This window comes from Primulina huaijiensis, chromosome 6 (genome assembly GCF_012295235.1).
Source record: "Primulina huaijiensis isolate GDHJ02 chromosome 6, ASM1229523v2, whole genome shotgun sequence".
Classification (NCBI taxonomy): domain Eukaryota; kingdom Viridiplantae; phylum Streptophyta; class Magnoliopsida; order Lamiales; family Gesneriaceae; genus Primulina; species Primulina huaijiensis.
Window position 1 is genome coordinate 18,983,662 of NC_133311.1, and position 72,089 is coordinate 19,055,750.

Sequence of the window (72,089 nt, forward strand, 5' to 3'; positions counted from 1 at the left end):
TTGAGTATGCTCTGTGGTTGCAGCCTAGACTGATCTTCCACATCAGAAAAGATTTCTTGAGATTTTTTATTTAAGGCGGGATTATTTTTGTCCAGTCTACTAAAATTGTTGTAGACATAATGGCGGGTAGGTACTAGATAGCAAAGTTCAACGGAAGCAATTTTATGCTGTGGAAAATAAAGATACAAGCAGTTTTAAGAAAGGAGAATTGCTTGGCGGCTATTGGAGATAGACCGGTGGAGATTACGGATGATGGAAAGTGGAATGAGATGAACGACAACGCTGTTGCCAATTTACAATTGACTATAGCAGACGAAGTATTGTCAAGTATCTCTAAGATAAAAACAGCAAAAGTTATCTGTGATACTCTGACAAAGATGTACGAGGTCAAGTCGCTACACAACATGATTTTCCTAAAGAAAATGCTTTATACTATTCGGATGGCGGAATCCTCATCAATGACCGACCATATCAACACACTGAATACTCTATTTGCCCAACTCACTTCCATGGGGCATCAAATAGGAGAAAATGAACGTGCGGAGCTTCTACTTCAAAGTCTACCAGATTCATATGATCAACTTATCATCAACATAACCAACAATATTCTTATGGGCTTTCTAAGATTCGACGATGTCTTAACTGCGGTTCTCGGTGAAGAAAGCCGGCGCAATAATAAGGAAGATAGGTTGGTAACATCAAAGCAGGCGGAGGCTTTACCGATGATAAGAGGAAGATTTATGGACCGTGACTCCAGTGGGAGCCAAAGACGAGGTAGATCAAAGTCGAGAAGTAAGAAAAAAAATATTTACTGCTTTAAATGTGGCGGTAAAATACACTTCAAAAAAGAGTGTACGAGTATCGAGAAGAGTTCTCAAGGAAATGTGGCCAGTACTTCAGGCAGTGGTGAAATTTTATTCAGCGAAGCAGCAACTGTTGCAGAAGGCAGACACAAATTTCGTGACACATGGATTATGGATTCAGGAGCGACGTGGCACATGACGTCTCGGTGAGAATGGTTTGACCATTATGAACCAATCTCAGGGGGATCTGTATTCATGGGAAATGATCATGCCTTGGAAATCGCTGGCGTCGGTACTATCAAAATTAAAATGTTTGATGGCACCATTCGCACCATACAGGAGGTACGACATGTGAAAGGCCTGACGAAAAATCTTTTGTCCTTGGGGCAATTGGATGACATCGAGTGCAAAACTCGTATCGAGAATGGGATCATGAAAATTGTGAAAGGCGCGCTTGTGGTTATGAAGGCGGAAAAGGTTGCAGCAAATCTTTATGTACTTTTGGGAGAAACACACAAAGATGCAGAACTAGCTGTTGCATCAAATGGTTCAGGAGAAGAATTAACAGTGTTATGGCATAGAAAGCTCGGGCATATGTCAGAACGGGGGTTGAAAATTCTCTCAGAACGGAAGCTGCTGCCGGGACTTACAAAAGTGTCACTACCCTTTGTGAGCATTGTGTTACAAGTAAACAACACAGATTAAAGTTTGGCACTTCTACTGCCAGGAGCAAAAGCATATTGGAACTGATTCATTCGGATGTTTGGCAAGCACCGGTTGTATCCCTAGGAGGAGCGAGATACTTTGTCTCGTTCATTGATGATTTCTCTAGGAGATGTTGGGTGTATCCAATCAAGAAGAAATCAGATGCTTTCCAGATCTTCAAAGATTTCAAAGCGCGGGTTGAACTTGATTCAGAAAAGAAAATCAAGTGTTTGAGGACTGACAATGGAAGAGAATATACCAGTGATGAATTTGATGCATATTGTCAACATGAGGGCATCAAAAAACAGTTCACAACGGCTTACACATCTCAACAGAATGGAGTGGCGGAGCGGATGAACTGGACCTTGTTGGACAGAATAAGAGCTATGTTGAGGACTGCGGGTCTAGACAAGTCATTTTGGGCAGAAGCAGTCAAAACCGCTTGCTATATTATCAATCGTTCTCCTTCAGTGGCGATTGATCTGAAGACTCCTATGGAGATGTGGACTGGGAAGCCGACAGATTATTCTCATTTGCATACATTTGGAAGTCCTGTGTACGTTCTGTACAATGAGCAAGAAAGATCGAAGTTGGATTCGAAATCCAGAAAATGTATTTTATTGGGTTATGCTGATGGAGTAAAGGTAAGAATGTAAATGAGCCGAGCCGAACAGTATCAGGCTCGGGCTCGGCTCGTTAAACTATTTTCTCGGCTCGGGCTCGTTACGAGCCTTTGGTTTGAAGCTCGGGCTCGGCTCGTTCGAAAGTTATGAAGCTCGGGCTCGGCTCGTTAATGGCTCGTTTATCTTGTTTAATGAGCCTGGCTCGGGTTCGGCTCGTTAAACAAGCTCGTTAAGCGAGCTCGTTTCTGCTCCGAATCCAACTCCAAACCACAAAGTTATGCAGAAACGGCATTCAATGAAAGAATCTTCAAATCTACGTTCATCTCCGATTCAATACTACCCTTATTGCAATAAAGCAGAAAGGCCTTATTTTAATATTATAACTCATTAATTATCTCAAATTCGAGCTCACGATCTACCTAAACGAGCCGAGCTCGTGAACCACTTAAACGAGCCGAGCTCGAGCTCGAGCTCACGAGCCAGCTAAACGAGCCGAGCTCAATTTTGAGCTCACGAACCTATTATCGAACATGTTCACGAGCTAACGAGCCGAACATCATTAATCTCAAGCTCGGCTCAACAAAATTGTCGAGCCCAAAATAAGGCTCGGGCTCGGCTCGATAAGCTTAACGAACGAGCCCGAACGAGCTTTTTAACGAGCCGAGATCCGAAAAGCTCGCGAACAGTTCGGTTCATTTACATCCCTAAGTAAAGGGGTTTCGCTTGTGGGATCCTACTGTTCACAAGCTTGTCATCAGCCGGGATGTTATCTTCGAAGAAGATAAAGTAAAGGGAGACAAAGGCACACCGAATTCAGAAACTACTATATTTCAGGTGGAAAATAAGACGGATGAAAGTCAAAATTCTTGTGAAGCAGTACAAGAGCACGAAGAACAAGAACATGTTGAGTCTGAAGTTTCCAATGTGAGGCAGTCAACTCGAGACAGAAGACCACCAGGTTGGCTTTCAGATTATGTCACTGAAAGCAATATTGCATATTGTCTATTATCAGATGGTGAGCCATCGAGTTTCCACGAGGCTACTCAAAGCTCGGATGTATCCTTGTGGATGATAGCAATGCAAGAAGAGTTGGAGGCATTAGACAAGAATAAAACTTGGGATCTTGTTACACTACCACGAGGAAGGAAAGCCATTGGAAATAGATGGGTCTATAAGATCAAGCGTGATGGCAATAACCAAGTGGAGCGATATCGTGCTAGATTGGTGATAAAAGGGTATGCTCAGAAAGAAGGCATTGACTTCAATGAGATATTTTCTCCTGTGGTTCGGCTTACAACAGTCAGAGTAGTGTTGGCATTGTGTGCGGTGTTTGACCTACATCTAGAACAGCTAGATGTAAAAACAGCGTTTCTTCATGGAGATCTAGAAGAAGAAATTTATATGCTCCAGTCAGAAGGTTTTACGGAAAAAGGCAAAGAGAACTTGGTTTGCAGGTTGAACAAATCTCTGTACGGTCTCAAACAGGCGTCAAAGTGTTGGTACAAGAGATTTGATTCCTATATCATGAGCCTTGGATACAACAGACTGAGTGCAGACCCTTGTACATATTTCAAGAGGTCTGGTGATGATTATATCATTTTGCTGTTGTATGTGGACGATATGTTGGTAGCAAGTCTCAACAAAGATCAGGTCCAAAGATTGAAAGCATAGTTGGCTAGGGAATTTGATATGAAGGACTTGGGACCAGCAAACAAGATTATAGGGATGCAAGTTCACCGAGATAGAAGTAACAGAAAGATTTGGTTTTTCCAGAAAAATTATTTGAAGAAAGTCTTGCAACGCTTGAACATACAAAATAGTAAGCCAATATCAACCCTTCTTCCTGTTAACTTCAAGTTATCCTCCGCGATGTGTCCTAGCAGTGAAGCAGAGAGGATTGAGATGTCTCGAGTACCATGTGCATCAGCAGTGTGAAGTTTGATGTTCGCCATGATCTGTAAAAGACAGGACATTGCTCAAGCAGTGGGAGCAGTTAGTCGGTATATGGCGAATCTTGGAAGAGAGCAGTGGAGCACTGTTAAGAGGATCCTTAGATACATTAAGGGTACCCCGAATGCTGCATTGTGTTATGGAGGATCGGATTTTACACTCAGAGGCTATGTTGATTCAGATTATGCAGGTGATCCTGATAAGAGAAAATCTACTACTGGTTATGTGTTTACACTTGCGAGGGGAGCAGTAAGCTGGGTTTCAAAACTGCAGACAGTTGTGGCGTTATCTACAACAGAGGCAGAATACACGGCAGCTACTCAAGCTTGCAAGGAGGCAATATGGATTAAAAAGTTATTGAATGAGATCGGGCACAAACAAGAGAACGTTCCTTTGTTTTGTGACAGTCAGAGTGCCTTGCACATCGCAAGGAATCCAGCCTTTCATTCCAGGACGAAACATATTGGAATTCAATTTCACTTTGTGCGGGAAGTAGTTGAAGAAGGAAGCGTGGATATGCAGAAAATCCATACAAAGGATAACATAGCTGACGTTCTGACCAAGCCAGTGAACATTGAAAGTTTGAGTGGTGTAGATCTTCAAGTGGCCTAGCAGAAACGTAAACAGCAGGTAATGGCAAGATTGAAAGGATGTGTGGAGATGTGTTTGATTCTCAATCAAATCTCCAAGTGGAAGAAATGTTGGCAATTGTGAGTGCATTAAATGCATGTCGGGAGTCAAAGAAATTGGGCAGAAGAAAGTGGGCAGACAAATCAAATGCGGTTGGGGCAGCCTTCTTTGAAAAAAATTAGAAAACGGCAGCTGATTTTCTGAAATGGCGAACGAAGGTTCACACTGAATGATGCATCTATAAATAGATGCTTCATTCGGCATTTCGATGCATCCCATTCTCAATCCATTCTTCGAGTTTTTTCTCATCTTATAGCATTCTATAATATTTGTGAGGTGTTTGTTATCCTGTATTAAGAGAGTGTGTGATCTCTTTGGAAATACAGTGAGTGAGTTGTACACCGCAAAATATTATAGTGGAAATTATTTTCATCTTGCCCGTGGTTTTTACCCTAATAATTTTTAGGGGTTTTCCACGTAAATCTTGGTGTCCAGTTTATTTTTTATTTTCGGATGTTATTATCTCGAATTACCGCAAGTGGGACCAACATATATTAATATTGTCAGTTTTCTCACTCTCTTTCTTTCTAGGATGAGGCTAATTATAAAGTTGATGATAAAATCTATGGGGCTCACAAGGATGCCTTGGTCCTGACTAAGGAATGAGATGCACATACTTTTTGTATTTTGTTTTTGTAGTAAAGCATTTATGGGGTGTTCTGCGTATTGGTCACTCATCTCATAATTAATTCTAGTCAAGTACGTTTAACTTCAGATTTCTTATGTGATGAGCTCACGAAAAGAAGATACATATTATTGAAATGAATAATACCTATCAAATCTTTTAAATCCCCATCAACTGTATAGTCCTACACCTATACAGTCTTGAGTCCTTCTCATTTTGGTGTGGGATTAATTCATTCATGTTTTTTTAGCTAGAAACCTGTTAGTAGTCTCTCATTGTTTGTGCAATATCTTGACACTAATGATCACTCACCGTCCTCTTTCCAGCCTCGAGCGTCACGAAGGATATCCATTTCAATAACTTAATGCTCATCTGACACCAACATCTCAAATTTGGACGATATCTCACGTTCGAAACCCAACTATAGCAAACCCCCTCCCCAATCCCTACCCAATAAAAATAAAACAAGAAAGATATCCAGAAGTTAAATTCTTTGAAAATACGATCAATGTGTATTGTGTGAGTTCAAAATTTTGGTAATCCTCAACATACTTTGATGTATATTCCGGCTAGTTTATGTTTCAATCGATAAAATTCTCCTCTACAATCTTGAACGATGTACACTATCATTGAAGAATCCCCATGATTCTCTACGCAGCTATACAATCCACATGAAGGAAGCATAAAATGCTCAAATGAGTACTTACTTTGAAATGAGAGGAGATATTTATTGACTTCTTGATGGACTTGCAGTAAATGAGTCCTTTTCTCTGGGGTTCGGTCCTATATGGGCTTAACTTTTAATTTTTATGGGCTTTAGCAACAAGAAAATTTATTAAGATTAGTTTATTACTCATCAATATATATATATTAAAATTAAAAAAAATATTTTTCACTCAATTCAATATTTATTATTATATCATTATTTTCATAACATAACTAAGAAAAAAATTATATATTTACAATGAAAAAAATAATTTTGATATAAAAATAATATTTTTCATTGATCGAGTCTGATTGAAGATGGTGAGATGCATTCACAAGAGTGTTTGCAATCCAAAGTGTTAGTAAGACACAAATTTCCCTATTTTAAGAGGAATGGTAATTGTTTAATGCACTTAAATATTTTGAAAACATGTTTTCGCGATATTATCGTTGTAATTTTACCATGTAATTTATCAGGAGAGAAAAAAGATTTGAAAACTTCAAAAATACGTCAATTTTTAAAAGATAATAATAATAATAAAAATAACTTATACAATTTCACGAGCATTTTTCTTCATTTGATTCTTGTTCTTCATCAGATTCTTCATCACTCAAAGAGACATTCAGTTCTTTATTTTACAAAGTTTATATGCGCATTCATTTGCATAGTGTCCAAAACCATTGCATTCTCTACGTTGCACGGAATCAAACCTTTTGAAATTAAATTGATTCGTACCTTCATTCCTTTGCCAAATTTGTCCTTGGTCGGGAGACTTCTGAATTTTTCAGAAAACAGTCAGAATATAAAACTTAGATTGTTATCCTATCTTCTTTTTGTCTCTTATTTTTTTCAAATAATATCCAAACTTCTTTGTGATATAGAAGATATAGTATTCACATAGATTCGACTCATTGACTTCTTGTGATAGTTGAAGAAGATCGTTGTGTGAATAATTAGATACTTGGAAAGCAATTGTTTTATATTTGTTCTTTTTCTACAAATCCATATTCATCTCAAAATTATGAAGTGAACTTTTCAAATCTTCCAGTGCAATTTGAGCTGTATCTTTTGCTTAATTAATTGCACAAATCTTGATATTGAATCGTTCTGGCATATATCGAAGTACTTTGTTTTGAGATTGGATCTCCAAGGCTAAATACTTAGTTGGCAATATCTTTGAAGCATCAATTATAGTCAATGATTGTTTCAGTTTCTTCCATCATCATATTTTCAAATTTCATCTCACCGAATCCCACCTGAACTTCTCTGAACGAGCCGCTTTCATTTTAACTCACACAAAAGTAAAGAGATCATAATGAACAATGACAAAACAAAACCCAACGTAAAAAAGAATGTTCAGAACTCCCGCGAAAGTTTTAATCTTTTTATCTTTTGAATTTTAATTCATTGGGTATGGGTTTTGTAGGCAATGAGAGAGGCAGGTGGGTGCGACTGCCCCTCAAATTTTTTTATTTCTCGCTAAAAACTTAAAAATAATTATATATATTTTTCATTTTTTTTTTAAAAAATGCCCTTGACTTCTATTTTTTGGCTTTGGTCAGACGACGATGTTTAGCAAAACAGAAATCTTTTTGGTCAAAGAATGTAAATTGCCATAAATTGAAAATAACACGCATTTAATTTCTTTCTTTTTTAAAAAAAAAAACATCTGCAAGAAAGAAAGTCTTTATACTAAAAACGACAAGGATGAAGAATTCAACATTCTAAATATTATTTTTAGAATGGGAAGAAAGAAGTTAACATACTTCTAAAACAATAGAATCAGAACCCAAATTGGGGAAAGCCAATCGAATGATCAATTTCCATATATTCTTTTAAATGAAAATCGTGAAACGCAAGGAGGGAACACAACTGGCGCAATGGTGGGCACTGGGCAACAGTCCACTTAGCTTGAAAAAAAATATTGGAATGTTCGATATCTTACATCGAATTTGTTGAAATTTATGGTATATCGAACATTTCAGTATTGTACGATGATAATATCGAAATTTTTGATATGATAACAATATGAAATTTGAACATTTCAATATATAACGAAACGATATATAAATTTTAAAATATATAATATTTTTAAATAATAAAATTATAAATTTAAAATATATATGGTTTTTTAGTATAAAAAGATATATATTGATACCGTACCGATATATCAGTATATCACAAAATTTCGGTATAATCGGTATGCTAGTTATATTTATCGAAAATGAGTGGGTCTCATGTGAGACCGTCTCACGGATCATAATTTGTGAGACGGGTCAACCCTACCCATATTCACAACAAAAAGTAATACTCTTAGCATAAAAAGTAATACTTTTTCATGGATGACCCAAATAAGAGATCCGTCTCACAAATATGACCCGTGAGACCGTCTCACACAAGTTTTTGTCATCGAAAATTTGGGTATATTGAATATCGGTATACCGAAATATTCGATAAGATATTGATATATATTTTCTTATACCATAATTTTCGATATGATATACAATTTTCGGTACAATATGATATACCACCTTTAAACTCACTTGAAATTTGCCAACATAGCTTAAGTAGAGTTGTTAATTTAAATAATTTTTTTGAAACTTTATATTAATTTAAATATTTTAAAAAAAACTCTATATTAATTTAATTTCATATTGGGGAGTGTTATTCACACTCTAAAAAGTGTTAATAACACTTTACTTTATTTAATTAATTTATTTTTAGACATGATTGTCCTCATAGTATGTTGCCTAATATAATAAAATCTTAATTTACCTTAAATAACTCAAATATAATATTTTTGTTTTTCAACAAATAAAATTTAAATATTTTAAAATTTGTCACAATATTTTATCATATATAAATAAAATATAAAATTAAAAAATTATCTCGATATTAAAATATTTACATTTCGTCCCAAGTTTTAGTATGGACATACAAAATCTTGCACGATTTTTTCATGAAAATAAATAAAATAACTGAGATGTAAATTTGATTTACGAAAATTTTATTTATGTTTGATATAAACACTAAGACTAAAATTAAAATTTTTATATTATTTTATTTTGTAATATGTCATCTAGTGATTAACAACAAAAATTTTATAAGATAAAACTTGGGCCGTCTCTAAACCCAAGGGTAACGTCGAACCATCCAATTGGGCCGATTTCACAAAATACACCGCTGTCCCAAAATAACGGGCATTATAAGTATTTAGGCTCATATGTATACATATTAATTAATATTTAATGTTGTTTAAAATATATCAGTTAATCAATTTTTAGAAATTCGCGAAAAGCCAATTGATTTAACTTATATTTTAAAATGAATTACAACTTACTTGCTGAACTAGCGGCCCGGACCGATTTTTCGAATCAATGTACATCCCTACAAACAAGGTCACCTAAAAATTTAGGTAAGAGGGTAGCTTCCACTGATTAAAATAAAATATAAATTAACGCAATAATGTTCTAATTGATTTAGTAAGTAAACATTAGACCAACTAATAGTAATTCCATTATTCTTATCAACACTTTCTCGGACGATATTATCACACATAGTTTGCCAAATTTGATTTATACGACTAATGTTATCTGCAATCTAACACTTAAGTCAGAAATCTACCGCATCGAACATAACGAAGACTATAGTCATAAAAAGTCTAATTAGGTCAAATCCAACTCGTAATTAATGGAGTATTATTATGTTTACCACATGATTACAAATCTAACCCAATATCAGTTAACCTCGTTTTACATTCAAAGAACGTGCACAATTTTCCACGATCTCGTATCAAAAGGCTTCGTTATCAATAGACTTTCAATCAATAGTCACTGATTATTGATTAATTAAATTTTCACTAACCCCCAAGAAGCAACATTAACTACACAAACTTCCTTAAACGTTTCGCATTCCCCTTTGGTTGTTAATAACGTATAGTTTTTGCTTTATCTAGGTTTTCGATATCTTCCGGGTAATATCTTTTCAGTTTAAATATGAAACTTGGCTGAGATTAAGAAAAGTCCCACGTTGTATTAATATTTTATATGGAAGGACACATAAAAATAATAGTACTTTCATATCGGTCTTACCTCAGTTGGAAATGTTTCATAATATTCTACATTTGGTATACTAAAATAAAGATCACTGGAATAAATACTATAAATGGGATTTTTAAAACAAGATTATATTAAATCCCATTCACCACATATATATATATATATATATATATTAATTAATAGTAGTAGTAATTGTTGTTATTATATTTACTTTGTCATCATCATATTATACATTGTTACATAAATTTGCAATGTTGTTATGTTCAGTCAGATTCACGCGCAAACATAAAATATCGAGCCGAAACATAGAGGAAGACATTTATTATTATTTGAAGGGATGATATTATACATTTTTATATACTTGTAAAGTATGGCCTTTTAGGGTAGCTCTGTATTAAGGACTCGGCAACCTCTGGCACCTCTGCATGTTAATCTCTGCCATTTTCCTCTTATATCTGTTTTTCTTCTGCTTTTTATCTTTCGTTTTCATTAATTAATCTCGAACCCTTTTCTCCAGATCTGTGCTTTTGTCGATCAAGAAATTATCGCCTACCGAGAAGAAAGTTGAGGAAAAACCCATACCCATTAAATTCAAAAGATAAAGACTTGATCTTTTATCGGGATTTTTCTTTGTTTTTATATTGGATTTTTTTTTTTGTTTGTTTTCTGGGCTTTTCTTTGTTTTTCGGTGAATATAAATGAAGGCAGCTCATAATAATTCAGAGAAGTTTACGTGGGATTCGGTGAGAAGCCCAGCGGCGGCAGCGATTGTGGTGGCTCCGGCGCAAAATAAGGGCTTGCCCAGGTTAATGGTATGGCTTCTTTTATTCGTTTCAATTACCTACTTGGTGTACACACTGAAGCTACTTTCCTCTTCCCATAATTCTTGCGGCGAGGACATTTTCGTCAACCGGCACAATACTATTCCTATTCTCGAGCCAGTGAGCGAATTCGTTTCATCATCAGACAATGTCTCTACGCCGTCGCAATTGGGCGGCGGAATCGGAAAAGTGAAAACTCAAGAAGATTTTACCGAACAAAACACAACCGGGTTAGAACATATTGTATTCGGCATTGCAGCTTCGGCCAAGCTTTGGAATAAGCGAAAAGAGTACATTAAACTATGGTGGAAGCCTGAAAAACAAATGCGAGGGATTGTTTGGCTTGACAGTCGCGTGAAAACTTACAAAAACGAAAGCGGAAGCCTCCCAGATTTGAGAATCTCCGGTGACACTTCCCGTTTCGCATATAAGAACAAACAGGGCCACCGTTCTGCAATCCGGATTTCGAGGATAGTTTCAGAGACTTTAAGGTTAGGAATGGATAATGTGCGTTGGTTTGTAATGGGAGATGATGATACTGTGTTCGTTACTGATAATTTGGTTCGGATTTTGAATAAATATGATCACAATCAGTATTATTATATTGGGAGTTTGAGCGAGAGCCATTTGCAGAACATATATTTTTCTTATGGGATGGCGTATGGAGGTGGAGGTTTCGCTATAAGTTATCCTTTGGCTAAGGCTCTGGAGAAGATGCAGGATAAGTGTATTCAGAGATATCCTGGATTGTATGGTTCTGATGATAGAATGCAGGCTTGCATGGCTGAACTTGGGGTTCCACTCACTAAAGAACTTGGTTTTCACCAGGTGAATTTATCATCTTTTATTTAGTTATTTTCTATTCATCTCCTTCATTTTATTGTTGGTTTCCTCTGTTTCTGGGTAGCTTTTATTCTTTTAAATTTTATGGATATGGATTCTGTTGTTTTTTACAGCATGTTTTAGTTGGCTTTTGCCGTAGATGGTACTGGAAATCTGTAAACTTTTGTTGCGGGATGCTTATTTAATAACCCTGGTTTTTGTTGTTTTTCCGAAAACTGTTCAATCTGAGACTGATAGTTTTATCCTTTAGCTAAAAGATTATGAAATTGTAGATTTATGTCTTGTGAATGTTTAAAAAATGCACGGTGGATTGTGGGGAAATGTGTATGTTGAAGTCTCTGGACCCATAGCAATGGTTATCATGTGTTGAGGTTCCAAATTCTCAAGTCTTGTAACTTAGGGTCATGTTATTAAAAAAAAAACAAGAATCCAATGAAGTGCATATGGACTACAATGAGGCGGGTCCGACCAGGAGTCGACTGAGTATGTTGGTTTTAGTCAGTTCGAGTCCATTCAAGTGTGTACTGTTAATATCATAATTCTGGGTTCCACTTAATCTTTCATTGTTCTTGATTTGTATGGCCAAGTGTCAGCGATTTGGACATGACTATCAGACTATGCAACACCTTTGTTTCCTCATACCACCGAACTTCAACAAATATCGTTTTATTTTATTGTTGTTTTACAGAAATGTGGTTGTTGAATATAATTGGAATTATTGTTGCTTTTGTGCAACACCACTGTTTCCTCAACCCACTGAACTTAGTCAGCAAATTTTGCTTTTTGTGATTGTTTTGTAGAAACGTGGTTGTTGAATGTAATTGGAATTATTGTTGCTTTTTTTACATATCTTTCAAAAGTTTCGAAAGGTTTTTAATTAATTCTAACAGTGTTCTATTCTTGGTGGATGACAATGTAGTATGATGTTTATGGGAACTTATTTGGTCTTCTGGCTGCACACCCTGTCACGCCATTGGTTTCTTTGCACCACCTAGACGTGGTCGAGCCAATATTCCCGAATGTCACTCAAGTGCAAGCCTTAAAACGGCTCAAACATCCAATGAACCTCGACTCTGCTGGCCTGATGCAACAATCAATTTGCTACCACAAAGCAAATGGTTGGACATTATCGGTTTCTTGGGGGTTTGCTGTTCAAATATTTCGTGGGGTTTTGTCAGCTCGGGAGATAGAGATGCCATCGAGGACGTTCTTGAATTGGTACAGAAGAGCGGATTACACGGCTTACGCATTCAACACTAGGCCGGTTATGAGGAACCCATGTCAAAAACCATTTGTTTTCTACATGTCGAGGGCTGGGATGGAATCACGTACAAATCAAACAGTGAGCGAGTACACCAGACATCACGTTCCTCATCCTGTGTGCACATGGAAAATTGCTAATCCCAGTGATATTGAGAGAGTGGTGGTTTACAAGAAACACGATCCGCATCTATGGGATAGGGTAAGCTACATTCTCCCATCTTAAATAGCCTAGTCGTAAGCCAGCTCTCTCTGCAAACATTTTAGAGCACACATGCTTATTGATGCATTCGTTTCAAAATTTTACATAAATGATCTTCAGGGACAGAAATGAAACTTTTGTTTTGTTTCAGGGAGCTTGAAAAACGTTGTTATTTTCAGTGGAAAGGCACTGTTTTTTTTAATCGTTGGGCGTATCTGGGGAGAGGGGCTGACAATTTCAATTTTATATATTATTTTAAAAAAAAATTATATTTCGCCACAGATCCGTTTATCACTTATTAAATTATGGATCCATCCACCATGCTTGTGTCTGCACAAGACTATTTTATCACCTAATACAAAGAAAACAACACCGCAAGAGTCAATTTTATGATAGATTTCATTGTTGAGAACCATCTGTACCGACAACACCATAAACCAACACTGTAGTCTGACAGCTCAGTGGTTACATGATACTAACATGTAATTTATTTAATCTGCAAATACTTTTTCATGATTTAATACTCCATCCGGTTAAATCTATACCAAATGCCAATTTTGATTTGTTTTTTTTTCTTTTGGGCAGTCTCCGAGGAGGAACTGTTGCCGCGTCTTGAGCTCGAAGACGAAAAGCTTGATTTTGGAGGTTGGTGTGTGCAAGGAAGGTGAGATTAGTGAAGTATGATATCGGGAATTGCTGACTATGTTAACTCGAACCTCTTGAGACCTGGCTCTATTTCTTGATTCATCATATTCGCCTGTTGAAAAATTGTCAGCACATTTGCTGAGGGAAGAAGGTTGAGGAGAAATCAATGTGAAGTGGTGCTATAAATGTTTTCAATTTGATTCTTGAAAATCTATGTGATATGAAGCTCAAGATTTTTGGATATTTCTCGACTACACTACCATTTCTTTCATTAATGTACCTCGTAGGTTCGAGTTAACCGGGGAAGATAGGACAATCTGATCCACTGAATGAAAATATTCAAATTTAATCGTTTGCAATTAGAGAACACACTTGATTTCAATTAAATTATGCAGCCTCTCTTTGTGTGATTGTATCTATATTTACATGTATTTTAATCAATAAATATAGTTGTGTTGGAACTACAGAATAGTTATTGTTTAGGCTTTGCAATGGAGATTTATACTTTGTTGATTTGTTTTCACGTACTTTTAAAACTGTTTATTCTTCTGCTAAAGTTAAAATTGTCGACAATGCACAAATTTCGAAAACATGTTTTTGGTAGAAAGCACTAGAAACTTTGACAAAATTACGCCTAAAATCATGGCATGTGAATATGTACTTTCTAAGAAGCAAGAGTCAATCCAATTTTATCGTACGCATTAAAACACGCCTTTGACGAGTCAATCAAGCTTTATCGTACGCATTAAAACACACATTTGAACTCCAACTAAGCTGGGAACCCTTGCCTGACTTTTTCTTACAAAATATTACGATTGGACTCGAAGATAACATACCAAGAAGAATTTTGTGTTATTTTTGCGTAGTAAATAGAGATGAACCCATTCCTATTGCGTGACAATTCCAGCCCCTCCACTCCATGCCGTATAATAAATTATTTGAAATGAAACTTTCAATTCTTTTTATTGAGACATAAATACAGTTGAGCTCGAGCTACTCTTATGATATAACCATAATAGCTGATCTAATGATATATTTTTTGTCGCATTATCACTATCAACATTAATATTACATATATGAACCCTTAAATATATAATCGGAGAACTACCCTAACCCTAATGAAACAATTTTCTGCTTTAGAAAATGAGACGTTATCAGAGAACATGGGACTAGTTTGAAGCCGTTAAAGGCTAAAAAGTAGAAATAAATTTTGAAGTGTTTAAAATGTAATTAATGGAAGCGGCACCAGTCGGATGATCAATTGATACAACAGCTTTGATTGTTGGTCGTGTCCCGTTACCTAATTTACATTGGAAAAAGGCTCGATTTAAATGCACGTAACACATATGTTGTTTATGTATTAAAAAAATACATAATTTCCTTTTCATAATGACATCATTCCTTGCAACAAAACATGACATTGCAAAAATTTAAATTTATGTGATTTTATTTACTATTATATTTTTGGGCCAAGTTTAGACAATACTGATCCTCAGATATCAATTAGATCATCTGGGCCGAGTGCTTTTCTTTTAGGTTGACTCGGGCGACAGTCCATATAGGCTTACTAGATAGGGTGGGTCCCAAGAAACTATATATTTGAGAGAAATTGCTCGGTTAATTAACTTTTGACTTGAAATTTATTCACGTTCCAATTTTTGGAATATTTTAAAACTTGCTACTTGATAAATCTATTTACATGATTTCAAGTAAAATATTATGTTTTTAGATACATTATTAAATTTATAGGTTGTCGAGAAGTGAATAATGTTTGAAAATATAAGTAAAAAAACCGAAAATTTTTAAGGTATATTGTTTTGAAAATAATTGATCCTAATAATAGTTTTTATTAAAATACAAAAAATACTCTTATTGGATATAATGTTTGATTATGTGTTGTGAACCTTAAATGAATATAAATAGTAATATTGGATTATATATATAAAAAAAAAAGTAGATGTAAGAAATGTCCAGAAAAAATTTCATTTAATTACCAAAATCACTTTTCAGGATTCAGCATGAGCCAGCATCTGAATTTGGATTAAATTTAAGCAAAACCATAAACAAATTTAGGGTTAAGAAAAAAGAAGTACTGATTTTTTAAAATGAATTTTTAGAGGTTGCAAACAATATTCCAACATATAAAAAGTGAAACATTTATTAAAATGCCACTGAGCTCGCCTCCGCCTAGTCTAATTTCTAATTATAATGGAAGAGTTATTATGCTTTATGAATTATGATTACGATTTATAACACACAAAGATAGGCTGTAGGAGGGAAAAGCAGAAGCAGAAGCAGAAGCAGAAGCAGAAGCCTATAATTCTGATTGGTCTTCCGAAGGAATAAATATGACCTATGTGCCCACCACCCCCTTTGTATCTTTTCACCATCACTTTCTATAATCGCCCCAAATTTTCTGCTTGCAATAGCGACCAATTGTTGTTTTATATCTACTTTTTCTATGAATTATGATTAATGTTTGACAACAACTTCTTTCATCAAGTTTTGTATCTATATTTCTAATCAATAAGTACAACTCTAAATAGCTAGAGTAGATTAGGGGACTAACTGCATATTAAAGCTAACTAACTGAATCAAACAAACTCCTAGAAGTAGATCAAATGTCTAAATCAAAAATTAAAAAAAAGATGAACTTAACTAAATTTTGTAATAGAGGGAGCATATATCGATTAATATTTCACCGATAAGCATGAGTAGAAAAGGAATCTATAAGAGCAAATAAATATACTGTTGGAGTGTAATAATTATAGATAGATCAATCGAAACATCGTGATTGAGCTGTTGTACTGTTTAAAAAACATAGTGCGAGATATTTTTAAAAGTCAAGTGTTAATATTTCTCATTTAATAATATCCTTATAATCAGTACTTGACGTCACAACATAGTAACAAAAAAAACCTTTTAAAAAAACATCAGTTTTAAATGTTTAATCATTTCTATTTAATTAGTCTATTAAAAACGTAACCGGGAAAAAAAAAAAGGATTTCTACCAGTTAATTATTTTTATTTGATAATCAATAAATCACGGATCCGGAGTTCATTAAAAGAAAATGCAAACCTTTGAAGAAAACTCATTAACATTCTTCTAATTGCCACATAATTAGCAATTACTTTCAACAAATTACATATATATAAATGTAATTTACCTTTCCCTATATAGTATACCACATGCATGCATGAAGTATACATAAATTTACTACTTATCAAACACACCGACAAAACATAGATGTTTTTCGATTTGTTTTACCCCATAAAAAAGACAGCTATCCAACCAAATCATGAAGCAACAGCGTTCCCATCACATTCCTGTAGGGTAAATTCTGTTTTCACTGTCCAAGATTGAATACTGTACTGTTTGACAATCTTCCATATCATATCTTGGGTAAAAAAGTGAGCTTTGTAAGCCATGCTGGTATAAGCCCAATGTCAAAGACACCCCACCTCCTCCTGCATACGATACGGTTGGGGTTCCACCTCCCGCGGCTGCTGAGTGATAAGGGTATGATGAGAAGTCCAATTCTATGGCACCAAAAGAGTCCCCAACTCCACCAAAACAATTATTCTTTACTTCATTGTCAAGGGTTTTGTTACTTTTTCCGCCATTTTTCTCAGGATTGTTGAGAATGGAAGATAGAGATTCGGAATGAATTCTAACCAACTGATCATTTGTTGGCTTCTGATCTTCATTCCATGAAAGATTTTGATTCAGAAACTCATGATCATTCTGATCAACGCCCTGTACCCCATCCTGATTATCTTTAAATTCTTCCAAGTACATTTCCTCCACCATGGGTTTCCATAGCCTTACTCTAGCATTAATGAACCAATTGGAGACCTGAAAAAGAGAGAGAAAGTTTATCGTACATGACAAGAAAATAATAACATAGAGTAACATCTGATGAAATAATTTATTATAGAAGATTTGTTGAAGAAGGGATACAGATGCATATGTTTCCTCGATTACATAAATAAATTCTTGATCTTGAATATAATAATATAGGCTGAAAGGACTCGCCTGGCTTCTTGAGAGACCTGTTTGGCGTGCTAAAGTGTGTTTATCTATATCATTTGGATACCTGTACGAATCAAGAAAACTTGTCTGTACTCAAAAAATGGAAGTTAACTAATTAATTAATTAATATCCTAAAGTTTTATATATATATATATAAAACTTTAGAAGATTAATTATATATATATATATATATATTTAATTTTTTGTGGAGGATAGTGGGAAAGAGATGGGTTCCTATGAAGGTTGTAACGAGTACTGAAGTCCACACAAAAATAACACAGGAAACCAAGAAAATTCCACAAAGAGACAAATAAAAATAAATAAATAAAACTTAAGACCTATCTATGTACACGAACACAAGAAACAACGGAATCTTAAAGGATTTCAACAGAAACTAACAAAAAAAACCGGCTAGAGTCTGCAAAAATAATGATTGAAAACAAGCAAGAATCTTAGAGTTCTTTAGAATAGCAAGCAGGATGCATGTTTCATTTTTTATTCCTTCGCTGGATCAAGATTGTACCCAACTAATTATATGTATAATAGGAACAAGTATACTTGAAAATTATCAATTCATCACGGGTATATCAATTATGAACAAGAGATCAGAGCAAATTACGGGTGGAGAAAATGCTCGAAAAGCCAAGCACGAAGAACAGAAACCGATCTCTCTGGCAGGCCTCGTTGGGGCCTCCATGGATGATTTTCCGTAATGCTCGTTTGCTGGAATGCTCTCTGTTGCCTCAAAGCTTGATCAAGAAGTCTTAATCTTGGTGTTTCCCCTTTACTTGTGCCTAGTACTGCAGAAGCTTTGTCTCCCATTGCCTTCTCTGTGGCCTTCATCTGACTCAAAATTCCATCTTTAAGGCATCTAAAGTGTTTTGACACGGCTCTTGACGCTAAGGCTGAATAAACAGTCGCAGCTCCATTCCCAGCCACCGCTTCAAATGATGATGTCACCGCCTTCATCTGATAGCAGTAGTGCTTGTACCTTCTATCCACCTTCACCCCCACCACCCAAAAAAATTTGCTTACATGAATAAAACAGTAGCCAAAAAAAGTTGCTTTTTTTGTCAAATGCCAAAAAATTGTAACTTTTCATGATGTTTGTAATTAATTTCCGGCGGATGGTACATAACACAGACTGATGTGAAACAGAAGGTTCTGAAATTTAATGGAACTCCATATTTTCACCATCTGGGCATGCATTAATGGAAAAGAGTCCCGATCCACAAGGTTGGTTCAGATTTTAAAGCCTTCCATATATATTAATTTAAATCAGTTGAAAAAAGTTCATTCATCCCAAGAACTAAATATGTGAAAAAAGTACTCAAAATGAAGATCTGCAAAGGAAGAAATTAAAATATATGTACCTCTTCAAGCATTTGAAGCAACTTGGTCGTTCGGTTCTGCAATTCCAAGTGGTCAAGAGCATAAAGTGATTCCTTTGACATGGCTTTTTCATCCTGCCGTTCACTGGTTTTCTGAATCTTTTGCTTTGAGCTATCAGTTTTATCTGTTCCGAGATTACAGAACTCGTTCAAAAGCTCTTGTATAGGCCCCAAGAACTTTGAGTTTCCAAACTGAAAGTTTTCTTGCATCATATAGCACTGTTGTTGTCGATTCATATTAAGTGACCTAGAACTTGATGGATCAAACCTTAAATCAGTTTCTTGTATGAGTTCTAAAGATTGCAGACCAATACTCGAAGGATTTGATGAACTGAGAGAGAGTGAAAGACCTTTGCTTGGCGTTTCATTACCTTCACATGGCAAAACACATCTCGAAGATGAAAATTCCACAATATAACTCACTGGTGAAACCATTGAAGAATCATTAATCCCAGGTAAAACATATTTATAGTATTCACTAGAACTACCGGGCCCGTTGATTCCTTTCAAAGAAGAAGGTGAACTGACATGGTTTCCAGGCTTGTTCGAGAACCCTTTCCAGAAAACTGAGCTATTTTCGTGGTTCAGATTCTTTGAAGGAAACCCTATTAACTCCATGCCTGAAGTACTCAAATTGTATATCTCTGGATTGAGCTCAAAACTTTGCAACTGATTCACTAAATGAGCCTGCAGATTTTGATTCCCAATTGAATCAGCCATACAAAACTTTTATGTACTGCTTTATATATACACAGATCTTCTTGTACAAAAATCAAACCCTGAAAGTACTACAAAATCCTCATTCTCCAGCTGAAAAACCGATCATGATCCGAACCCATCAATCAAAGAACAACCATTATCTGAACTGATATCAACCTATATATTTATTAACAAGAAACCAAAAACGCTTATTTTTGTGTAACTTTTTGATTGAATCTTTTTCTTTCCCTACTGTGACATACACGTACCTTTGTGTGTGCACTATGTTGGGATGCTTAGGGTAAGTACCATTTATGAGTTGAGTGTTACGTACACTTTAATATATAGTTAATGGTGGTTGCAATGCAAATATGACCTTACTTTTGTTACTTACTCTGATTTACCCAAAAAGAAAAGTCATGCCATGGAAGCAAACAGAGGAAAAGGAGATACACAAATCTTTGATCCCAAATACAAATGGAATAAATATGGCCTGTCCATTGATGTGACCTCAACACTTATATTAATATATCCCTTTTTTTTTTACAAGCAGTATATTAATATATACATCCACACACACATTCACATTTGTATGTCTATACGACGTGTACAGACAGACAAAAGCTTTAAACTTTCATTGTTCGTACATAAGGTTTTCCTGGTACAAGAAGTTCATAAAAAAGAGTACTAATGGCCGGTGCATATGTAGGCGATGATTGCATTGATACAAGGTTGTTTCGATCAAACCTACGAATCCCAAGAACTCGAGCTAATCAGTAGATGTATATACTATGTCGCAGGCTTTTTCAGACATGGGTTGTTGCTTTGACCCGTGTTGTGTGGCTGTGTTCTGATCAAATTTCAATGCAACAGTAAAATTCGGTGTGTATATATATTATGATTCCTATTTTTGTTATATTTCACAAATAATTGTGGCATATATGTTAGATAAATAATCTCTGCAGGGCTTGGAATGGTGTGGCTTTTTTCTTATATTTTTTTATCTATTAAACCACCAGTTTAATTAATCTTGTAATTTTCTATCTTGGTTTATATGCATTTATTTTCTAAAATAAAATATTTAATATTTTAGAAATAAAATAATCTATTAAATTCTGATATTAAAAGTGTTTTTTATATTTCATATATTGTTTTAATTATTTTATATATCAATATTGCGTTGTGGAATATTAGTCCGATCCCTATGAGGCCATGAGATGAAGTTGTCCATGTGTTCCAACTAATTCTAATTAAAGCATCCATTAATCAAGGCCTCTCACCAGTCTTCTGTTTTTATTCTTTTCCTCCATCCTTCCTAATTGGGACCATGTGCATTTTTTTTCTTCATTTTTCTAGAATTATATTTTGTCATTATCATAATCAAACAAAATAAAGTGACGATAATTATCCAATAATTGAATCTCAAAATTTCAATGTAAAAGCTATACCGGGTTCGGTTCATAATTAGATATTGCTTCCTCTAATTGAACAAATTCATTTGTTACTACTAAGAAATCGGTCATATAAAATAGCGTTTCAAGCTGTAACGAATGTATAACTAATTTGCATAGCTCTTTAGAGTTGTCCAAGTTGAACGATCATGTGACCGTTTAACCAAAGTTAATGAGTTTGATCCCTTACCAACATTTTCTTGGGTTATCATGTCGTCCAAAGTTTGACAAGTGCAGTTTATCTAACTAGAGTGATTTGCATATTAATGCATTAACCCAATAATTTACGTGCATCGAATGTAACGACTGCGAGATCCATCATCATGAAAAATAATAATAAAAATTTGTGTACACGAAATAGATAGTTGAGTTTAAGACCCAAATTCAAATTAGATTTCTTGGCCTCAAAAGTTAATTTTATAGTTCAAAATGCAAAGTGAATATATATCTTTCATAATTATCCACTCCAAAAAACATATAGAAAAAACTTACCTATATTTCTCCTTTGAAAAGTACTTATTTACATCTTTACTTAATTTGGTTGATTAAATGTCATTGTTGTCATTAATATCATTGTCTTTAATCATATGACTAATCAATTTGGAAAATGAAACAAGACAAAGTGTGCGACAATGGCATGAATCGGTATTATCTATATTTGTATATTTATTATTGTTATAATTATATTATAATGAAATAGTCATGGATAAAAATCACATTTGGTCTCTTCATCAAAATTTCCCTTAAAAAATTTATATACCACCTTATAATCCAAAAAAAACCTTATCGCTCGTCAAAGACAACAAAATAAAAATAAAACTTAATTAGAAACAAATTTATAATTCAAACAAAAAACATAAAAAAAATATATAAATGTTTTACACAGAAAATGATGTGTGTACGTAGTTTCTTATGTACTTGAAAAACATAGTGGTAATTTATTTTTGTAAATTTGGTAGTTATCTATTTACATGAAAGTGATATCTCATGATATTTGTGTCATGCTGTCATAAAAGAATCATTTTAGAAATTACTAACTTATTTTAAAGCAACTTTAAATCGAAAATAATTATTATAAAGTATGTGTGATTTTATTATCAGGTTAAAGAATAGAGTGGAATACTGATATCCCATTTTTCCTTCCTAACACCCCCTTTTTTTCCTACAACTAAAATAAATAATTATATTAATGTTTTTAGCAGTCGTAGACGGCATTAATTGTCAAATAACAAAAAATTATATATAGAGTGGTCCTTGAATAATTTATTATTCATATGTATTTGAGAAAATGGACCCCTACTCTGTATGCCAGTTGACAAAGGCTAAAAATTAATAAATGAAAGCCCAGAATTAATTTCGAACCAAATTAGGGACCGTAAAATAAAGGTGACATTGGTAAGTCAGCTTTTTTATTTTAAAATAAAATATGTCAATTGGACCAATCGAATGATATTATGAATTTTTTCCAATGCTTTCTGATAATGAATATTAAAAGTGTTCAGTTTCAGTTTGCATGTAGGCTGTGAATGTAACATGGTCCTCAATTCAAATATGCATTCAAAAATTTAGTTGAATGGATATGAATAGAAATATTACATATTAAAATGTTGTAATATAAATATTTTTATTCATGGGAAATTAAAACTTTGGTGGTTTTCTTTGTGATTTTGATTATTAATTATATTGTCAAATTTCGCTCTAACTCCGTCACATTTGTTTTTTTTTTTTGGGACTTAACTCTATAGTAAAAAAAAAATATGGGAAACTCATTCGTACTTCAATGAATACATCGTTTACATTCCATGACGTGTTGGGAAGGCTTCGGGACCGAATCAATACTTTTAACTTTGCAAAAATAAAAAAGAATAATAATTAAAAGAATATTGGCGGATCCAAGTGAAAGTTAGCTTGAAATTTTTGGTTTCGAGACATATTATATAATGGGAAAATTTAAGTATTACTTGTATTTCCAATGGCTTAAATTTCCGCGTGGGAGTCTATCATTGGTTCTCATTCGTCAATTATGTAGAATCTTTTGCAACTCTTTTACTTATCCCTAATTGAATGGAGTTTGAGAATGACAATTGCATGCTATTTGTCCGAGATTACAATGTGAATAGAAAGTTGTCATTATCTTGATTCCCACCTCTCTTTCTTGTCTGAAATTGCAAGTTATATATGGACCAAGACCAAATTGAAGAATTGTATGATAATAATTTTAAGATACGACGATCGTCTTCCAATAATATAACAAATTTCACGTTTTTCTTTTATAAAAATATTTCTAATATTCCGTGTTCTTAAATTTAATAAACCAAAACCAAATTATAATATCTCAATTCGAAACTAATTTGTTTATGGTTCTAGCTTCTCTCTCTGAATTTCAAAGATGGCCTCGACGTTATAAGTTCTCAAATATCCAAAGTCAAATTTCGAAAATATCAAGTCTAAAAAATACAGAATACACTAAAGCATTGCTATTGATTGGGCCTTAGTTAGTGGTCATTGGGCTTCACAATTCTAAATTTCCACTGATATCAAATTGACTCTCCAATTCTGTCACGGTTAGAAGATGATGGGTTCTTAATTGGGCCTTAGTTAGTCAAACTGGGCTTCATTCAGATTCATGGTTAGAGTAAAACAGCAGTCTAACGAGATTCCGCCAGATTCATGATTGTTGTAATGGAATGTAAAATGGACCGGTTGGTGGACCAGGGACACCCGAGTGTATTTTTGTCTCTGTTTATTATTAATTTAATTTAAATCCATATGCTGATCTCATGTTATTTTGATTCTTGAAAAGTGATTATGTCGTTTTCAAGAAGACGGAATGGTCCTTGCAAGTTTTGCACGGCTTGTATAAAATTTCCTGCGTGAAGCTAGCAAACCATGCGTTCTCGGCTGCATCTGCGGCTGCTCATATCGTAATGGCCTGCGTATTCTCCACAATACTCCCTCCAACTCCACCCCCTAATTCTTGCTACCGTTCTTGTCTATCCATCAAATCTTGCCGACAAACTTCATCACATGCAATCGCGACCATGACTTCCACACGTTCCCAGAAAAAAATAGCAACAAAAGGTAAGCCCCCAAGGCCACGAAGAATAATCCTCGTTCGCCACGGGCAGAGCCAGGGGAATGTGGACGAGCACATTTACGAGCATGCGACGGATCCGAAGGTGACTAGGTGAGTTTGACTGAACAGGGGATTATCGAATTTGCGCGAGCTGGTGTGAATGTTCGTAGGATGATTGAAGAAGATGGGACTGATGACTGGAAAGTATATTTTCATGTGTCACCTTATCAAAGGTTGATTGAGATTGCGTAATTTGGCCAACGCATTTGATAAATCAAGAATTACTGGTGTAAGGGAAGAACCTTGGCTGAGAGAACAAGATTTTGGTATCGTATATGCAGCAGCACACTACTTTGTCAAATAAACTATATGATAGTTTTACTGGATGTGAGGTATAATTCTTGCTCTTAATTCTTGGATTACGTTCTGGTTTTGAAGGAAATTTCCAGGACCAAGAAAAGATGAAGCTGGAAAAGGCTGCTAGAAATCTTTGCGGGAGGTTCTTTTACAGGTTTCCAGATGGGGAATCAGCTGCAGATGTTTATGATAGAATAACAGGTTTTTTGGGGGAATGTAATTTCATGACTAAAAACAAGTGGTTCTTCAATTTTATTTTAAAAAAAAAATCAGTTGTGGTGTTTCTTAATTTCAGATTTTGTTTCTAAACTGAAAGTGTTTTTTTTTTTTAAAAAAAAAAGTTTGTTGTCAAACCCTGTATTTTTAAGAAAAGAGTTTTCTCAGTTCATTGGCTTCTTCATCCAAAGATATACCTTAAATTTTCAATTTTTCAACTTTATTTTCAAATACTAGTCATATTTTTTATTTTTTCCCACTTTCTCATTGTTTATAAATGTAATCATTTCTACAAAAGTATAATATCTTGCAAACACTCCCTAAAACCATGAATTTGTATTGATCGAATCAAACTTTGCTGCTTGAAAATGGTTAAAATAGTTTAATTTTTTGCAGGGTTCAGAGAAACTCTGCGACATGATATTGATATTGGAAGATTTCAGCCACGGAGTGAGCAGAGTCCCAACATGAATTTGTTGATAATTTGTCATGGGCTAAAATTGAGGGCGTTCTTGGTGAGGTGGTATAAATGGACTGCGGAACAATTTGAAGGGCATTACAATTTCGGCAATTACAAAATGATTGTAATGGAAAGAGGTTATGGAGGAAGGTATGTAATTAAATCAAGGACCTAAATTTTTCGATTTTCAATTTTGTCCCAAACATCAGCCTCCACCATCGTTCAGGACCCTAAGTCTCTGAGAAATCCAATGTAATTTGCAGGTACAGCTTGTTAATGCACCACAGGAAGTGTTGGAAGAATTGCGATGTGTTAGTCTATATTACAACGAGTTTCTCCACCTATTGAATACTAGCAATATTAGATTATATGAGACTCTTGCATTTTTATGGAAGTCATATGATCCAAGTGCTAATATATGACCACATCATAAAAGACAAATACTCCATGTATAGTATAGAATAATCCAATTCGGATTTACATATGATATGCTTATTGACAAGAATGGTAATTACTAATATTTACTGAATGTGCTTAAATCTTCCATGTTCGAGTCAAATCCTATAATATGGGGAAAAAAATTACAGGATACGTATTGTAAAATAAGCAGTTAAATCATCCACAAAGCGACCATTCAAGATTCATGCATATGCTTCTTCAAATTTGTCAATGAATAATTTGAACTTCCTTCATATGCATACTGATTGAAGGCAAAAAAATATGAGAAGCGGCCGGGGAAGTAAACTACGATTGAAGGACGAACGGAGCATCCTATTTTACTCACTTTGAAGATGAAAATAAAACCAGCTCGATGATAAATTCGAAGTCTGAACTTGCACGAAATGCCGGGATTAAGAGCTTGATAGTGCCAGAAGTTCAGACTGAGACAGATCCAAAAAGAAATCAGAACCTAAAGAAAATGGATCGTAACCAATATTTTTATGCTAGAACACAGTCGGTATCTGTTGGGGATAGTGCCCTTAAAGCATTGGATATTAATATTATGTTTTTATTATTAATAAAAACGACATTTATTATTGAACATATTTGGATGAAATATTATTGTCATGAATATCATAGTAAAATCCCTAGTTTATTGGATGTAACCATGATTTTAGTATATATAAACGTTATATATACACGAGGATTAAAATTATGAATAATAAACTTAAATTTAGTCCGTGATGAAAGTAATTAAAGTATGAGATCTTTAATTAAAACATCACTAATGCGGCCCATGAACATTATGAATGTGACTGTCTTATCCGGAACGTCGATGTAGAGACATCTAGATGGGGGCATTTATATATAATGAGATTATGTAGGACTAGGACCGATTTAATTAAATATTTCATAATAAATTCCGTTGTTAATATGAGATTCTATTTAAATCATAAGATGATCATATATGGACAAATCTTAATCCTGATGTGATTATAAACTCCTGTTCATTTCAATATGATTCTTAATTTGCTTGTTTAAAATTTGCAATTGTGCAATTTTTTCATTACTTGCATTTTAGATTTATATTTGAAATAAATAGCTGGGAATATGAATTCACAGACATGGAATCCATTCCTTCTTGCGAGAAGTAGAAGGACGATTCTCTCATTTGTTAATTCTGGAACTGAGTGATGGGCCCAACTAATTTATAATTAAGTTATAAATTAAACCACTCACTAGTGAATTAATAGTAAATGAGGATAAGAAGTAATTGAAGAGGTAAACGGAAAATTCCTAGCTTCAATTACGAATTGTCTATGGAGGATTAATCCATATGTAATGATTATATCAATGGACTGCTCAATTTAGTAGAGTAAGATATTTCATAATGAAGAAGAGTGCAATTCCATATTTTTAGTGGAGTAATTATGGAATTAATAAATTAGATAAATTAATTAAAGAGTTTAATTATTTATTTAATTTATTGGAGCTTCTAATTATGAGTCCATGGTCCCCGGCACGCCTTTCAAATTAATGACGGATTAAAAAAAATGCAATTTAGAAATCATGTGTGGATATGGAAAAATGTTTCCATAACTCCAAAAGTTTGGAGATAAATATAATTGATTATGAGATATTAATTATATTAAATTATAATTATGAGATAATTATATATTTGGATTATTATGATAATATCCAAAAGTTGATTATAATATCTTTAATTTATTGTGAATAAATTATAGATATTATTTAATATCTAAAAATAAGTTAGAATAAGATTCTAATTTATTTTGATAAGATCCTAGAAATCCTATTTAATATCTTTAATTTATTATGAATAAAATTTAGATATTATATCTAAATAAGTTAGAATAAGATTCTAATTTATCTTGATAATATCCTAGAAATCATATTTAATATCTTTAATTTATTGTGAATAAAATTTAGATATTATTTAGCATCTAAATAAGTTAGAATAAGATTCTAATTTATTTTTATAAGATTTTAGAAATTTTATGGCTTTTAAAATAGTTTTAAAATGCATAAAATATATTATTCAAACCACATAAAATCTTGGCCTATCCAAGATAGGATGGTCGATTTTTTGGAGTCCAAATTGGGATAAGATTTGGACTCTTGGTTTTGAATTAATATAAATAGGATCCTAGGTGGTCTCTAAAAGGGGAATTAATATTTTTTTCTCTACTTTTTCATGAGTTGAAAATAAAGTGGAGAACAAAATAAAAAATTTTGATTTCTAGCATTTGCGTTTTTTTGAGTGCCCACGCACTACCGTCAATAGGAAGGATCGTACTGGAAGGCTGTTGTTTCTACGCATCTCGGATTCGCGAAAAAGAAAAAACTACAAGAGGTTAGTTTTCTAGTAAATTTTTTTTTATTCATAATTAATTTATATTCATATGTTCGATTATAATTTATGAAATTATGTAATCGCTTCCGCTGTGTTTCGATTTGATCGAAAATAATTTTTTAGCCGAAATTGTTTCGAAGGCTATATAATTTCAACAAATGGTATCAGAGCCATTTTTTTCATATGAATATAAATTATGTGAATTTAAATTTATGGGAGTGAATTAATTGTTGAAAGTTAATTTTGTGTAATGTAAATTTTTTTTGGGCCACTGTACAACCTATTAAAAATAAAATAATTTTCGGCCGTGTCCTTAAATTGTTGGATTTGTGTTGATTTGTGAAATCCACTGTTCAGTTCAAGGGAGGAAGGGAGGCGTTTTTTTTTTGGGCTAGGAATTTCATAGCCCAATTTTTAAGTTGGGCCAAACAAATAAAAAAAAACTGAGTGACCCATTAATGAAATGGTAATTGATTTACATTGGCCCAGTTTCGAATTGGGCCAGCACATATTTAAAATCATAGATCAGTTTCGAACTGGCCCAACATATTTAAATATAGCCCAGTTCGAATTGGGCCAGCACATATTTAAAATCTAGACCAGTTTCGAACTGGCCCGACATTTTTAAATATAGCCCAGCCAGTTTCGAACTGGGTCAGCACAGATTTAAATCAGATTTTTTTAATCTGGCCCAATTTTTGAATTGGACCAGTACCATGAAATAATTAAAAAAAAATTGTTTAGCCCAATTTAACTTAATATTAAAATAAGTTTTAATTTGTTGAGTGTAAAATATTGATTTTACAATTTGATTTATAAAATTAATTTGAAATTAAATAAAATTGTTTTATTTGATTTGTTAATTTTATTTTTCAATCAAAACTGTGATTAGAAGGACACGATTGAAAATTACAACTTTCAACAATATCTCACTCTCATTTTATTTATGCCACTCATCATGTATAAATTTGATTTAAATGTGTGTATTTTATATATGTATTGTATCTTGTTTAAATTAGATTTAAATTTCATGATGTTCATTATATTGCTCATATCATTTTATAGAGACCAATAAGATTGGATTTTTTATAATTAAATCATAAGATGTTTTAATTAAATAATTAAAAGTTTGAGAAACTTTAATTATTTTATAATAATGAGTGGGAGAAGGATATATGACAATAAATCCTACAACCTCCACTATTAACAAAAGCAACGTGAGGTTTAATTGGCGCCTAGTGACGCATAGGACGTCCTCCCTAAGGAAGGTTTTCATTTAAATCAAAATTCAAGGCTTAGTTTCCGAAAGGATAAGATTTTTTAGTATGATTCATAATTTACCTATCCTAAGGCGGCAATTATGGATTGTAATTTAAAATCCAAAATAGTGGGTCACACTCATAAGGATGCAATTGAATAGTTTAAATGCATCTAGGTTGAATTAAAAGGTAATTAATAATAAAATTGAAGATATAAGATATCTTGATGTTTTATTTATTAATAGAGATAGTCTCCATTTAATCGTCATTTAATTCGTCCGACCCTAAGGCGGCTTATTAAATGTGAGATTAAATTTCCTTGGAATTGGTAGAATAAATAATTATGTATCATGCATCATATTTATGATTCCTAAATTGATTTGTTATCTATGATATTTGTTCAATTTATTAAATGTCGTTTTATATATTAATTTCAGCAATAATGTCTTCTGGTCCCGTTCTTGCTTTACTTAATGAAAAGTTGGTCGGTGAAAACTTTTTGAAATGGAAGAGTAACATTAACATTGCACTCGTCTGTGAGAACCTCAAATTTGTCTTGACGGAGGTGTGTCCTCCCGAGCCCCCTTTGAATGCTTCTCGTAGTGTACGAGAAATATATGATCGATGGATTGCGGCAAACAATAAAGCTAAAGGCTACATGTTAGCCGGAATGAACGATGTGCTTAGGCTTAAGCACGAGCATGTGGAGAATGCTTATGAGATAATGGATTCTCTGCAAGCTATGTTTGGTCAGCAATCTAGTCAATCTAAGCATGAGGCCATTAAGAATGCCATGAATGCAAGAATGAAAAAAGGGCAATCAGTTGGAGCACATGTTTTGAACATGATTAACTACTTCACTGAGGCTGAAACCCATGGTGCAACCATAGATGATGGTACGCAAGTGAGCATGATTTTGGAATCACTGCCTCCAACTTTCCTGCAGTTCAAGAGCAACTATGTCATGAATAAGCTTGATTATAACATGACACAACTGCTCAACGAGTTGCAAACCTTTGAGGCCATTTCCATTGGAAAAGTCCAAGAAGGTGAGGCAAATGTTGTCAAGGAAAAGTCGTCTTCCTCCAAAGCTAGTTTGAAAAGGAAGAATAAGGTGAAAGGGAAAGGAGCTCCCAAAAAGCAAAAGAATTGGAATGGTTCCAATGGCAACAAGAAGGGTGACACTGCAAAGCCCAAAGGAAAATGTTTTCACTGTGGGATTGATGGTCATTGGAAGAGAAATTGTCCCAAATATCTCGCTGACCTAAAAGAGAAGAAGAAAGGTAAATATGATTTACTTGTTCTAGAATCTTGTTTAGTAACTATTGATTCTTCTATATGGATAGTTGATTCGGGAGCTACTAATCACGTTTGTTCTTCTTTGCAGCTACTTAGTTCTTATGAAGAGCTTGCCGATGGGTCCTTCACGATGAGAGTAGGCAATGGTGCAGTAGTTTCGGCAAGAGCAGTAGGAGTCATTAAACTTAGATTTAATAATAGACATTTGGTTTTGAACAATGTTTATTTTATTCCTGGTTTTCGTAGAAATTTGATTTCTGTTTCAAAGTTGCATGAACAATTTTATTCGCTTTATTTTGATAATAATGAGATTGTTATTTTGAGAAATGGGCGTATGATTTGTACTGCTTTAATCGAAAATGGACTATATATTCTAAGACCAAATGAACAATCACTGCTTAATGTCGAAATGTTTAAAGTAGAACATCCCAAACCTAAAAAGCAAAAGGTTTCTCATGAAGATAAAACATATCTATGGCACCTAAGGTTAGGGCATATTTCCTTATAAAGATTAAACAAACTTGTAAATGATGGTCCTCTAAGAGAGCTAATTGTTGGCACTCTTCCAGTTTGTGAATCTCGTCTAGAAGGAAAAATGACTAAGAGACCTTTCTCCGCAAAAGGGCAATAGGGCCAAGGAACCACTAGAGCTTATACATAGTGATGTATGTGGTCCCATGATTACATAAGCTAGAGGTGGTTATGAGTAATTCGTTACTTTTATTGATGATTACTCAAGATATGGATATATTCATCTCATGCATAGAAAATCCGAGACTTTTGGAAAGTTCAAAGAATTTCATGCGCAAGCCGAAAGGCAACTAGGTAAATCTTTAAAGTGTCTTCGATCAGATCAAGGCGGCGAGTATCTTGATACCGAGTTCAAAGATTATTTGTTAGAGCATGGTATTTTATGCCAACTCACTGCACCTAGTACCCCTCAGCAAAATGGTATTGCTGAAAGGAAAAATCGCACTTTGCTTGATATGGTAAGATCGATGATGAGCTACTCATCACTGCCAATCTCGTTTTGGGGTTATGCAATAGAGACGGCCACTTACATTTTGAATGCAATGCCATCGAAGTCAATCCTTAAAACACCTCTAGAGTTGTGGAATGGGAGAAAACCTAGTTTATCTCATTTTCGCATATGGGGATGCCCAGCACATGTTCTGGAAGGAAAGACTGGAAAATTGCATCCACGTTCAAAAGTGTGTTTGTTCGTGGGATACGCCAAGGGAACGAGAGGAGGTTGGTTTTATGATCCTCAAGATAAAAAGGTAATTGTATCGACAAATGCCATCTTTCTTGAAGATGATTATATGACTAACTTCAAGCCTCGAAGTAAGACAGTACCCGAGGAGTTACTCAATGATGAGATCATTCGAAGTCCAATTAAAGTTATTAAGGAAACCATTAATGATACCATTGAACCAAGTCAAGATATCATACCACCTCGACGTAGTCGGAGGTTAGTTAAACCACCCCTCCGCTATCGTCAAGATGAAGAGGCAAATGTTGCTGTCACCGATGGGGTGGAAGATGATCCATTGTCATTTCAACAGGCAATGGAAGATCATGACAAAGAAAGGTGGCTTGAAGCTATGAACCAAGAAATGGAGTCGATGTACTCTAATTCTGTCTGGATTCTTGTAGATACACCTGAAGAGGTTAGACCTATTGGGTGTAAATGGATCTATAAGAGAAAGAGAGGTGTAGATGGGAAAGTAGAGACTTTCAAAGCAAGATTGGTTGCAAAGGGTTATACCCAAAGAGAGAGAGTCGATTATGAAGAGACTTTCTCGCCTGTAGCCATGCTTAAATCTATACGCATCTTACTTTCAATTGATACTCATTTTGACTATGAGATATGGCAAATGGATGTCAAGACGGCCTTTCTGAATGGTCATCTAGACGAGGAAATCTACATGAAGCAACCAGAGGGTTTTATAGTCCAAGGCCAAGAGCAAAAAGTTTGCAAATTGCTTAGATCCATTTATGGACTAAAGCAAGCCTCACGATCATGGAACCATAGATTTGATGAAACAATCAAATCTTATGGCTTTGATCAAAGTGTTGATGAGCCTTGTGTATACAAGAACATCAAAGATGGAAAAGTGGTATTCATAGTGCTTTACGTAGATGACATTCTTCTTATTGGGAATAATGTTGAAAAATTGTCTACAGTAAAGGGGTGGCTAGCCAAGCAATTCCAAATGAAAGATTTGGGAGAAGCAAATTATATTCTTGGAATTCGAATCGTTCGAGATCGTAAGAACAAATTGTTGGCATTGTCTCAAGCTACTTATATTGATAAGATGTTATTGCGTTATAGAATGCAAGATTCCAAAAAAGTTATCTACCAACCCGACATGGAATCGTCCTCTCTAAGGAGCAGTGTCCTAAGACACCGCAAGAAGTCGAGGACATGAGACGTGTTCCCTATGCCTCTGCAGTAGGCAGCCTTATGTACGCAATGATGTGCACTAGGCCAGACATATGTTATGCTGTGGGGATAGTCAGTCGTTTTCAGTCAAATCCTGGTTTGGATCATTGGATAGCGGTAAAGAATATTCTCAAGTATCTTTGAAGAACGAGAAATTATATGCTTGTCTATTCAGGTGGAGACCTTAAAATAGACGGTTACACTGATTCTGATTTTCAATCAGATAGAGATACTCGAAAATCAACGTCTGGATCAGTGTTTACTCTTGGTGGCGGTGCCATAGTCTGGAGAAGCATCAAGCAATCCAGCACAGCCGACTCGACCATGGAGGCCGAATACATAGCTGCTTCCGAAGCTGCTAAAGAGGCTGTGTGGCTTAAGAAATTCCTATCTGATTTGGAAATTGTTCCAAATATGAATAATCCACTCACTTTGTGGTGTGAGAACAGTGGTGCAGTGGCTAATTCAAAGGAACCTCGTAGTCACAAGAGATCGAAGCATATAGAAAGGAAGTACCACTTGATCCGAGAGATAGTGCAAAGAGGTGACGTTTCAATTCTCAAGATTGTGTCTGCTGAAAACCTCGCTGATCCATTCACCAAGACACTGCCTACAAAAGTGTTTGAGAGGCATATGCTAAATCTAGGACTTAGAGACATGTCTCACATGCTTTAGTGCAAGTGGGAGATTGTTGGGGATAGTGCCATTAAAGCATTGGATATTAATATTATGTTTTTATTATTAATAAAAACGACATTTATTATTGAACATATTTGCATGAAATATTTTTGTCATGAATATCATAGTAAAATCCCTAGTTTATTGGATGTAACCATGATTTTAGTATATATAAAAGTTATATATACACGAGGATTAAAATTATGAATAATAAACTTAAATTTAGTCAGTGATGAAATTAATTAAAGTATGAGATCTTTAATTAAAACATCACTAATGCGGCCCTTGAACATTATGAACGTGACTGTCTTATCCGGAACGTCGATGTAGAGACATCTAGATGGGGGCATTTATATATAATGAGATTATGTAGGACTATGACCGATTTACTTAAATATTTCATAATAAATTCCGTTGTTAATATGAAACTCTATTTAAATCATAAGATGATCATATATGGACAAATCTTAATCCTGATGTGATTATAAACTCCTGTTCATTTCAATATGATTCTTAATTTGCTTGTTTAAAATTTGCAATTGTTCAATTTTTTCATTACTTGCATTTTAGATTTATATTTGAAATAAATAGCTGGGAATATGAATTCACAGACATGGAATCCATTCCTTCTTGCGAGAAGTAGAAGGACGATTCTCTCATTTGTTAATTCTGGAACTGAGTGATGGGCCCAACTAATTTATAATTAAGTTATAAATTAAACCACTCACTAGTGAATTAATAGTAAATGAGGATAAGAAGTAATTGAAGAGGTAAACGGAAAATTCCTAGCTTCAATTACGAATTGTCTATGGAGGATTAATCCATATGTAATGATTATATCAATGGACTGCTCAATTTAGTAGAGTAAGATATTTCATAATGAAGAAGAGTGCAATTCCATATTTTTAGTGGAGTAATTATGGAATTAATAAATTAGATAAATTAATTAAAGAGTTTAATTATTTATTTAATTTATTGGAGCTTCTAATTATGAGTCCATGGTCTCCGGCACGCCTTTCAAATTAATGAAAGATTAAAAAAAATGCAATTTAGAAATCATGTGTGGATATGGAAAAATGTTTCCATAACTCCAAAAGTTTGGAGATAAATATAATTGATTATGAGATATTAATTATATTAAATTATAATTATGAGATAATTATATATTTGGATTATTATGATAATATCCAAAAGTTGATTATAATATCTTTAATTTATTGTGAATAAATTATAGATATTATTTAATATCTAAAAATAAGTTAGAATAAGATTCTAATTTATTTTTATAAGATTTTAGAAATCTTATGGCTTTTAAAATAGTTTTAAAATGCATAAAATATATTATTCAAACCACATAAAACCTTGGCCTATCCTAGATGTGATGGTCGATTTTTTGGAGTCCAAATTGGGATAAGATTTGGACTCTTGGTTTTGAATTAATATAAATAGGATCCTAGGTGGTCTCTAAAAGGGGGAATTAATATTTTTTTCTCTACTTTTTCATGAGTTGAAAATAAAGTGGAGAACAAAACAAAAAATTTTTATTTCTAGCATTTGCGTTTTTTTGAGTGCCCACGCACTACCGTCAATAGCAATGATCGTACTGGAAGGCTGTGGTTTCTACGCATCTCGGATTCGCGAAAAAGAAAAAACTACAAGAGGTTAGTTTTCTAGTAAATTTTTTTTTATTCATAATTAATTTATATTCATATGTTCGATTATAATTTATGAAATTACGTAATCGCTTCCGCTGTGTTTCGATTTGATCGAAAATAATTTTTTAGCCGAAATTGTTTCGAAGGCTATATAATTTCAACAGTATCCACAAGTGAATTGTACTTGAGCTGCCTTCTATAGGTAGCACGTATACACATATGAATTGTATTCTGTATAGCATTCATTACTGAAATGGGAGAGGGCCACACCCAGAAAATTGGTGGGAGGTTAGCCGACGAGGTGAGATTTGATTTAACCGGAAGAGCAAAATTCAGATTTCAAGAAAAATTAAACTAGACATTCCAGATCTCATGTCAGGCCCCTTGCCCCTGGGACTGAAGGGCAGTAGTTCGAACCGTATGCTTTTTTACAAAAGTGGTTGTCGAATGATTCCTAAGGTATTCAACAACAGATGGCGAAAAGAGGATCTTGCAACCAAAAGAGATTCGGAACTTGATTTTAAAATTTCTACCAGTGATGCATCATATGATTAGCATACAATGTAAATCATGAAATACAAATGGAAACCGAGACTTCAGTAAAAAGTATGTAGCAGAATGAGAAAGTACATCAACGACAAGGACCAGCGTAATCAATGCCGCCTATGACCCGTAATTGGATTCACCTGGACTTTGCTAGTTCCTCACCATTCAACACTATCAAATAGGTGTAAATTTTCTTTCAGAAACTAACCTCCTTCAAATAGCAAACGCTCACTGTGTGGCAAAGAATGACAAAATAGTTCCGAGTAATGAATTGACTGAACTCAAACTTTTATCAACGCCCACTTCTTTATTTCTTCGTCCAGGGTAATCTTTTAGCACATCAACCAGTTTCTTTGAGAGCTCTATTGGCCAAAACAAATTTTTCGGCTCAGTTTCAAAAGAAAGGGATTAACTCGAAATCATTTGTCAAGATTTGACTGCTGAATCTCAAATTCAAGAGTTCTCTATTGAGGCAGATGTGATGCGCATTTGTCGAGGTATTTCAGACTCTCCATTTCGTTTCCAAAAAGCCCTTCTCCACCAAACTTCAAATCCTCTCTGGATATTTGGACAATCATCACCAGCATTAAGAAACCGATTAAACCATGACAGAAAAATCTCTCGCTGCCAGGGCATCGGCAAAGTTAATATTGTGTTGCTAAGACCATCTTCAATTAAATGTCGATCAAGACCTTTGGATGCCCTCCGCATCCATCCAAAATCATCATAAAATGGCACCAACCATGTCTGCAAAAGCATGCACCTAACGTCTTTCGAGGCTAATAGTTGCCCCTTACCAATCCCAACAAAAAATCTGGCCGTAACTCTGCTAACTTCGTATCGGTGAATGACTGGCACTTTCGAATGAGCCTCAGCTAAATCAGACTGTGATGCCCATATCTTCAAAAACTCCTCAGCAATCTGTCTATCAATCAATATATCCAAAAGCCAACGCAAATTATCAGCCTGTCTGGCTATCTGGCCAACATTCTGTGTTGCTTCTTCTGCCGCTTTCAGAAAATATTGCCGAAGAAAGTTCAGGCACCCGTCACAAGCCGAGTATAACGACTCCTTTCTCAAATCTGTGTGGGATGAATTCTCACGAAGCATTTTGGTGATCAAATTTTTCATCTCTCTCCTAGCTTTCTCATCTTTTCCTTCAAGAACTGCGTGCAAAAGCTTGAGAAGCAATTCTTCATTATCATTTCCGTATTCCAGCCCCGTGGTAACATCAACAGAAACCCTCTTCAAAACTTCCACAGCTCCAACCCCTTCGAGACAAAGCTCTGATAACAAGGAAGCTACCTTCTCTTCTTCATCTTCAGCCCATGGAGCAGCCTCCAAGTACTCCAAGCAAGACAACACGCCAGCATCAAATTCAATTGCCGATGAGACCTAATTACAAGACATTTACCATATTTTTACAACATAACCGTGGAGTTTAGCTTAATGTTCCAACAACAATCATTCATCTGTTCACAATTCGATAATAATAAATGGTTTATCTACGATGAGACATTGGAATGAAAATAATTGTAAAAAAAAGATCATGGAATAGAAATATAGGTAACACTGAGTGAAACTGTGAACAAAGTCTTAACCATTTCAAGTCAAAGTTTGTTGGTGAAGTCATCTTGAGAGCAAAAAGGGCTACTCTAAGGAATCTATATATTGAAGTAAATCATATTTTTCAGGGACTTGATTGAAAGAAATAAAATTCCTAAAACTCTGAGGCATTTGCTCAGTCTTGACTCTTGAGTTGCATTCTTATGATGAGAAACTAGGCTGGCAAAAATCAAAACACAAACAATATCGCTACCAATCAAGTTTCATTCTCTAAATTTCAGGTCCACTGTCAATCAAGATTAATTTTCCAATGTTTTATAGGTCCATGTGCAGCTGGAAATACTATACCATGCATTGGAAAATTGGAACAAATCAACATGAAAAGATACAGAAATGGAGAATATATTTTACTTAAAATAACATTCTACGATAAGATTCTCATAAGGACCATAGTTGAAACTTAATTTATCTTTCAAGCTTTTATTGGGTTCAGATAAGTTTCTGTACAGATGCAATCCAGAATGGGGATTGATGTGACAGATACCGGCTACCCTGTTTCACTTACATTATTGCATTTAAGGGTTTGTAAAGATTATTCATATGATGACACGCCGAAACACAAGTAGAGAGTTTTCACATCACGATCAATAAGTTAGTCGATAAGTTCAACAGTATAGCCGAAACCCCAGTACCAGTCTACTAGGGAGGATATAGTCTCTAACTTATTAACCATTCTACAACAGCTCATGGAATCGATTTGGGATCACAACATACTGGCAAAGACAAAACCCCCATTTCACAGCTAACAGATTCGAGTAAAATTCCAGCCAGTAATAGCAACTTCAATATTCATAAACTGCACCGTGCATATGTGGATATCTACAACTTGACTTACATCTACCACACATTAAATTCCAAAAAAACAGCAGTTATATGCATCAGTGGAACTCGAATAGGAAAGTTATCTAGCTCTTAGATCTGGCGAGCTAATCCATCACAATTTAAGTTCTTATTTGTTAGCAAACTTGATCGCCACTTAAACATAACTATCTCATCTTTATTATCCAGCTTATCCTTCTATACAGTTATGTTCATCTCCAATTTTCTATTATGCCATTCACAACCTTGCACTTTTCTCCATTCATTCACTTATTTTTCAATTCTGGATCAACTTTCACCACCTATCACTAGATTTACATTTATTGAACAAATATAAAGGTTCAACTACATCGAAGAAATGTAGATTAGCGATTTCTGAGAGCATGTAAGACTCACCTTGAGAATACCCAACACTCGTGGAACATCTTCCCTCATCAGCCTCTTCCTCAAATCCTCACAATACATTAGCCTAAGACTCTCAATATAAACTTCAATATCATCACAATCCGCTATCTCCACAATGTATGGCCCCATACTGCGCTGCTGCCTAACCCACTTCTCATTCAATTTCAAAGCAAAAAATCTGCTATGAGCCACAAGGATCTGTCTATGTACACTCATAGAGACGCTAACCCCATCCTTGGAACTTAAAGTCAGCTTCACATCGCCAGTACCCATATCATTAAACTGGTTTCCGGGGCTCCTCGAAGTCAGAAGATCCAATAAACGCTGCTGCATTAGCGCCTTCTTGTCTTGGGGCGGTGGGTTTGCAGAAAGCTTCGAGCTTTGGGGGTTCTCAAACGGAACAACACCGTTAGGTACAAGGGTTGAGGCTTTGAGGTGGCAATCGGGTTCATTGGACATCATTTCGAAAAGGGTTGGGCTTGAACGGGTTTTATCCACAAACGGAGGGGGTGACGTTGGGTTGAGAAGGCCAGCGGTAAGTGCGGAGTTAAATTTACAGAACGATGAAGAAAAATTATCAACCGCGGGATTGGGGCCGCCATTGACAGTGTTCGTGATGGTGTAGGAGTCCATGGTGGAGGGTTAGAGCCGAAATTTGAGATCTATGGGGGAAGAGAGTGGAAAGGGGTAGGACACTAGTGATGACGTAGGCGTGGTTTCAACCGGTGGTGAAGGTGGCGGTTTGGAGGCTGAGCAACACCAAGAATTGCCTGGAGAAACTACAATGGGAGTGTCCCAGCTGGCGGCTTTTATAATGGTTTTGGGTTGTACTAAGGGTGGATGTAGAAGTTGAGGGTGTCGAGTCCAAAGCAAGATTGATGACTCTATTGATATGAGCTGAGTAATGGATTTTTAATGTGGTCCTTCAACTTTATTCCTCTTGTTATAAAATTTTCAAAATAAGTAAGTTGTACTTACTCATCAAGAGTGATTCAAGCAAAATTGATAATAATATGGGATAGTTTTTGTAAATGGTTAGTGAAGAAAATGTTTCGGTACTAAGACCGAAACATACAAGTGAAAAGCAAGAAAATGTTGCTTAAATTTATCTGTACCGTTCCTATTCCTGATATTTAAGACATGGAGACCTCTCTTTGTAAATGGAATTTCAACCTGTCTTGCTCAGAGGATTTGATTCGATTGGTTGAGATTCACATATGTAGAGAATAACATGCATAAATACGTTAGGGATATGTTTGTGGTACTATATTAAGTAAATAATTAATGAATTCATGTGAACTTCTTTTCAATGGCATCAAATTCAGAAATAGACCATATGAAATGTTGAGTGTATATATTTGAAAACTTATCAATAATTTTTCTGCCGAAATCAAGTGATGATATAATTAAATTGTGGGCTTTAGAGTAGTTGAGAACTTGATTTTGCACATCCCTTGAAGGAGAAGTTTAGATCAAATGGAATTGTAGATATGGTTGGCAAATTATTGAGCATTATTAGGTTTTGGTTTGGCTTTGACAAGAAGCATTGGAATTCACGAGATTATTAGATACAAAAGGGGACGAAAAATCCCCAACGGAAATATGAAACCCCACCGATTTGATGTGTTTTGGCCATTCTTTACGTCTTTTGTCTATTGTCTATTGTCTATTGTCTATGATAATATTTTAACAGAGGTGTGCCGATTGCTTTGGACAATTTTCATATAGAACCTTGTCTCTTTGGGCATCACTATAGCACAATAGAACATTGCTATGGCCAATCAAGAGCTAGGAATATTCTATACTTGGAAGGTAATGTCTATGCTTCATTTTGTTTGTATTTCATATAACACAATAATGTGATTTGCTCTCTTTAAATTTTTCGAGTTTTGAAGCTTTAATTCGACCCCTATACATAAAATCTTGGTTTGGTAGTTAAATTGTATGATCGATCGTTTGTCGGTTTATCAAATATTATAGTTGATGGTAACGCTACAACTCAAATATTTTAAAGCATACAATAGTTCAAGTGTAACGTTTCGATTTTTCTACTCAACATGGGCAATTATCTCACTCCAACAATCTCTTTCCTAACAATTGTACTTCTTATAATCAACTAGAATCGAACTCTTGACTTTTTCTCTGATACTAATTATAGGACAGAACATTTGTTGGTTTTACCAAAAACTATATCTGATTGTAGTGGTACGACTCAAATAATTTAAATCGTACAATTCTCAAACGTTATGTTTTGATTTCTCCGTTCAACCGCTATAGTTATCACACTCCAACAATATATTAATAGTCACAATAGATAATAACTCAAATATTTTATATTTTGTAATTTTATTAAAACTGAGCAATGTATTATATAAAATATCATAGAATAACAATAACTTAAATATATCCTACATAAAAATCTTTGAATTTAAACTTTTAGCCGGTGAAACTTAAGATAAAATTTTCTTTGTTCAAACTATTTAGATTTTTTTTTAGATTCAATCATACTTCACTAATCTAATAATGCTCAAATCATAAGCGAGGTTTAAGACGCTTACTTACTTTTCGAAAATATGTTTATGTAAGTGGGACAAATAATTTCGACTCTAAATGACCTCAGAAAAACCGAGTTCGAATCCACATTTCACATTAAAACAAACCTCTCATTATGTTAAAAGAGAAAAACTTTTCACTAAATCCAAAATTCATCTTATAAATAAAACCAAAAGATAACAACAATACACACTATGTTTTCCTAATATCAAGAACAACCGGCACATGATGCAGAAGACATTAATTTAAAGGGATCATTCGTTATTATTATTTTTTTTTACAAAAAAATGGTCCCTTGGAAAATTATAAAATAAACCGCAAGAGATTGAATATTCCTGCAAACTGGTGTCTTGTTCGATGTTTTATTTAAAATTATTGCGGGATACAATTCTCTTTGGAACATATTTGTTTACTGGACTATGACAACACGATTAACATTCATTGCACAGTGAGATAATAAATGAATGCGGCAAAGTCAGAAATGGTAGCAATTAACTAATCCCATAATTGATTACGACAAAAGTTGCAAGTGGAGTAGTGCACAAGGCATGCTGAACATTCTCAATTCCATTTATTGCAACATTATATATTGTTTGCACTTTAATTTATTCAATATGTAATTTATATAGTAATTGTTGTAATTTTTACCTTTTGAACGCTCAAGAATCAAGATGGCTTCTTTTTGTTACAAAAATTGCTAAAACCAGTAGCGTAAAAACAAACTTGTAGAGATAAAGTAATAACCGAAACAAGTGTGATGTTTACAGTATGACTATTATATAAAAGAAAACAAAACCAAACCGAGGCCTGTAGCATGTACAGTTTCCTTAAAACAGATTCGCCATCTCCGGTATGTGCTTCGAGGTTTCAGCGGACGTCTGTTTCCCAGGATACAACGGAACAACCAGCAGTGACTTAGCACGAGACACTACTACGGCGAACTGAAAACGTACCTTTACTTTATTACCGAGATTTTACGAGAGGCCAAATGGAAAGATAACAATATGTAATGCAAGAGAGAGTTTGAAAGAGAGAAAATTTCATGTACTTGAAATGAGGAAATGAACCCACTATTTATAAGCCCCAGAATGCACACCAAGAGTCATGGAAGATTAATTAACTCAATTAATCTTCCCATTAACTCAACAATATGAAGAGTCAAAACTCTTCAATTAACTCAAGAATGTGGAGAGCCAAAAGACACTCCCACATTCATGAGACACAATTTTTTATTCAACCTTTAAATTTTTATTAAAATTTCCAACAATCCTTCACATGAATGAAAATTGATACAAATCTTGGTGACAAAGTTCTACAGTTGAATCCTGCATAAGATAGGTAGGTGTTACCCTTTGAACCTTCCCTCATGAAATATATTTGCTTTACTAGCTGACCAGTAGATATGATGTCCTTGAACTGTTCTGCCGTTTATGTAAATTAATATATATTTCACACAAGATTCTCCCTGATACTATTCAGTTCTCATGATTGTGTTCGTTTTGTCCATGAACACACGCCTGGTTCTGCAAGAGGGTCTAGAATTGAGCCCTGCAATTCCTTCGAAGCGGCCCCACTTCTCTCTCACATAGGTGATTCTATATTGCTTCTTATCAGAATCATTAAAAGCCGTAAGCTTATCCTCAACATTCACTATTTTCTAATAGGAACGGACTAAGGATAACCCCCACAGTGATCTACCAAATCAGTGCGATTAGGTTTTCCCATTGAACCTAGTTCTTGGGATCTCCAGTCAGCGTATGTTGGGTTTTCCTTCACACCAATTTATTCTATAGGCTTGAGCCCCATTCCCCTTAACATTTTCGCAACTAACTCTCTTGTTAACCCTTTTGTTAGCGGATCTGCTATATTATCCTTTGACTTTACATAGTCAACAGATATAACTCTAGTTGAGAGTAGTTGTCTAATGGTATTATGTCTACGACGTATATGCCTAGACTTACCATTATACATATTATTTTGTGCCCTTCCAATCGCAGATTGGCTATCACAATGTATGCATATAACCGGCACAGGTTTTTCCCATCCTGGAACATCTTCTAAAAAGTGACGCAGCCATTCAGCCTCTTCACAACACTTGTCAAGAGCTATAAACTCAGATTTCATCGTGGATCTGGCTATTACAGTTTGTTTGGAAGATTTCCATACAATTGCTGCACCTTTTAAATCACATACATCACTGTGAATTATAAATAGTTGGTTCATTTCCTCATTTCAAGTACATGAAATTTTCTCTCTTTCAAGCTCTCTCTTGCATTACATATTGTTATCTTTCCATTTGGCTTCTCGTAAAATCTCGGTGATAAAGTAAAGGTACGTTTTCAGTTCGCCGTAGTAGTGTCTCGTGCTAAGTCACTGCTGGTTGTTCCGTTGTATCCTGGGAAACAGACGTCCGCTGAAACCTCGAAGCACATACCGGAGAGGGCGAATCTGTTTTAAGGAAACTGTACATGCTACAGGCCTTGGTTTGGTTTTGTTTTCTTTTACATAATAGTCATACTGTAAACATCACACTTGTTTCGGTTATTACTTTATCTCTATAAATTCGTTTTTACGCTAATGGTTTTATCAATTATTCTAACACTTTTTACTCAAACCAGTCTAGGAATCTTTGAAAGGCTGAATGAAATGTGACACTTTACCTTTTTCTTTTGTTTGTATATATTTAAACGACACAGATGCATATTTTCTCTTTCAAACCAATGTGTTTTTTTTTTCATCACCAAACCAAAGTACACAACAAAATCAGCCATTCCAAATTTTGAATTCAAACCTTGACATCTAGCTGTCAAGGTTTGAATCATGTGGATCTCAATCGTTTTGGGCTCTAAATCGTTTTTGTTAAACATTAATTATACTACGTAATAATAATAAAATCACGGATCCGGTGACGTGCGAAGTACCACTATTGAATCATGTGGATCTCATTTTATGCAAAGTAGAAGATCCCTTGTGTGTAGTAAATGAGTTATACATAGATCCCGATCACTCGATTGAATCCAATAATTCACTAGTCACATGAAATTGTTCATTCCCGCCTTTGATGAATCGCAAGACGATGATCCACAAATTACCGGTTTGATCGATATTGTTTCAAAAGATGAGAATATATAAACGTCCCAATGTATAAAAATCCACATTATCATATTGAAATTCCTCGCCAAAACCAAAATAAATAAATAAATAAATAAAGTACATAATACAATCAATAATTTTAACACACTTACGACACTTATTTTTCCCTGGTAAATATGTGTGTATATTTTTGTCGTAGGTTTGGTTTTCCTAAATGCTAGTCGGGTCACAAAACAAAATGGGCTAACAACAATCGTTCAGTTAACTATCATTGGCCCAATAAGAAAGGTCCTGGAAATTTAACGTATGATGGCCCAAAATTTCCATCATCTTGATTTGAGGTCAAAATCGAGTAGGGGACGACGATTTGATCCAACATTAGGGTTCACCTAATTACTATTATGTCATTCAAACGAGTTTAATATAAATTCTAAGTTTATTATTTTAAATAACTTATGTGTAAACTACACGTTAAGCACGAATCAGTTGAGTTCAACCTATCATTAGTGTATGACCATTGGATGCAATATTAGGGTAATACCTAATGTGCATTTCCCTGCAAGAAGTCACGTGAATTTTTGAAAATTGATGGTTTTTATTATTTTATTTTATTCTTTAAAAGGAAAAAACTGTACAATTTCCTGAAAATGTTAGGTACAAAATTATAAAAGATAACCAACATCTCACGTGCCCCCCATTTGACCCACAAATATTACTCATCCTCTGCTGAAATCGTTATCTTTAATCCCGTCCCATCTCTTTGCTCCTTTACTTAAGTGGGCCACCTTTGCAAACCTAGATTATGTATTATATATTATAATAATAATAATATTAATGATATTTTATTTTTTGTTTTCTCAAAATGAATTTCTTATTTCTAATATTAAATATACGCTGCTGTGCATGGTATCTATCATTCCTGAGCATTTCCAAAACAAAACTTTTTACAAGTCTTAGAAAACGAAAACAAATAAATCCCTACAATTCTCACGATTGATCTGGCCCAAAATTAAATAAANTTATTCTTACTACACGATGAAACCTTATCCGCTCTAAAACTCTATCTGGGAATTTGTCCAAATTCACACTAATATGACATGTTCTTTGACTTTAAGTTACTGTAGGAATGATTTATTTAAAATAAATCTTGTAAGGTTGAAACTTGAAACCCATAGACGAAGAGGGAGTTGATCTGTATTTCTTATCCCAAATTGAACAAACTCTTAAAATTAAAATGTACATTAATTATCCAAAATAAATAATTACTCACTTAAAAACTAATAATACACATTCGTATAGATGCCACATATGGCACATTATCACATTCACGTTGCCATTCTTGATTGTTCCACCACTTGATATTCTTGACGGGGAGGCCCTCAGTACTTGGAAAAATATAACCATTAATGAAGTTTTATGGAGTGAAAAATTGGAAGGAAAAAAACATGTATAAGAAACTAATAATAATAAAAAAAAATCATGCATACATAAATATGTAGAATTTTAAATCATATATTGGCATTGCCCATGTATTTAGTATTGCCCTTGTTTTTACGATGCAATTATTAAAATAAATGTTAAATAGTTAAGAGAAGAAGTGAATCCACCCCAGACAAAATTGTATGGGAACAAAATGTACGTGATTATACAGTAAAGCAGGTGATAAAGGAAGGGCGACAGATGAAAAGATAATAGGAGTGTATAGCTGTAACTTCGTTTTTATTCCATCGTGCTCACGCCAGAGCCTGCCTTCGTGTCTTACTGTAATTCCATACAATTTTAATCTCTTTGTGATTGGCTCATTCTCTTGCTGGCCATAATTTGTCCTAAGCACTGGCCCTATATCACACGTCTAGCTACTTTATGTATTCAAAAAAAGCTAAGTATATATTCTTCATGTGTTAGATCTTTTAGGTGGTTTGATCTGGCTAAGTTTTTCATCATTTATATTGGAAGTTTTTGAAATACAGAAGTAACATTGTTTGGGCGTGTTATTTTTTCCATAGTATCAATCGTTTAATTTATGGTTTTAATCTACTAGTATTTTTATTTTATTTTTTCAGTTTTAATATTTTTTTACTGGGACACTGACGTGGTCAATGTTTCTTTTAATGGTTATTCCTTTAGTAAAAATTGGAGGATATTATGGTGGTTGATAGTTGAAATTCGATCTAAGGGCAAAGAGTCCAATTCGATAATGAGGAGAAAACCATGGATGATTTAATATGGTAAAAAGATACACCACAACGGCAGTTTGTTTCTTCAATATCTTTACAGTTTACTATCAATAGCACAAGCTAGCATCAACTAATTTTGTATAAATATTGAAAAATTTTGAAATCAAGGAAAAAATCAGAGCTAAACAAGGTTTGAAATTCAAATAATGAAAGGTTGGAAGGTTGTGCATAGCACATGAATTTATGTACTGCATGTTACATATTACTAGCTGGATTAATTAATATTTTAATCTTGATATGACAAACTCCATTTAATTCATAAAGATAAACATCAGTAACAAATTTTAAATTGAACATTTTTTATTAAAGTGTTCGAATCAAGTGAAATCTTACTAGTCTACGAGTGGCCTCGGATAATAATGATCATGTTGGGGATCTAATTCTTTTTGTGGAATATTTTAGAAGATAAATCAAGGAATGTAGAGAGAATGTCTCTTATGAGATGGTATATTTATGAGACGAATCGATCTAAATCATGTTTAACATAAAAGTAATTCATGAGTTGAGTTGGGTTGGAGATCTGTCTCATGAAATTAACTCGTAAGATGATCTCAGATATATTTTTATATTTTTTTTAATGCATTGAATTTTATTCCCAACATTAAAAACAACATTTCTTTATCAGCTTATATGTTATATATAAAGACATATTATAATTAAATATTAAAGAATGGACCATTAATGGTTTTGTGGATCGTAGTGAGATTTTAATTCAGGGGAAGCTAGCTTCATTCCAAAACTGTCGGGAGACATAATTTGAAATAAATATAATTAATTAATGTTGGAAAATTTTGATGTTTAATGAATGAAAATTAAGCAAATAAATCAATGTGTTTGATTGGAAAAATTCGAAACGAAAAACGAAGCTTAATGAACGAATATTAAGTTCGGTGGTTCTGAATTAAACTCGAAACAAGTTCATCGAATGTTGAAAGAACTTCAACCGAGTAGTCGGAACATGTAAGGGAAGGAAACGATGGAGGAAAAAAAAATTGTACGTGAATAGTAGCAGGCGCGCACCTGCGCGCGAATCGGCACCAGGCGGATCCGCGCGCAGGTGCGCGTGCCTGCCGAGAGCTCTCGGCAGGCACGCGCAGCACTCGGCAGGCGCTGCCGAGCGCTGCCGAGCGCAGGCGGGAGCGCGCGCGCGCCCCTTCGGCTGTTTTTTGTGTCCCTTCGATTTTTCTGATATTTTTTCATTTCCTTGGCATTGTTTGATGATTGTGATCAGTTACCATGGCCAAGGGACATCCCCATGAATGAAAGATCATGTCTCTTCATTTGAAAAACATTAAATATTTGACATTTTGAAAATCAAACACACATTACATCATTTTGCATCTTCTTCTTCTTCCTTCTTCTAAAAGAAAGAGTTTTATTCATTTCCTTGTGATAGAACTTGAATATTTGAGTGCTCATTATTCAAGTGTTGTAGTTGTATCTTGGGAGAAGATTGTCACAAACTCTAGCACGTTGTGAGGGCAAATTCTTCTTAAGGAGAAAGTGTTCAACATTTGCCACTACAAAACCATTTTTCATTGTTTTCTTCTCGCTTTCCTCTCATATTTGAATATCCCAAACAACAATTAATATATTATAAATGATTCTCGTCTGAGACGTAATTTTTTAATAAAATATATTATTAATCTTGGACAGAGGTATGGACCTCAAGACATACACAGGCGCAAGGATGTGGTATCATGTGTTGGCCGACTTGTACAAAGGATGGGCGTGGGACCTTTATTTTTTTTGTCTTTTTTTTTTGTTATGATCTCCCATGTTTAATTCGAGTATTTTATTTTTCATGTTTACTAAAAAATTAAATTGAATAATATTAAATGTACAACCATTTATTTATCGTTATTTTGGTATTTACAATCATTATATTGTTATTAAAATAATTTACTCTTCTTTTTTTTCTTTTCAAATTGAATAAAATATTTTGGTCTTTTAACAAATATAAAAATTGATGTATAAACACATTATTTATATGTAACATCACTCAATTAAATTTATGTGGCGTGACATGTAACAAGAGACATTCCGATCGATTAGGATTTCCACATTTTTATTGTTAAATAAAATAATCTGTTCTAGTTTTCGATCCACATGTTTCTGATTTTTGGACTTCTGATTCGATTAGTTACTTGGGATTTGTATGAACAAGGTAATTAATCAAAATAATATCTATGAGTAGTGATGCTCACTAACAAAATGGTGTGGGTATTTTTTTTGGTTAAAAATATGGAGGTGAACTCCCGCCGCTATTGACCAACCACCTAGGAAACACCTGAAGAGATGAGCTTCTTGCCGGTGATAGAACACCAACCAAACAATCACCTGAGAAACACCTAAAACAAGTGCTCCTTTCATATTTGATAACTCTCTATAAATACCAAACTTGATTTCAATTTCTTGAGGGGGATTCAGTCTTATTTTCAGTATATATTTTGATAGCTAGAATTTGAATTGAGCGTGCGCCGGAAGTTATCTCGAGCTCCCCTTTGATATTTGGTAACTCCTTCTCTTTATAAATATCAGGCTTGATTTCATTTTCTAGGGGACATTCACTCTTATTTTCAGTATATTGTTTTATAGTTGAAATTACTTAAGCGCCAGAGGGAACACTCTGGAACTCATCTTCAGCCCCTTTCTAAACTTCTCTAGAGTTTAGGTGTTTCTCAGGTGGTTGGTTGGCAGGTCAGCTATGTTCTATCACTGGGAAGAAGCACCTTGTTCAGGTGTTTCATAGATGGTTGGTTAGAAAACCAACCATGTTCTACCATCGGCGGGAGCTCATGATCTCCCTTATTTGTAGCCAAAAAATACCTATCCTAATATATGATGCTTGTTTTTCGTCGCTGCATGCCTCCCTATCAATTATAATTTTGTTTTTCTTTTTCTTTTTCTTTTTCTTTGAGCAATATTCCTCGCTATTTTAGCATCACAATTGAATGTTTAGATTTAGACCAAAAATTGATCACACTAAAAAATCAGAGGCAAGAGAAGACCCCTCATATCAAATCCTTATCCCACTAGTAAAGAACCTTACATCTGAAAATTATTATTAAAAAAACAGACGCGAGAGTATTTTGATGTAGCGTGTCTGCTTATCCCGTTTTTAAAAATTATTCTGACGAACTTGCGTGGGACATGGTGTCTTTGGCCTATCAAGACATTATTAAGATTAGGGTTAATGTGGGAATCTTGGTTTTGATCTACAGGTTAACGTACATTTCTTTCTTTTTTTAAAAAAAAACTTTTAAATTTATGTTTCGTCTCCAAAAAAAATCTCTATTATTTTATGAGTGACTTCTCTTCAGTTTGTACATAATTTGAAGTTATTTAGGTGTCGTAGGATACGTTTGTCATTTTACAAAAAATTATAATCGTTGATAATTTCATAATTCAAAATTTTTAAATTTCAATGGATCAGATTTCATGTAAAATTTAAGAAAATTTCATATTTCAACATGATGCTAATTTCAATATATCGTCCCCTATCCACCAACAGAATTTGGCTAGAATGCAGCCACGTCTTTGAATCATAATCCATTATCCGATCTCACTCTCCATGGCTGGGGTTCGTATATACGTCGCACAATTCACTTTTTATTTTAATTTTGTTTTTATAATCAAAGAAAAGGATTCCAGAATACGTATTATTTTTTATTAAATAAATTTAATAAGACCCCGCGACCCACATCGATCCCCACCTCTTATTTAATTATTGTTGGCTCATTACAAAAAAGAATAATAATATTTAACCTTTTTTGATCGGTTCAAATACATACAAGGTGCGAATATTCATGTCTCCTATCTTTTGTCGTTCCATTAGGTAAGGTTCATCGATTTCTCCTACACAATAATAACTGTAATTATAGCATTCGCATTGTACCCGTTGAAGCACTGTATGGAATTAAGGTGTGCATGCCAAGCACGCCGCCTCGAAAGCCCGAGACATTAGCTTCAACGCCGGGACATAGGGGTTACTTTACCGATAGATAGCTACTCCCCTTCAAATTATTGCTAATCCATCACAATCACTCGATATACAATTTTATTGGCACGTACTTTTAGTTGAAATTCGATTTTGAAAAGTATATGGTACTATTTCAAACTGTTTATTTATTCTAACTGCATCTCACCTGAATATAATATATATGTAACTATGTAATTTACTTTTAAAAAATGACTAAAATTATAGACATGTGTTACTCAAATTTTGCAATTATATTCTTGTGTTAAAAAAATAAAGCATTAATACTTTCCTCCTAAACCCCAAATAAATCCGTCTCTGAATTTCAAATTTATCGAATACAAAAAACCAATTTGCTTTTCGAAGTATTATATAAACGACCGCAACGAGACCTAGACTTTAAACCATGACGTCCAACTAACTATTTATAACACATCATAAATTAATTGAATGGACGACTTATTCAAAGATTTAACTACACGCGAGCCGTGCTAAATGTGTAGTATGAAACAAAACGAAAAAAAAAAAGAAGAGGTTATAATATTAATTAATTTTTGGACAAAGAAATAAAAGACAACACAAAAAAGTGTCGATGAATTGGAGATAAAATATAAAAGGTTGGAAATGTTTCTCGATGATTTGAAAACATGATTTTCGTTTAGCCACATCTTTGTTTTATCAATACATGGAGCTCAATTATGTGTATAAAGGGGAAAAATTTATAATTTCTTGTTTCCAAGAAATAAAAACAGGTTAGTGCACATATTGTTGGAAAAAATCAAGTGCAATAAAATTAGTATATTGTAACGCTCATATTGTTGGCGAAAAGTAAAAGCTTCAAAATTCTACATATGATTTAAGACATATTTATTTATACTTTTCAAAAATCCCAAGTCTAAAGTAGTTTTTTCAGACAAAGAAAAAACGCTCTATAAAATTAAGAGTGTTAATTCATTCACATAGTCAAGTAGTAGTTATTTAGAGCCAACTTGTTGTAATTATGTTTATTATTCTTCTCAAATAAATGAGTTCATTTGTTTTTCAAAGAAATTAAGAATATCGTTGACAAGTTTAAACATATAAACAAAATTCTCAGTTTACCATACGGGTGTTTTAATTATATATTAAAAAGTACTGTTAGAAATAGCTAATGTATTTAGTGATACAAAATTGTTAGTAAAAAGAAATATTACTAAATACATATATTTAATACGAATCCGTCTCAATTATATAGCTTTTTCTTTTTCGTTTGTTTTAAATGTATAGTTATTCTTTTTCATTTAGTTGCAATTTTTTTGTTTTACTAATATTTTGTTATTAACTACGTGTTCGAAAAATGGAATCATTTTTTGAATGAATTAAATAATGATTAAATAAAAAACTTGTCTGAGACGGTCTTACGGGTCGTATTTTGTGAGACAGATCTCTTAATTGGGTCATCCATGAAAAAATATTACTTTTTATTGTGAATATCGATAGGTTTGACCCGTCTCACAGATAAACATTCGTAAGACCGTTCCACATGATACCTCCTTTTTAAATTTTAATGTGATTTTTAATACATGCAATAATATATAATGAAACGCTATTGTGTTTAAATGTTGTATGTGATGGATATTAGTTATTTATAATTTTTTAGTTGAGAGATTATGTAAATGAGTAATTGTGTATTAATAATTAATCATATCCTACACGTGTAAACTTGTCACACGCATGAATACCGTACGACAATTTCTGACGACACCTAGACGAAGGGGACAGCAGATACACTCGCCCGCACTCTCACAAATCCTTTGACTGCCATTTACCCTTTTCATCAGACCCCTTTTCGTCATTTTACTCCCCCCAACCTGCCCTATAAATACTACCCCCTCCATTTTCATTCTCCATACTCACCACTCCTACAGCAATACTTTCACCCACAAAACACCTCTACTCTGCACGTAAAAGCTTCTAATTCTGCTTCTCGAAGCAAGATTGGAAGGAAAAATGGGGTTTCCGGTGGGATACACTGACCTATTTCTCCCTAAATTGCTTGTCTACGTGCTTACGCTTCTCGGATTAATGAGGAGATTTTTGTACGCTGTGTTCTCTGTTTTGGGGCTCAGGGATTTCCTGGAGCCTGAACCTGTTTCCTACTTTTTGAGGGAAGAAACCCGATCGGAGCTGCCGCGGTCTGTATCTGCGGCGCTGATCCGCGAGCTTCTGCCGGTGGTGAGTTTCTCTGATTTAGAGGAGATGGATCCACCGGAGAACTGCGCGGTATGCTTGTACGAATTCAGCGCGGAAGATGAGATCCGGAGGCTGATGAACTGCAGACACATATTCCACCGGAGCTGTGTGGACCGTTGGATGGACCACGATCAGAAGACGTGCCCCCTTTGCCGTACTCAGTTCATACCGGAGGATATGCAGGAGAGTTTCAACGAGAAGCTGTGGTTGGCTTCTGGGATTTCTGAATTTTACGGCGAGTATTCCCCGATTACTTCGGGGTTGTAGTGTTCTTTTTCTTATCTACTTTGCACTTTCTCTTCCGTACGTTGATGTACATAATACGAAAATATATGTAGTTTGAAAGAAAGAATTTTGTTTTCATTATTGCTACAGTTGGTTAATTAGGACACAACACACACGACTTTGAAGCGTCAATGCACAATAATAGATTTGAGCATTACATTGAAGTTCAACTAGCTTAAACAAATGTATCGGAAAATCCGGCATTTCCATCATTAATTAGGGACAGTGACTGATCCATGCCGTGACATGAACTAAGTAAATTTCTAACTTTTTATGTCGAAACAAATTTATAGATTATCTGTCAAATATCTTGGTAATAGTTGAAATTAAATAAAAACACTTCAAAAATTATGGCATAGCATAGTATGAACTAGTGTAACGCGATCACTATTGCGCCCCAAACGTAAAATTCTGGATTCATAATACCTAAAGTTAATATGAATATATTACCGAGACCGAGGGCTTGGTCCAATGGTCTCACCGAAAAACTTAGATTCTTTCTCACCTCCTAGATTAAGATATCAAAAAATATATATTAATATATTACTAAAAGAGAAAAGCCAAAAAAATCCTTAAAAAATATAATCGAGTAACTTAGATCGTTGTATCTATAAAATGCTCTCTTTATATTTTCAATTGGTTTTTTCCATCTATAGACAGTAAAGACATGTTAAGCGAGAGCCACAATATCAATACTCAAAGATATTTCATTTCTCTATATCAGCAAAAGAAATAAAGAAGTAACATGCAACCATCGTTAAATGAATTAATCTTTTATTGTATTTTGTTTTTTATTATTTTTTATTTTGCAAGCCCAAGTGGATATTAATGTTGTGAATTGAAATTCAATAAAGTAACAACTAATTCACACTAATAACGTATACAATAGTACAAACATAATCATGCTTTAATTTGAGAATTTAATACACAGGGCATGGTTCATGTTATCAATATATAATTGTCAACCAAAAAGAAAATTGAACGACACACTTGGCAAAGAAATACACATGTAGTAGTTAAAAAAAAAAAAAAAAAACTTTAGTAATGTAAATAGTGGCTCTAAATGTTCTGATTGAGATAGAATAACAATTAATTAGCTAATTCACGTCAATTATTTCTACGAATGGAGTATTAATATATGAAAATATCAATTAACTCGTTCCGATTTGATTTCTTTCACCTAAAAAATTATTTAAGACTCGCCTAGTCGAATTTCTTAATTAAATACAGAAGAATATTGAAAAAATGTGAATCTTTTCTACATATAACTGATATACATGACATCGTATATGTGTGTACATACGAGGAGGATCATTTTGGTTGGTGCGCATAAGATCGGTGTGCCAGAGGTTCCGATAGTTCTGACGGTCTGCATCTTGTCCAAGTGAGCCTACGACGCCATTTCACACTTCTTCTCCACCCGAAAATTCTCAGAAAAATTCGTAAATACAAGAGTTTCTAGATTTGGAATTTCAATGGAAGAAGTCGAAGATAGTAAAGGAACGTGGGATCAATAGCGAGAGCCAAGTAAACGAAAGATAGACCGGCAGTTTGACTTTGGAATGACAGATTTGGGCTTTGTAATATTAACGTTAGCTTGGGCTATTTTCGGACGTAATGGGCTCACAGAAATAAATTAGATATTGGGCCAACAAATGAATTATTGAAATGGATCAAGTTCAATAGAGCCCAGCCCAAACACCACTATACTTGTATATGTACAAGAGAGGAGGGAGGAGTTAGCTCAAATGCAAAGCAGGAACATAAACGAGTTGTATTTATGATTAGTTGTTGTTTTCTCTTTTAGTTGGAGCACAAGCCATACATACATAAGCGAAGAGGATAGGTATACAGAAATTTCTATTGTAGTTAAAGGTTAGCCTATTTTATCCTAATTTTTGCATGGCGTAATAATGTACTTTTTTTATTAAAAAAATACTCGAGAAAATATCACAAAACAAAACAAATTGCATGTGGCTGAAAGATAATGTTCGAGCAAAAAAGATGATGGAGGAGAAAAAAGGTTGAATAAGAAGATATCCATTAACAAGTTTTATAGCTATCATGCATATTCTCCTAGTTCCTCTAACAATCATATGAAATTATGTGTGATGATATTGATGAGAGCTTTATAAAATCATATATAATCCTTCTAGTGGAACCATTTTAAAGCACAACTCCCAAGAACAAGGATTTTGTCTTGCGTTCCATAACTAATACCACACTACTTCTTTAGGTTTATTTTAATTTTCTTGAAGGAAAAACCACAAAAACTCTATGAAATTGTTTTATATGTCAATTTGTGCACGAGTTTCTAACCTAATCTAACACATAGAAAAATATTATTTTTTATGTCTAAACTGTTACTTTTCACTATATATATGAATCTGGTCGACTCGTCTTACGAGAAACTTACTAAATAAAATCTATGAAGCAAAAAAAAAAAAAAAAAAAATAAANAATAATGGTAATATTATTTCTTATTTTTCACAATTGATCCTTTGGATCGTGAACTCCTCCTTATCTATAAGAATCAATTCCACTATCCTAACTCCACAAATTTAGATTTTCTATTAATTAAAGTTGAACTTTTATTTAAAATTACAATTATATCATCATTATATAATCTTATTGATATTTTTATTTTTCTAAAATAGTTTTTTTTAAAATATATTTCAATCGTAGCTTTATCTATATTTTTATATATTATCATATTTTTACCTATATTTTTAAAATTTTATCTTATTATATTACACTTAATTGAAAATTATGGAAAAAAAATCATTAGTTTGAAAATTAAAAAATTATCATGTTTAGATAAATATTATATTAATTAATTGCGTTAATTTGCATTAAATTTCTTTGGCTAATGAATTCCATGGTTTAGCACGAACTTTATTTCCGCAATTGGGTGCTATACATTACCTTTTCATACACCCATGATTAGGATACAAAATCCACTGCTCTACATTACCTTTTCATGCACCCAATGATTAGGATGCAAAATACACATAATATATTGTCAATTACTCTATCAATAAACTAATTACATGAATTCAATTAAATTTGACAGCTGGATTCATGATATTTTCAATATTATATATCAATTTCAAGAAACGAAGTGACCTTCTTTTGAGGTAGTACAAGGACTAAGGTGGGTCCAAATAAGATTTTGAAAACCATCGAAATCCAAAGCAGGCACCTTAACCTTTTGCCACAAAATCTTTGTAGCGGCCAATTGTGAGATAGTTTCTTTAATATTTACGTAAAGAGAAAGAGACCCTCCAACGATCACAAAGAATAAAGCCCACTATTTTGTTCGAGAAATTAAACTACTTAAAAAAAAAAAGAAGGAAAAACCCATTAATTCCTAGTTGGTGGTTAGTGTTACCCTTGTACAATGTCCCCATCACCTCATCTCTACAAAAATATCAACACCCATCACTTCTTGACACCAAATTGCTGCCTGGCTTCTGCATACTTGCACATGAAAATGTTCTTATTAAACTTAACATATATATGTGCAAATATGCAGAAGCCAGGCTGCAATTTTTTTTGGCAGTTAATTATTTGTAAGTGTTCATTTGGATCGACTCAAAAATGTTCATAATCGTATTAGGAAAATGAATTTTGGAACAATAATTTCTAAAAGGAATTCAATAATCAATAATCTTCTCAAATAATTTTATCCCTTTAAAAGGGAAACTCTCAAATTGATGAAGCATTAAATTACGAGTATTACCTTGTTGACCGTGCAAATCCCACATTATCCTAAACAAATCACATTATTAATTCAACTCAAATATAATACCTCGAAATTGTGGCAACTGAAGGCCAAGTGGATTGTTCCATCAGTCGACTAATATAGAATAGGCTAGACGTTAATCATAAATTAAGGATAATAACATTGCCAAATGCGCCATAATACAAGGTTAAGATTTGGGTATTAGAGAATGAGTTGACGCACCAAGGCATACACACGAACCTGTTCTCTAAATTAGTAGTCAATAATTAGAGGTACACTAAATTAGGGTGGTCCATAAGTATATCTACTACACACACACACACACACACACACACACACACACAGAGATATATATATTACACGAATTTGAGGCAATAATCTGGCTTCAAGTAATCCATCTCACATCAACGCAAGCCAACTGATTGTGGTTTCTTTGCTGCCCGGATAAATTCCACGATCACTTGTACCTCGTCCACTTGCTGTTGGATCATTAATGGCAATGCCTCAGAGTTCACAACTTTATAGTATTCAAAAAACTTTTTGCACGTGATTGCACTTACACTTAGACCCAGATATTTAGTTGTAAGAAGTTTATCTTGAGGCCGGGAGTCACATTTTTGTGAAAACTTGCGGTTAATTTTGAAATTTTTTCATTTGGGCCACAGCACTGATGTAGAATGTGAGTGTGTGGAGATTGAATGCAAGTGAGGGGACCAACCTGAGAAGAAAAATGCTGCTGGACGGAGTTAACCAGTTGTTCCTTCGTAGGGTTAGGACTAACATTTGCCTGCTTATGCAGATGGGGAAACATGAAAACTATGTAAAGTATATGACTGAATGATATGAAAATGGAGATAAAAAGACACCCACAAGATGGAAGCTTCGCCAGTATCTCCACAATGATCCAGTCCCAATTTTTGCGAAATTAACTCTCTAATCAACCCAAGAGAACAAAACAAGTATGCATCAGAATTGATAATTCAGAGTAAAAGCGCATCTTAAAATAAACATCAACCAGGCTTACTTCCTAAAAGAGCGTTTTTTATGCTTCTCTAGATCAGAGATAAACAAATTGAGTGCGGTCCTTACAATAAAATCTAAAGATAGTTATATCGGTCATTCTATAATTCACGTTATCCAAATTCCAATGGTAAGTAACCTGTTGTTGTTTATTGTATATAGTACAGCAAAGATCTCTCGATATGAACATGCTTATTAATGAACGGCAAGGAACACTGTTACAAAAAATAAGGATAACATATTGGGAATAACTTGGATTAAAGAAAACCATATATGGCACTCTCTTTGCTGTATTTAATCAAGAACCTGCCATCAAAGGCACCAATAACATCATGTCGTTAAAACAATCGAAGTATCAACAGTGCAATTTCACCAACATGTCAGATTACAAATCTGAACAAGGAGAACGATAAAGTTCCCTGGTTACCTCTTAATCTCAGAATTCAAAATGTAACAGACAGACAGACAGACAGACTTGAATTTCTTAAAAATCAAATTCCAATTGACAGAAAAGAAAACTTATGGCGCCGTTTATAAAGTTTCGGAACCGAGGAAATTTAATCAGATCCCAACAAAGCATTAATACAATATTAAGAAAATCAGTCATGTATTATTAATCATAGATACTTGAAAGGACGTCTACTTTGATAGTGCTTACCAATTGAGTTGCATCACATTTGGATTGAACTTCTCTGCAACTGCTACGGCTCACTGATTTTGTGCATGCAGATGGAGACCATGGCCGACTATACCGAACTCTGGGCTTGCTTATCTTTCCGAAGTGAAACCCAGAAGCTGTTCAAAGGAGTGCAGGATTATTGAAAAAGGATATTGGAACAATTATTTTGTCCAGGAAATTCTTATATACTGATATGTAAAAACAGAACCAAATTTTATGAGCAAGTGGTAAAACATACTAAAGCGATGATGGTCCTTTTCACCAATGTCAGAGCAGCTGCTAGAATCATCAAATTCATAATCATCATCATCCTCATTACCAGTAGGAGGTTCTAACACACTCAAAGCATTCCTTTGGAGCTTGACCTCAACCCCATTCTTCAAGACCTGGTCAAACGAATAAAAGGAAGAGGACAAAAGATGAAGCAGAGAAGAAACCGAACCATGAAAAAAAACAGTGTATTTTCAAAGAACCACGCTGGACAGAAGTAGTTATTGCTTTCTTCCAGTTGCGTTTAAAAAGCTGATTGAATAAAAGGAAACTATCATCTTCAACATTCCCAGTTGCACACAGCATTTCGCACGTCTAATCTATTAGCAATTCAATGGGCTATTTGCCATTTTTAGGAGACGTGATAATAGTGAATTATCTATAGTTAATGAAGAACGTCACTTTCCTTTTCACTCCAGAGGAAAAACGAATATTAACCCATAATATTAATTTGAAAAAGGTCTAATAGAAATTGTTATTAACAATCAGGATAATATCATTTTGTAAGATGATGAAATGTACCAGCCAATGCCAACCACCAAGCCCAACAGCCTTCTTGACAACGCCTTGTAACCCAACCAACACACTCTTTGTTCTGTTATTGCCTGTCACAATAACCTTAGTATGCCTTGGAAGAACTGACAGCTCTTCATCTCCACTTTCCTCACGGAAAGGCGACAAAACCCGCGAAGGGCATAATTCCGTGTGTAGCATCTCTCTCTCGATCAGGCGTAATTAGTAGCAAACGGGGATAAACAAAAAGCTTTATCTTGAATATCACTTACATTTACGGCTCTCTATATCATGTAAGCCTCCTGTATTCGTAATTTTAATCAAGATATTGAGAAGAAATTAACCAAGTCGAAGTCAATCGAGCCCAAGCCGAAACAAATCATATGATTTCCACCACACCGCATTTGAATCCCCAGTATTGGGAGTGGAGTTTTCAGGGGTCAATCAGACTTGATTTTCTTGATTCAATTAATCTTCATTCCACATCACGGCAGACAGATGTTTGTGAAATTGTGTAACGAGTAAAAAAACTTTAACCGCGTGTAGAATTCAAGCTCTGTAAGGAATCCCTGAAAAAGGAAAATATAAAAAGTAGGTTATAACTTGTTAGCGCTAAAAAAGTCTGAAAATGAAATGCCACCAAATTCTGAAGCCATAAACTTAAACCCTGAGTTGAGATCCTGCAAATTGAATGAGTGACAATACTAAAAGGTAGCAGAATTTGTTTTTTGAAGTTTTGACACGTATAGTTGGTGGGAATTTAAATGCTATGGATTGAATCCCCTATTATTCACGGGTTCAGTACACTCATAATAAATGAACCAACTCATCATACATAGCATTCAAAACTGTACACCCCACGCCCTCCCCCTCCTCCTCCTCTCTCTCACACGCAATACCAAAAATAATAATCATAGACAAATAATAAACAAAAGAAGTCATTGCAGGCTCAGATCAATAGCTAAGAATATTGTTAAAATCTAAAGCACGTTCTCTTCTAATGAAATTTTTAAAAATATTTCTAATATGACATCTGAAAGCAATAATTGTCTGCTTAAAGCAATGAGAAAACGAGTCAAATAACTCTATACATAACCTTAAAATTTTGATTGCGATACACCAAAATCAATCAGGTAATACTTCGACTTAATGACTCCAATGATTATCGAACTACATAACATATAAACACAATATTCAACAAAAGCACAATAATATCAACAGCGGAGAGAAAGAGAAAATTCGATCACTGACAAAAATTTTCAGCACCACATGGTCATTAACCAATCGGCGTACCCAAGCACGAGAGAGCAAACAATAATGAAGCCGAGTACGAAAATCGAGTGGTACGCTGGGATCTGATAGCAAACGCTGGTGGAGGAGTATCAATGGCGAGTACAGTCAGATTCTAGAAAGAGAGAGAGGCGAAGTAGATGTAATGTAACTGCCATGGGAGTATAGAGGAATGGGGATTGGGAGACAATCTGCTACTGCTAAATTGCAGTGAGAGGACCCCACTCGTACGGTTTCTGCTCCTATTTGTCCCAATTTTTTTACCGGTTGACCTGGTCGCCGTTAATAGGCTCGCGAGCCGAGCTGATAATGTCCTTCAACGTGTACACCGGTGTGGTGAATTTATGAACTTCTTCTATACTGTGTAAATAAATCTAATTCAACTAAGTATTAATAAAATTTTAAAATTTGAATTCGACTTGAATTAAGTATGTTTGAGTTTTAGTTAGATTCGAAACTCGAACTTTTTAAATTTTTTTTGTTCTATTTCGACTCGAAATCTTTGAACATATTTGCAAGATGTTCGAGCTCGCGGATGTTTCGAGTTTTTGAACCTTCATTATCGTATTAATATATATATANAGTTCGATTCGAGTTCGATATGTCACGCCTCGAGCTCGGGGCCCGCGCCTGCGTGACTGCACAACGGGTCCATATAGCAGCTATTTCGTATTCGTCCTCGCTTTACGAAAATGATTAACCCAAGTTGCTATAGAAGTCCATTGTAAGCCATTATAAACTCATTTTAAATCTTTGATTTTTTAGATGTGGGACAAGGGTATCACAATCACCCCTCCTTCAAAACGCGACGTCTTCGTCGCGGCCTGACCCCTTGATCCACCAGCATCAAGAATCTAGAGTTGGCTCCTACAGGTTCAAGAGGTGGCTCCCGTCATGTAGCACTTTGTCCCGCAGGTTCAAGAGGTGGCTCCCATGCACGTAGCACTTTGCCCTGCATAATACTTATTTCCCGGTGTTCCATGCCGGTGACTGGCTCTGATACCATTTTGTCACTCCTCGAGCTCAGGGTCCGCGCCTGCGTGACTGCTCAATGGGCCTCTATAGCAACTACTTCGTACTCGTCCTCGTTTTACGAAAATGATTAACCCAAGTTGCTATAGAAGTCCATTGTAAGCCATTATAAACTCATTTTAAATCTTTGATTTTTTAGATGTGGGACAAGGGTATCACACGATAAATTTGAATGAGAATCAAATATTTATCGATCCAAATCGAAAAATTCAAGAACCAGCTCGATTCGTTTATAGCCATATGTGTAGATGATGTTGAAATATTAAATTTTTATTAATTCAATAATTTAAAAAAACAAAATAAAATTGCACATAAATATAAAAAATTAGAATAGACAATTAAAATTTAAAACTTACAAGAAATAAAAAAAACTGCACGAAAGATAAAATGCACAAAATTTTTAAAAATTACACAAATTAAAATATATTGAAATACAAACTAAATAAATTATTGACTGAATCTTTTACAACTATTTTGTATCTGTCATCATTTAATGAAAAATAATTAACACAGCTCACTATAGAAGTCAATTGTAACTCATTATAAATTTATTTTAAATATTTAATTTTTACCACGTGGGACAAGAGGTATAACAATTACCCCTTATTCAAAAAACGACGTCCTGATCGCGGCCTGATCATTAATCGACCAGAGCCGAGAATCTAAAATTGACTACTACAAGTTCAAGAGGTGACTCATGTCATGTAACACTTTATCCAGCAGGTTCAAGAGGTAGTTCTCGTGCACATAATAATTTGCCCCGCATAACGCTTATTTCCCAGTGTTTCTTGCTAGTGACCGGCTATGTTACAATTTTGTCAAATCCCGAGCCCGAGCCCAGGCCCACGCCTGTGCGATTGCACAATGGGACTCTACAACAAATACTTTGTATTCATCGTCATTTTACGAAAATGATTAACTTAAGTTGCTATAGAAGTCCACTGTAATCCATTGTAAATTTATTTTAAATATTTAATTTTAACAATATGGGATGAGAGATGTCACAATCATCCCTCTTTCAGAACGCGACGTCATCGTCGTGGCCTGAATCCTCGATCCACCAATATCGAGAATCTAGATATGGCTCCCGTCATGTTGTAATTTACACGCAAGTTCAAGAGGTGACTCTCATGCACGTAAGATTTTACCCTAGATAACACTTATTTTTCGGTGTTCATTGTTAGTGACCGTCTCTGATACCATTTTGTCACTTTTGGGCCCAGACCCCGCCATTGCACAATAGGTTTTTATAGCAACTATTTTGTATTTGTCCTTATTTTACGAAAATGATTAATACAAGTCGCTAGAAAATTCTATTGTAAATCATTGTAAAACCATTTTAATTTTTTTATTTTTATCATATGGTGTCACATGAGATGTATGTCTTCTTGAGTTATTGAATCGTCATCTCCTAAGTTCATCTCTTATCTCAATTGAAATCTCCCGAATCCCAATCATCTTCTTGTGATGGCTACTGTAAATGAAATTATGACTTGACTACAATTGGTATTGTAGAATTTAGAAATCACAAGCATTGTATATCGAACAAACAATTATTAGATATCAAATTAAAAATAATATATTTCTGAACATAATAATAAAAGTAATTAATTAAAGTACTAGCAAATTTTAATTTGATCCATGACATTTCAAGAAAAATATACTAGATATAAACTTTTATGCACATATATATATTCAATAATAATTAACGGTCGAAACATGATATGCGTTGTATGTATAATTTCAAAAATTAATGAGAAATTCAAAGCATAGAATTTCGAAGAGATTGTCATTTTTGTCATATTTTAAAAACGTATAAAAAAATTTTCGTGCACAGAAAAAGTTAACTTTAATTCATAGATTCAACTTAAAAACATTTATCCGAAAATGACGACTCTACACTCAGATATAATAACAATCAGCGGCACCTAATAATAATTTGTAATGTGCCCCACGCTTTTAAAACCTATGTCACATCAATCTCCGACAAACCTCATCGACGGTCCACATTTATCTTTTGCCATTTTTGCTCCCCGAACAACGAATCCAATTGCGGGATAAAATGGTAACTTTCAAAGCAAAGCCGAGCCGATTGGAGCCGGTAATAATCGGGAACACGACCAAGGGAAGGAAAGTACACGTGTCGAGCACACCAGCTGTCGGATCTTATCCTTGATAAGCTAACACAATAATTGTGTGTACCATCAAGGGCCTGTTTGGCTGCGTGCTCTTGCTCCATACTACCACCATATCTGTAAATGAAATTTGCAAAAACAAAATGGAATAGGTCAAAGTAAAACTAATGTTAATGAATAAATTCGATATTTTAAATATGAAACGAATTTAATTTTTTTTATAAATATAAAGACATGAAAATTTTAGAAATTGCATTTCATTTATTTTTGCCATGATTGATATTTAATATATATTGGGCTTGTTTAGGATCTAATAATTACTTTGCCAAATTTTCCCAGGCTTAAGTATTTTATATCGCACAATCAGATTCCTTGTGAGACAATTTGTTATTTACGTTTTAAAAAAAAAGATTAGTACTTTGAAAACGTCCATAAATTTGATTCGATTTTATTCATTAGAATTCTATAATAATAAATAAATAATAAAATTTCCTTTAATAATCTTTGTGGGCAGCTGGAGCGCACAGATGGGAGAAAGAGCGCAAAATCAAAAAAGAAAGCCTCAAAATTCAAAAGGGGGAGAAACGAGGGAATTGAAGTGGGACCCATCAGCACATGCCGGAGGGAGATCGTAATCCCCTGTTCTTCGTATCGTTGTATCCCTACATCTGCATTATCTGCCATTCGACGGACCAGGTTTAAACTCACACAATTCCAAGTTGCTAGCAGTGTCTTTCTTTTGTAATTAAAAAATAAAAGCATGGGGAAAAAAAGGTATTTGACTCGACCAAAAACGCGGAATCGTGAACATATTATAAATAAATTAAATCGTTAAGTTTCTTCAAAGCTGAAAAATAAATTTGTTCAAATTTTTTAAAAATAATTAATGCATTCATCCATAAAATCTTCATACAATTGTTTTTAATACAAAATCTACTATATATTCTGTTGAGATAATAATTATATGTGTTGGGGATAGCAATCAAAACATTTTATTTGAATTACTGTACGATTTAAAATATTTGAATTGCACGATTAACATCAGCTATAGATTTTAGTAAAACGACAAACAATCGATCATATAATTAATTCAAAGACAATGTCACGGGTTCAAATTTTCATTGATAGTAAGAAATACGATTATTGAAATTGAGATTATTGAGTCCAATAATTATATCTCTTCGATGGAGCAATCGAGACATAGTGTTAATTTGACCCGCTGTAAGATTTAAAATATATGAGTTATACTATTATTATAATCTATAATTTTTAGTAAAAGAATAAATGTTAGGTCCTATATATTCTATTAAATTTAAAAAAATCGATAATTTTTTATGCATATAAAATTTAGCCGGAGAAAATCCAGGGTCTTTCCAGGAATCATGTCCTTTGTCCCTGTTGCTCTCACGGACCTCCCCGAGAGCTAGAACAAACGTTGTGAACTCACTGGTCTACCAACCTATTATAATAAAGTTGGAACTTAAATGAAGATACAAAGAATCTGTAAATGTTTTAATGCAAAAACTTGTGTGAGACGGTCTCACGGATCATATTTTATGATACGGATCTCTTATTTGAGTCATCCATGAAAAAGTATTACTTTTTATGCTAAGAGTACTATTTTTTATTGTGAATATCGGTAGGGTTGACTATTTTTTATTGTGAATATCGGTAGGGTTGACCTGTCTCACAGAAAAAAATTCATGAGACCGGGAACCTACTCATGTTTTAAAAGCTTTTTTAATGTTTTATAAGTGAAATAAATTAGAATGTGTGTTTAGATAATATTTTGTAAAATATTTTACAAAAACTGTTATGAAAGTATAGTTTTTTTAAAAAAATTATGATATGTTTTTTGATGTTTTTATAAATGAAAGCAATGATGAAAGTAAAATATATATTTTTTAAATGAAAAAATATTTTTATATAATAGTTTTCGAAACAAATATTTGTTCTCATATTATCTTTTACAACATTTTATAAAAATTCTGTAAAAAACACTTTTATTAAAATATTTTATTAGTATTTGTCTAAACAGAGTCAAAGATTGTAATCTTGCTTCATAAAACAAAGTTTCCAATTCAATAATATTAGTTGCATTGCAGATCACTTCTGAAACAGACTCACACATCTGTACAAGTCAACTATATCCATAATTATAATAATAAATAATATTTTTAGCATAAAAATAATATTTTTTAATGAGTGATTTAAATAACATATCCGTATCATACATTGAATCACAATGTCGTCTCACAAAATTTTTTATTGTTTGTTGCATATATGTGGTGTCAAACCCTGTCCAACAATTAGCGTTCCACTTTTATCTGCACCAATTCTACCGTCGACTAGACTCTATATGGATCAGCTATTTGCGATTTAACTAGTATTCTTAACTACATCCATATGCCATAATTCGGCAAATGTATTACATATATACATAAAAATGATACACACTCAATTAAAATACATATACAATATTACGAAAGAACCTTACTTTATCATGACGATTGACCATACGCATTTGTGTTCGTGCATCCAGCACATATGGTATACACGTACTTTCCTTTGCGTGTCTGTCAATTTCCTTGATACGTACGTGGGCGAAAAAAGAAAATGTATATCTTATTTTCACATATATGAGTTGCTGTTCAATCAAGCAAATAAAATTAATTTACTGAAATATGATGTAAAAAACATAAATTTCAAATAATTATTCTCAGCAATTTGTACATTTTAATTTAACTTTTTTGGTTTTACTATGTGATATTCACTGATATTAGATGATTTTTTATTTTGGAAATTGAAGTTGACCCGTACTAAGATTTCTGACCCGAAATGAGCTTGAAACCACGAACGAAGTGTCATAAAAGATCCAGTATATTGTTTCGATATAGTAATTCTGACGCTCAAATTAGAAAACAAATATAATAAATAAGACATCTTAGAACGCTACTAAAATTTGAATCTATCGAATGATCAATGAATTTATCAAATATGATATTTATAAGAAAAAAAATGTAGAGACCAAACTCATGGAGTATGAGACACAAACACATAGCTCGTGTAGGCATAGCCTTTGATCGCCATCGTACACTGATGATACCCCTGTAAGAGCCCGGGTCATGGATGACCCGGGATATCAGATGGATTCTCAAATCAGGGTCAATCTGCAGGGTGGATTCTTCTGAAGCCGGGCAGGTGCAAGCCCGGGCTCTACTCCTCGGGCAACCAGACGCCCAGACTCTTATATAAGTTCTCGGTAGGCATTCTAACCGGGTCACCTCGATATGAGCACCGCACTCGAGTACACTAGCAGAATAGGATGTGGGCGACCGTCCTATCTCTGACAATAATCCAAGTGGTTGACAAAGTCAGACAGGCGGGATGTGACTAGTGTATGATTTGACATGTCAGAATGTAGCCGCCCTACTATAATTAATAGGTAGCACGCAGATCGAGGTCATCAATACATTCTCTACTATAAATACCAGGTTATCTCTTTGCATTGGGGATTCATTCATTTTATTGCCTACACTCTTACACCAATATCACAACCATCACTTGGTTACATTAGTCTTTTGTTGAGTCATTTACTGACTTAAGCATCGGAGTGGCCACGCCGGACTCCCCTCCGGCGCCCATTCACGAGTTCATCTCCTTGTGTGCAGGTTACAGCTGGAGCCATATTACAGAGATATATCTTCATCACAGATATACTCTCCCTTGCTCTTATTTCCTTCATTATCTTGATAGCAGATCCGTTGGAGCTCCTTACCCAGCTCGTCCATTTCACCCGGATCGCATCATTGGCGCCGTCTGTGGGAATTTGAGCTCAAGACGTAGATATGGTTTCCATTCAAAAATAAGCCCAACTCTGCTTGGCAAACATACAAGTCCGACCAGCTCGGCACTCAGATCTTATATGTAGATTTCATATGGGCTCAAAGCTCAGCAGCTATCCCGGATTAGCATGAAGAGCATTTGCTATGTACTCAGCAGCATACAGCTATATTAGTCAACTAATTTAGCTCAACTAGAGAAGTTTCACTCTATCAGAAATGAATTCAGATTCAGTATTTCCATGTAAGTGATTTGATTTTTAATAAAACTAATATAGCAGGAGAAGCAAAAATCTTTTAAAGTCCGGGATGTACGAGGCCCCGGCACATTATCTTAAGCCCGGGAGATTTGAGGCCCCGGCACCGTATATTCAAAGACCGGGAGATATAAAGCCCCGGCACATTATTTAAAGTCCGGGATGTATCAGGCCCCGGCATATTGTCTAAGATCCAGGGCACTACACCCTGGCTCGGGGAACCACACCTCGATCAACAAAAAGCCTAGGGTTCTCAAACCTGGCTCGGGGAACCACACCTCGACCACTCCCAAGTCCCGGGACATGTTCGCCGGCCCAAGTCTCCGCACCTTGGTTATCTACAAGCCCAGGGTGTTCAAACCTGGCTCGGAGAACTACACCTCGACCATTCCCAAGTCCCGGGATATGTTCTCTGGCCCAAAGATCCGCACCTTGGTTATCTATAAGCCCAGGGTTCTCAAACCTGGCTCGGGACTCCGTACCTCGACCACTCCCAAGTCCCGGGACATGTTCCCCGGCCCAAGTCTCCGCACCTTGGTTATCTACAAGCCCAGGGTTTTCAAACCTGGCTCGGAGAACTACACCTCGACCATTCCCAAGTCCCGGGATATGTTCTCTGGCCCAAAGATCCGCACCTTGGTTATCTATAAGCCCAGGGTTCTCAAACCTGGCTCGAGGCTCCGCACCTCGACCACTTCCAAGCCCCGGGACATGTTCTCCGGCCCAAGGCTCCGTACCTTGGTTATCTATAAGCCCAGGGTTCTCAAACCTGGCTCGAGGCTCCGCACCTCGACCACTCCCAAGTCCCGAGCCATGTTCCCCGGCCCAAGGCTCCGCACCTTGGTTCTCTATAAGCCCAGGATTTTCAAACCTGGCTCGGGGCTCCGCACATCGACCACTCCCAAGTCCCGGGACATGTTCCCCGGCCCAAGGCTCCGCACCTTGGTTATCTATAAGCCCAGGATTTTCAAACCTGGCTCGGGGCTCCGCACCTCGACCACTCCCAAGTCCCGGCACATGTTCCCCGGCCCAATGCTCCGCACCTTGGTTACCCATAAGCCCAGGATTTTCAATCCTGGCTCGGGGCTCCTCACCTCGACCACTCCCAAGTCCCGGCACATGTTCCCCGGCCCAAGTCTCCGCACCTTGGTTATCTATAACCCCAGGATTTTCAAACCTGGCTCGGAGAACTACACCTCGACCATTCCCAAGTCCCGGGGCATCTCCCCCGGGCCAAGGATCAGCACCTTGGATATTTATAAGCCCAGGGTTCTCAAACCTGGCTCGGGGCTCTGCACCTCGACCATTCATGAAGGTCAGGGCTCCACACCCTGGTTATCTATTAAGTCCAGGGATCCGTACCCTGGCTCGGGGCTCCATACCTCGACCATTTCGAGCCCGGGAGACACGAGGCCCCGACATCTTATCTCAAGTCCATGAGACACGAGACTCCGGCTCCTCATCCCATCTCTGGGAGACATGAAGTCCCCGATGCTTTTATAAACCAGATTGATCATCTCTTTCGGAATCCAAGCGTGACTAATCGGGACAGCGAGTATGACTCTAGCCCGACTATTTAAGGGATGTGTGATGATACCCCTGTAAGAGCCCGGGTCATGGATGACCCGGGATATCAGATGGATTCCCAAATCAGGGTCAATCTGCAGGGTGGATTCTTCTGAAGCCGGGCAGGTGCAAGCCCGGGCTCTACTCCCCGGGCAACCAGACGCCCGGACTCTTATATAAGTTCCACGTAGATATTCTAACCGGGCCACCTCGATATGAGCACCGCACTCGAGTACACTAGCAGAATAGGATGTGGGCGGCCGTCCTATCTCTGACAATAATCCAAGTGGTTGACAAAGTCAGACAGGCAGGATGTGACTAGTGTATGATTTGACATGTCAGAATGTAGCCGCCCTACTATAATTAGTAGGTAGCACGCAGATCGAGATCATCAATACATTCCCTAATATAAATACCAGGTTATCTCTTTGCATTGGGGATTCATTCATTTTATTGCCTACACTCTTACACCAATATCACAACCATCACTTGGTTACATTGGTCTTTTGTTGAGTCATTCACTGACTTAAGCATCGGAGTGGCCACGCTGGACTCCCCTCCGGCGCCCATTCACGAGCTCATCTCCTTGTGTGCAGGTTACAGCTGGAGCCATATTACCGAGATATATCTTCATCACAGATATACTCTCCCTTGCTCTTATTTCCTTCGTTATCTTGATAGCAGATCCGTTGGAGCTCCTTACCCAGCTCGTCCATTTCACCCGGATCGCATCATACACCTTCTCGGCTGCTTCATGAAGCCGAAAACGCTGGTAATCGTCAGTCAACCATTGGATCCAGAATTTATAATCTCATGGCAAAGAGCTCTCCCCCTCCTGACAACAACGCCCCTCTTAGACTTCTCACTACATCGCTAAACGATCATGGTCTCATTTGGTTGCCCTCATGAACTCATGTTGAGCACATCAATACACATATGTTAACATATATCCTGTATCTCCATTTTCCTTCCTTCCACAAATTGATTGTTTCTTTAAAGTTATAATTTTTGTTTTGTTTTGTTTTTTTTAACTATAATCTCTTTTAACAATAATCCTTGGATATGCAAAAAAAAATTATGAATAACATGTGATTCATATATAAATTCACATGACCAACAAAAAATTATAAAATAAATACAAAAACTAATGGGACCGTCTCACGATTCAATTTTTTGAGATGAATCTCATCATTTTTATGCAAAAAATAGTATTTTTCATTCCAAGTATATACCTGATCGATCCGTCTAACGGTTTTACATCTCATAAAAAATATACTTCTAAACTACATTTGAATGGTTTATATGTAATTTATGTATAAATTTACATAAGAAATCAAACTTATTAAACTAACTTTTTGGGTCTCCTAATATAAGTTAAATTAAATATATATGATAAATTATCTTTTTCTAAAAATATGTAAGATGAAATTTCAATTGTATTATGTAAGATATGTGGTATATTTTGTTTGACAGTAAAAATGAGTAAAATATTATGTGACCGTAAATTTGTGTTTATTAGAATTAAGTGGTACGTGAAATGTTACAACATTTCAGACAACATGTAGATTAATATATAAGTTTGTAACACAAATTGACTTTAAGTAAATACGAAGGAATGGAATAAATTTTGCACAAGTATAAATATTTGTACGGTGCCTCAGAACAAAAATAATCACTAGAAAACCAGCGAGTTTACACAAAACTATCACTAGTGATTTTAATCAAAAACCAATTTTCTCAACACGTTGAGAAAATCGAATGCTTACTAAAACAAAGAACCATACTATAACAATATATAAGGAAGCAAAACACGATGTCAAAACTGGAGCAACAAAAAACAAATTTTCAGCCAACTTCTTCACGGTTGTTGTCTGCAGATGTCTCCAATGATCACGACAACACGTGGATTCGACACTTCTTCAGATTACCAGCAACCTTGTAGATTGTTTTCTCTAAATTTTATGGCGTGCAAAGGTGCAATAGTATGTATATATGTCTGTGTCAATCACCACCTTTTTTTGCATGAGATGAATCTTTTTATTTATAACCATATGGTTTATCAACAAAAAAATCTACACAATATGGAAAGTAAGAGTTTTATTATAAACAAACTTTTTTTGAACAAAAATATCATATCACAAAAATCTTAGCATAATTATCACATTATCTAAAAATACAAAATCACATTTGAATATTCAA

At 34.7% G+C, this 72,089-nt stretch overlaps 5 protein-coding genes and 2 pseudogenes across 9 annotated transcripts; 4 read left to right on the forward strand and 3 right to left on the reverse strand.

Annotated features, from left to right (window-relative positions):
- The first annotated feature begins 10,447 nt into the window (after positions 1 to 10,447).
- Positions 10,448 to 14,174, forward strand: LOC140978061 (uncharacterized). Of its 2 annotated transcripts, XM_073442819.1 has the most exons (4): positions 10,448 to 10,587; positions 10,678 to 11,809; positions 12,744 to 13,286; positions 13,872 to 14,174. In XM_073442819.1, the coding sequence occupies exons 2-4, from the start codon at positions 10,859 to 10,861 to the stop codon at positions 13,968 to 13,970; spliced, it is 1,593 nt and encodes a 530-aa protein (XP_073298920.1). In that variant the 5' UTR covers positions 10,448 to 10,587; positions 10,678 to 10,858; the 3' UTR covers positions 13,971 to 14,174. The 2 variants fall into 2 exon arrangements, with proteins under 2 accessions (XP_073298920.1, XP_073298919.1); XM_073442818.1 differs by having other exon boundaries at positions 10,530 to 11,809.
- A 2,835-nt stretch (positions 14,175 to 17,009) lies between these two features.
- Positions 17,010 to 20,442, reverse strand: LOC140980009 (homeobox protein BEL1 homolog; annotated as a pseudogene).
- A 3,994-nt stretch (positions 20,443 to 24,436) lies between these two features.
- LOC140979815 (phosphoglycerate mutase-like protein AT74) lies at positions 24,437 to 25,969 on the forward strand (annotated as a pseudogene).
- A 3,870-nt stretch (positions 25,970 to 29,839) lies between these two features.
- On the forward strand, positions 29,840 to 31,203 carry LOC140979935 (uncharacterized). Its single transcript, XM_073445593.1, has 2 exons — positions 29,840 to 30,971; positions 31,076 to 31,203. The coding sequence occupies exons 1-2, from the start codon at positions 30,101 to 30,103 to the stop codon at positions 31,081 to 31,083; spliced, it is 879 nt and encodes a 292-aa protein (XP_073301694.1). The 5' UTR covers positions 29,840 to 30,100; the 3' UTR covers positions 31,084 to 31,203.
- Positions 31,204 to 36,339: 5,136 nt separating this feature from the next.
- Positions 36,340 to 40,053, reverse strand: LOC140977954 (BTB/POZ domain-containing protein At1g63850-like). Its single transcript, XM_073442626.1, has 2 exons — positions 39,154 to 40,053; positions 36,340 to 37,707 (listed from the first exon to the last, which is right to left on the reverse strand). Exons 1-2 carry the CDS (start codon positions 39,793 to 39,795, stop codon positions 36,766 to 36,768), a joined length of 1,584 nt encoding a protein of 527 aa, XP_073298727.1. The 5' UTR covers positions 39,796 to 40,053; the 3' UTR covers positions 36,340 to 36,765.
- A 12,849-nt stretch (positions 40,054 to 52,902) lies between these two features.
- Positions 52,903 to 53,628, forward strand: LOC140979279 (brassinosteroid-responsive RING protein 1-like). The gene has a single exon (XM_073444623.1). It carries the CDS (start codon positions 53,014 to 53,016, stop codon positions 53,521 to 53,523), a length of 510 nt encoding a protein of 169 aa, XP_073300724.1. The 5' UTR covers positions 52,903 to 53,013; the 3' UTR covers positions 53,524 to 53,628.
- Positions 53,629 to 57,422: 3,794 nt separating this feature from the next.
- On the reverse strand, positions 57,423 to 61,239 carry LOC140977955 (uncharacterized). 4 transcript variants are annotated; one of them, XM_073442629.1, is made up of 8 exons: positions 61,062 to 61,238; positions 60,168 to 60,337; positions 59,778 to 60,070; positions 59,224 to 59,371; positions 58,965 to 59,101; positions 58,157 to 58,219; positions 58,005 to 58,073; positions 57,423 to 57,765 (listed from the first exon to the last, which is right to left on the reverse strand). In XM_073442629.1, the coding sequence occupies exons 3-8, from the start codon at positions 59,967 to 59,969 to the stop codon at positions 57,691 to 57,693; spliced, it is 684 nt and encodes a 227-aa protein (XP_073298730.1). In that variant the 5' UTR covers positions 59,970 to 60,070; positions 60,168 to 60,337; positions 61,062 to 61,238; the 3' UTR covers positions 57,423 to 57,690. The 4 variants fall into 4 exon arrangements, with proteins under 4 accessions (XP_073298730.1, XP_073298728.1, XP_073298729.1 ...); XM_073442627.1 differs by having other exon boundaries at positions 59,778 to 60,337; XM_073442628.1 differs by lacking the exon at positions 61,062 to 61,238 and adding an exon at positions 60,429 to 60,628 and having other exon boundaries at positions 59,778 to 60,337.
- Between the last annotated feature and the right edge of the window lie 10,850 nt (positions 61,240 to 72,089).

What these genes read in the sequence shown, in the direction of transcription:
- LOC140978061 (XM_073442819.1), top strand. Translation starts at nt 10,859, where the DNA reads ATGAAGGCAGCTCATAATAATTCAGAGAAGTTTACGTGGGATTCGGTG. An exon ending in AAGAACTTGGTTTTCACCAG is followed by an intron (nt 11,810 to 12,743) that starts GTGAATTTATCA and finishes ATGACAATGTAG; the next exon opens with TATGATGTTTATGGGAACTT. An exon ending in ATCCGCATCTATGGGATAGG is followed by an intron (nt 13,287 to 13,871) that starts GTAAGCTACATT and finishes TCTTTTGGGCAG; the next exon opens with TCTCCGAGGAGGAACTGTTG.
- LOC140979935 (XM_073445593.1), top strand. Translation starts at nt 30,101, where the DNA reads ATGTCGTTTTATATATTAATTTCAGCAATAATGTCTTCTGGTCCCGTT.
- LOC140977954 (XM_073442626.1), bottom strand. Translation starts at nt 39,795, where the DNA reads ATGGACTCCTACACCATCACGAACACTGTCAATGGCGGCCCCAATCCC. An exon ending in GAGTGTTGGGTATTCTCAAG is followed by an intron (nt 37,708 to 39,153) that starts GTGAGTCTTACA and finishes TCTTGTAATTAG; the next exon opens with GTCTCATCGGCAATTGAATT.
- LOC140979279 (XM_073444623.1), top strand. Translation starts at nt 53,014, where the DNA reads ATGGGGTTTCCGGTGGGATACACTGACCTATTTCTCCCTAAATTGCTT.
- LOC140977955 (XM_073442629.1), bottom strand. Translation starts at nt 59,969, where the DNA reads ATGCTACACACGGAATTATGCCCTTCGCGGGTTTTGTCGCCTTTCCGT. An exon ending in TTGGTGGTTGGCATTGGCTG is followed by an intron (nt 59,372 to 59,777) that starts GTACATTTCATC and finishes TCGTTTGACCAG; the next exon opens with GTCTTGAAGAATGGGGTTGA. An exon ending in AAAGGACCATCATCGCTTTA is followed by an intron (nt 59,102 to 59,223) that starts GTATGTTTTACC and finishes TCCTTTGAACAG; the next exon opens with CTTCTGGGTTTCACTTCGGA.